This window comes from Mus musculus, chromosome 3, assembly GCF_000001635.26.
Source record: "Mus musculus strain C57BL/6J chromosome 3, GRCm38.p6 C57BL/6J".
NCBI lineage: Eukaryota > Metazoa > Chordata > Mammalia > Rodentia > Muridae > Mus > Mus musculus.
This window is the reverse complement of record NC_000069.6, coordinates 93396689-93468532: the sequence shown is the minus strand read 5'-3', so window position 1 is coordinate 93468532 and position 71844 is coordinate 93396689. Positions and strand designations below refer to the sequence as shown.

General features: G+C 41.7%; 2 protein-coding genes and 2 pseudogenes across 2 annotated transcripts in view; 2 read left to right on the top strand and 2 right to left on the bottom strand.

Moving 5' to 3' along the window:
- Positions 1-19455: 19455 nt before the first annotated feature.
- On the bottom strand, positions 19456-26203 carry Tchh (trichohyalin). The gene is made up of 2 exons (NM_001163098.1): positions 26066-26203; positions 19456-25140 (listed from the first exon to the last, which is right to left on the bottom strand). The coding sequence occupies exons 1-2, from the start codon at positions 26201-26203 to the stop codon at positions 20479-20481; spliced, it is 4800 nt and encodes a 1599-aa protein (NP_001156570.1). The 3' UTR covers positions 19456-20478.
- Gm5278 (predicted pseudogene 5278) lies at positions 34572-35476 on the top strand (annotated as a pseudogene).
- Positions 47169-47851, top strand: Gm18296 (predicted gene, 18296; annotated as a pseudogene).
- The window catches only part of Rptn (repetin), a 5744-nt gene continuing 2990 nt past the window's right edge, over positions 69091-71844 (bottom strand). Inside the window, exon 3 of the mRNA NM_009100.2 lies at positions 69091-71844. This exon is cut by the window's right edge and continues 1189 nt beyond it. Coding sequence (NP_033126.2) covers positions 69815-71844 — 2030 coding nt within the window. The 3' untranslated portion in view covers positions 69091-69814.

The following is a 71844-nucleotide window of genomic DNA, read 5'->3' as shown; positions in this document are numbered from 1 at the left end:
AGCTTTGGGAGCTTATAGTTTTGAAAGTATTTCCAGGGCTTCAGGGTGGCAAAAGAGACTTGTTTTCGTCTAATCTTTCTGTTCTTAACCCGAGGACATAATTATATTTCTGGTTGACAAATCATAAGGCTGGCAGGGACCTCTGAAGTCATCTGATTCCTCCCTCTGCCTGCAGTCTGGCCTCTGATTGACCTAACCTTGAGGAAAGGGTGTCAATCATGTATTTAAAATGAAGCCCTGATTAATCATGGGACAAGGTTGAAGATACTGGTTGATTCAGCAGTTTTCATGTTCTGTTCTCCTTGCCCAAAGGCCAAGTGAGAAAAATATAATCTATTGTTAGATATACAAAACTTTGCTTTCACAAAACAATGCTATTTTTAAAATATGATTGGCATTTTTATCATTTAAGGAGATCAGACATGAACATCCACATTGCTGCCTTCCCTCTGTACTGGGGACAGGGAGTTACAGAAACTGAGGTAGGACAGAAATGAGTCTAAGATGCTCATTGGGAAGAATGTCTTTATTACCATACAGTTTTGGGTCCTTTTTTAGAAACATGCAGTTCTTTTACCTTCTTAGGTACATTAATTAAGAATGGTGTGTGCTCTGAGACATCTTTGTCTCCTTTCCAAAGTATGTAAGAAGCAGACAGATCAATATAAACAAGAGTAAAGGGCAAAGATGAAGTCAATGAAAAGCTGAAGATGGGAAGTTAGGGGAGACTGCAGAGACTAAAGGAGGAGATGTTATTTAACAAAACCGTTGTTCTGAGTTTCCTGGCAAGGTAAGGTACATGTTAACTAAAGGTGGGGGAAATTCCGCTCTGGTAGTTTGTATCGTCTAGCAGTTTCTCAGCACCCTGCTCCTCACAATGAAACACTGCTACCGAAAGTTAACATCAGCATGAGGTCAGTTTGGTTTTGATTAGTTAACATTCTATCTATACAAACTGTTTTTCAAACAGGACGTCAGATGCTGGTTTATTTAGCATTGACCATATTGTGTGTCCTTGCCTTGGAGTGTGATGGCCACTCTCATGAGAAGTGGTTGAAGGAACCTTGTACGTGTCTCAGTTGAAAACAAACAAACACACAAACTGGGTGGGGGTTACAAATAACTGTCTTCTAATAGCAGCCATGTCCATGGGTGTGGAGGAGAAAGGAATGTTCATGACATATCAGGCGCTTTGCACGGGCTATTTTAAGCCTGGGAGTACTTGTACATAGTTATTATCCTCTTAATAGATGGAGAAGTTAAGGCTCTTAATTGCTGAGCAACTTGTGTGTAGACGTGTGACCAGTAAAATGAAGTGCCAAGATTCAGGATCTAAATGTCTCCAGAGCATATGTCTCTGAGACCATAGACTTCCTACTAACTCAAAGCTCCCTGATCTGTGTAATACAGAGACTAATTTCATTAAAAAGAGTACAGATTACATGGCTCGAACTTTCTAGAAGCCAGACTTGAGTTCTTCTTAAGAACCTTTTAATGAATAGAGTTGCCTGACACTAAGTAGTACCTCTCCTAAAGCATGAGTTGGTGTTCTTGGATCTGTTCACAGAAAGGCTGAATCGTTGGAGAGAGCCCTGCCCTGGGAAAATTAAGTAGCTCACGAGGAAACACAAGACACCCACAATCAGTATTCAGCAAATTTAGTTAGCTAAGAGACAACACCACCAGCAGCCTCCTGTTGATGAGGTGTCAGATTCCAAAGACTAAATTGTTTACTGTTGCATGACATTGTGCCTTGCTCAGCCAGATGCCTTCTGGTTTATTTATTTTAACACTTACTTATATGTTTGTGTGCACAAACATACATGGTCTTTGGGTCCCCCAGAGTTGCAGTTCTGAACTACCTAATATGGGTGGTGGGTGTTGGAACTGAGATTTGCTCCTCTGCCAGAGCTGCAAGCTCTCTTAACCTCTAGCTTCCCAGCTCTTCCAGCGTTCAATGTCTATAGTTTGGTTGTTGTTTTGTTTTTTGTTTTGTTTTGTTTTGTTTTTGTTTTTTCGAGACAGGGTTTCTCTTTATAGCCCTGGCTGTCCTGGAACTCACTTTGTAGACCAGGCTGGCCTTGAACTCAGAAATCTGCCTGCCTCTGCCTCCCAAGTGCTGGAACTAAAGGCGAGTGCCACCACCGCCTGGCTCAATGTCTATGGTTTTATACTCTAGTTCCTATTCCAAAAGGCAAGGTTGCCCTTTGCCCTAACACTATAAGAGAAGGCTCCTGATTCCTTATACAGACCATTGTTCCAGTGTTTACTGAAAACCATGCTATCAATACTCATGCTATGAATGAAAGGTGACTTAGAGAATGAGATCAGAGCAGTAAGATTTCTCTGTCTTGTGTTTAAAAGTCTGTAGTACAATAAGCCACAGATACTGCTACCATGACCAAAATGAAGAGCTTGGTTGCCCCTTTTTGTCTTAAACAGATCTTTGGAATCATTCCTGAGTAATGTTCTCACCCCTCTAATTTTGTTTAAGTATGACATAGAAATGAGAAGGGGTGAGGATGAGGAGAGGGTGATTAAGTGGGGGAGAGCAGGGAGAGGGTGGGAAGATAAAGCTCAAGAACTATTTTTCGGAAAGGTCACAACTAAAGCTTGAATAAAAGCACCAAGTAAAACATATATGATAGCTACTTTGGAGAGAATAGCCAAAAAAAAATATATATATATAGTTTTAACTGATTACATGGAAATTTTGGCAATAAGTGAAAGTTTCAGCTGATTTTCACAATCTTATTTTATTTATCCAAAATGTAATGAGGATTTATTTCAGATTATGGTAGAATTCAGAATTTGGAGACAAGGTAGACACAAATGTGATGCATGGCTGTAAACAGACTTGTGCAAGAGATGTGTCTAAGTGGTCATTCTTCATCTTCCTCCATTTTATTTTATTATTTTGTGGAAGAATGTGGAATATATTACATGCATATTTGTAAATTTTACCAAGAGGTGATATTTTGGGTTTTTGTTTGTTTTTAGGATTTCATAAATGAGTACTAAAGTAGCACATCTCCTCTCCCTCCTCCATTTTTAAGCACATACCACAGACATGTGGGTGTTGACTATCTAACCTCCTTGGTAAAGTTTTTCCCTAGTAAATTATTAACTGAATCCTCCCAGAAGGAAGTAAAAATATTTTAGAGATTTATTTTAGATTCGTCGAACCAGAGATGAGAGATGGACTCTGCCTAGGTAAGTGAGAGCCAGAAATATGGTGCTCTATCGGTTTGTGTTGACCAACTTCTAGACTGACTGCGAGCTAGGATACCTAATACAGTCATGAACTTTCTGGGAAAATATGTTCCACTATGACATTTGAATGTGTGGAGGGACTCTGCAGCCAGCCAGCCAGCCAGCCAGCCAGCCAGCCAGCCACGTAATACTTGTTTATTGCAAACTTTTATTCAACCCTATCACAAATTTTGTGAAAACTAGCCTATGAATTCACACTAAGAGAAATCCATTATCATTTTATTGATTTAAATGGGCAAATAACAATATTTGCATATAGGAATTTTAGTACCATGAAAGATAGAGACCAGGATAGAAAAAACAGTTCTAGAGAAAACGGATATAATTCAGAAAACAGAAATGAAGTTTAAAAACTTCCGGTTAAAGATTGATTGCTCAATCATTGGAAAGATGGCTCAGTAGGTAAATGTTCACCTGCTACTTTAGATATAATTCAAAATAGTTAATTTTTACTATCAGAAGAACCATCTGAAAAATAGAACACAAATAGATGTTTGGGCTGGGAAGATGATGAAGCATCTTGCTATACAAGTATAAAAACGTAAGTTTTAATCCTCAGAGCCCACAAAAAGCTGAGAGGGGTGGCATGTGTCTATAATAGTAATGCTGCTGTGGTTACAGAGGGAGTCTCAGCTCAGAAGGCAACTAGCCTGCTGTCTGCTGTGACAAACAGCAAAGAGGCTGTGTGTGTCTCGAACAAGATGGAAGTTGAGAACTGACAGCTGAAGTTGTTTTATGAACTCCATGCACACAATGGTACATGTATACACACACACACAACACACACACACACACACACACACACACACACAGAGGCACAGAGACACAGAGAGACAGAGAGACAGAGGGAGGGACTCAGCCTTTCACCAAAGAATGGGCCTAGTGTGGAGCAGAACATTTATTTCATTCACTGTTTAATAAGATTTTGACTACTATGTAATATGTTGTCATTTACGTTCTGAATTGACTTAATAAAGTGATTTGTAATGTTAGGAAGGTTTAATTATAGAACACACAGGTAAACTGAGATTTATCAACTCTCCTCCTAATCGTTTTTTTTTCTTGTGAGCATCAAGGGCATCTTCCCAGCTGCCTTTGAATCACCTGGAAGAAGAGCTTAGCTACAGATTCTTACGGTAATGAGCTCTTCTTGAGTGTTGAGAAAGCAAGCCCACTTCAGTTAGAACAAGACCGACTGGGTTAAGCAGCTGTAGCACTTCCAGTTCACTCATCACCAGTGTTTACATCTTATTCTATGTGTTTCTTCTTGTTTTCCAGTTTATCAAACATTTTTTAAAATGTTCAGATATGTATGCAGTAGTCTGCCATATGGATGGATGTATGATAGTACATATAATTACCTACTTGTAGATACTTCTATTGTTTTCAAGTTTTTATTATTACTAGCTATGACATAATGCATATTTTGTGGGTCAATCTTTTTTTTTTTTTCCGAGACAGGGTTTCTCTGTGTAGTCCTGGCTGTCCTGGACCTCACTCTGTAGACCAGGCTGGCCTCAAACTCAGAAATCCACCTGCCTCTGCCTCTGCCTCCCGAGTGCTGGGATTAAAGGCATGTGCCATCACTGCCGGGCTTGTTGGTCAATCTTATACTCAAACTTTTAAAGTCAATGGCTCCTCCAAACAAGCCATTCTTATCGAGAACAACTTTGTAAATGAAATGATGGATGTTTGTTAGACATCTAACATCTAACACATTCTTTTATATTCAAATAGAAAAATGTTTGTGTGGGTAATGCAAGCACTTACTAGTATGTGTATATACATATATATGTATAATCAGTGTGTACAGTGTAGTTAGTTTAAGCTCACACTCCGTGAGCTTATCAGATGACTAAGGAATGACTTTGAATAAACAAATTAGGAACTCCATGGGGTCCAACTTTGAACTTAATTTGTTCTCTGACCTTCAGTAAATTTCTACAGTGAGAGTTTGATTACCTTAGCCATTCATGAGGAAAGGAGAGTAAATTATCTGGAATCATGGACTTTAGTGGGAAAGATATATGTCTTACAAAACAATTGTCTTCTAGTGTTTTATGTTGAATTAACACCTCAGTCACGGTTGTCTTGATCACTGTTGTGTACAAGGCCAGCTCACTGCCTCGAGCAGTTGTATTTAGCAAGTGTTTATTAAGGAAGACTATGGGAGAAAACTGGGCAGATTCCTACCATGAGATTTACTTTCTTGTAGATCTCTCATATGTTCATGACTATTGAACTAGACAATGGAATCTCCCTTATCCATGAACTCTCCACCTTACGCTTTACACTGGTTGTTTTTACTTTTCATGATTCCAAAGGCTAGGGTTATTATAAGGATACTGAGATTGAAAAGATTATTTAAATTGTTTCATGTTACATGAAGAAATTTGGATCTTTTTAAAAAATTACATGTTCATTTGTTTATTTATTTACTTAGTCTCTCTCATGTGTGTGTATGTGTGTATGTTTCTGTGTGTATGTCTGTGTGTATATGAACATGAGTGCATGACCATGCCACAACACTCATGTGGAAGTCAGAGAACCACTTGTAGAGTCTGTTCTTTGCTTCAACCATGCAAGTTTCAAGGATGAAACTCAGGTCATCAGACTTGGTGGACATGCCTGTACCACTTAGGCATCTTGCCCACCTATAAATCAGCTCTCCATTCATCTGAAAACTGAGTTTGTCTGCTGGATTTTGCTGTCACCTCCTTCCAGGACTGGTGAGATGAAGCTACCACAACAAAGTACTGTATACTTATAAACTTATAAAGCACTGTGGCTTATAAACAACAGGAATCTATGTATCATAGTTTGAGACTTTGAAGCCCCGAAACTGAAAGACCCACAACGTGAGGACTCCCCCACGTTCTGACTCAGGAGAGGCGACACCCCAAAATCACCCACAAGAAACGGGTCTTGCTGCAAATTGCAAGAGGATTTTTATTCAAGAGCACTCTTGGGCCCATGGTCATACACCACGCAGGGGTAGAGGACCGTGGTGCCCCAAGTAGCTGGATTAGGGGGTATTTAAAGGAAGAAACCACAACTTAAGGAGGTGGGAAGGGCGTTGTTGGAAAATACCAAAAATGCCAGTTAAGAGTCACAAGGAAGTGCAAAGTTACAAGAGTCACAAGGAATACCTGCTAAGTGTTAACTCTCAAGACAACTTCTAAGAGCCCCTAACAATAGCACATTTGCATTGCAGGTTCTGGGTGACTTTCTTTAAATGAGCACTCTTTGAACCCAGGAAGCGGGTGGGTGGAGGAATGTTGCTATCTGTTTTATGATTAGCATACCTTTACAAAGGCCACATTCCCAAGCCTGGGCCTAAAGGCCTAGAATTCTGTTTTTACGTTGTTATACTTTCAAAACCAGTTTTTCATATGATCAGATTCTGGCAAAGACTCCCTTTCTGATTCATCAATGGCATCTTTCCCCTGTCTTTACATTATATTGGTACTAGTTCCACTCAGAAGTACTGTACCTGTGCTGGTTAGTTTTATATCAACTTGACACAACCTAGAGTCATTTGAAGAGGGAATCTCAATTAAGAAAATGACTCCAAAATATCAGGGCTGTAGGCAAGCCAATAGGGTATTTTCTTAGTTAGTGATTTATGGGGGAGAGCTTAGCCCATTGCAGGTGGTGCCATTCCTGGGCTGGTGACCCTGGGTGCTACAAGAAAGCAAGCTGAGCAAGCCATGAAGAGAAAGCCAGTAAGCAGCACTTGTCCATGGTTTCTGCATTGGTTCCTGTCTCCAGGTTCCTGCCCTGTGTGAGTTCCTGTTCTGACCTCCTTCAGGATGAACAGAGATATGGAAGTGTAAGCCAAATAAAGTCTTTCCTCCCCAAGCTGCCTTTGGTTATGGTGTTTCATCACAGCAATAGTAATTCTAACTAGGGCAGCACCTTTGTGCTTTAACCACTTTCTATGGGCCTCACTTTCTATTACCATTGGCTGGAGAGTTAAGAATAAATTTTGAAGAGACACATTCAGTTCATTCCCTCAAAACTGTGAGGTCCTTAAATCTATTCTACTTTCCACCAATTACAGAGGTATTTGGAGAACCAGTTGGTGTTTTAAACTTTAAATAAGTACCTAAGGGTGGTGGTTCATATCTGTAATCTCAGCACGTGGGAGGCTGAGGCAGGAGGATTGTAAATTTTAGGATAATCTACAATGCATAGTAAGACTCAGCTCCAGAAACTAATAAATAAAATGAAACTATAAAAATCCCAACATAATCTGTAAGAAAAATAGCAGTGAAAATTAGTCTGATAATTTTATAGAGAATAATTATTTTAGAATGTGTTACCCTGGTCTTCTTTACTAGAAGCACCGCCACCTTGCCTGTATTTGGGGAGATGGCTTAGCTCAACAAAGCGCTAGCCTTGTTTGCAGGAAGACTTAGTAGGTTCAATCCCCAGAACCCACATAAAATAAAAGCTGGGCAAGGTGGTGGGCAATTGTAATCCCAGTGCTGGGATGGTTGAGATGCACAGATCTTTGGGTCTGTGGGCCAGCTTGGCATTACTAGGCAAACTACAGGTCAATGAGAGGCCCTGACTTTTAAAAAGGCCACAGTGCCAAAGGAATGACTCATGAGGTTGTTCTTTGGCCTTCATGCATGCATGTACACACGTGTACACACACACACACACACACGTGTACACACACACACACACACACACACACACACATTTTTAGAGTAAAATCCATTAGACAAGAATCCCATATCTTTCTTCCATCAGATTACAAACTTACTGGCATCCATTTATATTTTATGTTCCCTCCCAAAAGGGTACCAATTTAAGCCTAGTTTTTCCTTTCTCTATGGATTCTCTGTTCAGCCCGCTCAAAAAACTTGTTATATGGAGATTGGTGTAGTAGCACATGTCTGCAATCCCAGCACTTGGGAGGCAGAGACAGGAGGATCACCAGTTTGAGGTTGGAGAAATGTTCTGTAGCAATAAAACAAGATATAGAATAAGCAGAACAAAGCAAAGAAGAAAGGAAGGAGAGAAGGAAGGAAGGTATTTAAGACTGATCATCTCCTCTTCTTTCTACTTCATCCTCTTTTTGTCAGTCATTTCTCATCAAAGCACTCAAGCATCTCCGTTTGCAAACTCTACGTGGCTCTCAATCTCACTTAACCTCCTTTCTGCCTGTGATGGTTCACATTCTTCTCGAGACTTGTCTTCCCATGCTTCTGTTTAGTTTCGTTGGATCCCCACCATGCTCCATCATCTATCATTGATGAACATGTTACCAAAATAAGCACTTTTCTAGTATTATTTCACTTGGTTTCTCAGAAGTGTTTAGTAACTATCTATTTTGTTTGTTTTGATTATTTATACTCCAGCCATTGACTCCTGGTCATTGTCACCCCTCCCACAGTTCTTCATCATATTCTTCTACCCCATTGCCACTGAGAGGGTGCTCCCTCACCCCCAGCAGGCTTGGCCTCAAGTCTCTCAAGGATTAAGTGCATTGTCTCCCACTGAGGCCAGACCAGGCAGTCCTCTGCTATACATGTGTCGGGGAGGGGTACGGGCCTGGGACCAGCCCCCATGTATGCTGACTGGTTGGTGGCTCTGTCTCTGAGCTCCCTGAGGTCCACGTTAGTTGAGATTGCTGGTCTGCCTATAGGGTCACCCTTCCCTTCAGCTTCTTCCATCCTTCCCCTAATTCAACCATAGGGGTCCCCAACTTCAGTCCAATTGTTGGGTGTAGGCATCTGTTTCTGTCTCAGTCAGTTGCTGGTAGGGCCTCTCAGAGGACAGCCATGTCAGGCTCCCCATCTGTAAGCACAGCATAGCATCAGTAATAGTGTCAGGCCTTGGTGCCTCCCCTGCCATGAGATGGATCCCAAGTTGGGCCTTTCTTCTCCATTTTTGTCCCTGCAATTTTTTAGACAGGAACAATTCTGGGTCAGATTTGTTGACTGTGGGTTAGTAACTCTGATCCTCCACTTGAGGTCCTGTCTATCTACTGAATGTTTACTCTTTGAGTTCCCTCTCTTCATTTTTGGGCATTTTGGCTAAGGTCACCCCCATTGAGTCCTGAGAGTCTATCAACTCTTGGGCCTCTGGTACTTTCTAGAGGGTCCCCCCACCTCCTTGCTCCTGAGGCTACATATTTCCATTCATTCTCCTGGCCCTCTGGGCTTCTCTTCTGTCCCCCTTCTGCCCCCCCCCCCAAGTATACCTCATCCTGTTCCCCTTCTCTCTCTCTCCCATCTTCCTCCCCTTTCCCACCCACATTCTCCTCTCTCTCTCTCTCTCTCTCTCTCTCTCTCTCTCTCTCCCTCCCTCCCTCCCTCCCTCCCTCCTTCCCTCCCTCCCTCCCTCCCTCTCTCTCTCTCTCTCTCTCTCTCTCTCTCTCTCTCTCTCTCTGCCTCCCATGATTATTTTATTCCCCCTTCTAAGTGGAATGGAAGCTTCCTTTCTTGGAACTTTCCGTTTGTTATACTTCTTATGGTTTATGGGTTGTATCCTAGATTTTCTATACATTTTGGCTAATATCCACTTACCAGTGAGTACATACCATGCATGTCCTTTGGGTTTAGGTTACCTCACTCAGGGTTATAGTTTCTAGTTCTATACATTTGCCTGCAAAATTAATGATGTCCTCCTTTTTAATAGCTGAATAGCATTTCATTAATGTAAATGAAGCATATTTTCTGTATCCATTCTTCAGCTGAGGGACATCTGGGTTGTTTCCCAGCTTCTGGCTATTACAAGTAAGGCAACTATGAACATAGTGGAGCACATGTCCTTGTGGAATGGTGGGGCATCTTTTGGGTATGTGTCCAAGAGTGGTCTTCAGGTAGAACTATTTCCAGTTTTCAGAAGAACCTCCACATTGATTTCCAGAGTAATTGTACCAGTTTGCAATCCCACCACCAATGGAGGAGTGTTCCTCTTTTTCTACATCCTTGCCAGCATGTTCTATCACTTGAGTTTTTTATCTTAGCCATTCTGATTGGTGTGGTGTAGAATCTCAGGATTGTTTTGATTTACATTTTTCTGATGACTAAGGACTTTGATCATATTTTTTAATTAATTAATTAATTAATTTTGGTTTTTCGAGACAGGGTTTCTCTGTATAGCCCTGGCTGTCCTGGATCTCACTTTGTAGACCAGGCTGGCCTTGAACTCAGAAATCTACCTGCCTCTGCCTCCCAAGTGCTGGGATTAAAGGCATGCACTGCCCAGCTTGATCATTTTTTTAAGTGTTTCTCAGTCATTTGAGATTTTTCCATTGTGAATTCTGTTTAGCTCTGTACCCCATTTTTATCGGGTTATTTGTGGGTTCTTTTTTGGAGGTTAACTTCTTGAGTTCTTTATACATTTTGGATATTAGCCCTCTATCAGATGTATGGTTGCTGATTTGTCCTATTGTCCATGTCTTTTGTCTTATAGAAGCTTTTTGGCTTCATAAAGTCTCATTTATCAATTCTCAATCTTAGAGCCTGGGCCATTGGTATTCTGTTCAGGAAAGTTCACCCTGTGCCAATGAGTGTGAGGCTCTTTCTCATTTTCTCTTGTATTAGATTTAGTGTATCTGGTTTTATGTTGAGGTCCTTGGTCCACTTGAACTTGAGCTTTGTGCAAAGTGATAAATATGGATCTATTTTCATTCTTATACATACAGACTGCCAGGTAGATCAGCACCACTTACTGAAGATGCTTTCTTTTTTCCACTGTATGTTTTTGGCTTCTTTGTAAAAGATCAAGTGTCCATAAGTGTGGGATTTATTTCTGTGTCTTCAATTCTATTCCATTGATCGACCTGTCTGTCTCTAGACCAATATCATGCAGTTGTTTTTATTGTTGTTGTTGCTGTTGGTTTTTTATCAGTACTGCTCTGTAATACAACTTGAGATCAGGGAATCAGTGGTGATTCCCTCAGAGCCTCTTTTATTGCTGAGAATTGTTTTGGCTATCCTGGATTATTTGTTTTTTCCATAATAAATTGAGAATTACTCTTTCCATGTCTGTGAAGAATTCTGTTGAAATTTTGACGGGGATTTCACTGAGTCCGTAAATTGCTTTTGGTAAGATGGCATTTTCATGGGCTGGTGAGATGGCTCAGTGGGTAAGAGCACCCGACTGCTCTTCCGAAGGTCTGAAGTTCAAATCCCAGCAACCACATGGTGGCTCACAACCATCTGTAACAAGATCTGACGCCCTCTTCTGGAGTGTCTGAAGACAGCTACAGTGTACTTACATATAATAAATAAATAAATCTTAAAAAAAAAAAAAAAAAAAAAAAGATGGCATTTTCACTGTGTTAATCCTACCAATCCATGTGAGATCTTTCCATCTTCTGAAGTCTTCTTCAATTTCTTTCTTCAGGAATTTAAAGTTCTTGTCTTACAGATATTTTACTTGCTTGCTAAGAGTTACACCAAGATATTTTATATGATTTGTGGCTATTGTGAAGGGTGCTGTTTTCCTAATTTCTTTCTCAGCCTGTTTATCATTTGTTTAAAGGACAGCTACTGATTTGTTTGACAAAATACAGTACCACAAAATACAATACCCCTTCATCTTAAATGTCTTGGAGAAATCAGGAATTCATGGCATATATCTAAACATAATAAAAGCAATATATAGCAAACCAACAGCCAACATCAAATTAAATGGAGAGAAACTAGATACAATCCCACTAAAATCAGGGACAAGACAAGGTTGCCCATTCCTTCCCTATCTGTTCAATATAGTACTAAAAATTATAGGTAGAGCAATTAGACAACAGAAGGAGATTAAGGGTTACACATTGGAAAGGAAGAAATTTAAATATTACTATTTACAGATGATATGATAATATACATAAACAACCCCCAAAATTCTACCAGAGAACTCCTAAAGATGACAAACAACTTCAGCAACATGGTGGGATATAAAATTAATAACTATCTTTTTACAGTCTGTTCTATTCTTGTGTTTGTGACACCAGGATGGCGTGAAATTCACCTCTTCTACTTCTACTCTTCCACTTTTGCCAGGTGTACAAAGTTAAGAATAGTTTATCATAATTTGAAATTTTTCAAATTCCCATATAAAGTTTTAAATATGCTATCTTTTCTAGTGAGAGAGTCCACATATTTCCTCAGAACTTCAAAGAATTGTGTTGCTTATTGTTTATCATGGAAAAAAACCAACAAAAATTTAAAAGGCCAAAATAATTAAAGTCTTATAACAATCTAAAAAAATATGAAACAAATGTAAAGCCAACTAAGACAGAATATTGTAATCAATTAATGGATGGTAAAAATAATATATCTTTTTGTTTGTTTGTTTGGTTTGTTTGGTTTGTTTTGAAACAGGGTCTCATTATATAACTCTAACTATTCTGGAACTCAATATATAGACTGGATTTGATCTCATAGAAATCCACCTGCCTCTTCTTTCCTGTCCTGAAAACAAAGATGTGTGCTGCTATGCCCCGCTGAAGATAAAATATCTTAGAGTCTCAATGGAGAGAAATATTGAGTATCAGAGTGATTAGCACAGATTTTAAGGAGGAGGTGGAATTCAATCTGGGTCTTATACATTGAGTATAAATTTCCCTTGGATATAGGAGGGAAGGAGGAAAACCATGCAGGTACAATTCTACCATAAGTCCATGAAGCCAGGGCGATCAATGCTGTCCTAATGATTAGGTTTGAGCACATAGTTGGTGCTAAGGATACTGTGAGATCCAAGTTGCGAAGGTGATATACACTAGATTGTGACTATCACAGACAAGCATTAAATTAAAAACTCAGAATCTACATTTTATCTTGCTAAAAATGTGATATATTTCTTAGACGGGAGTAATTAAAATCAAATGCTGAAAGGTTTTGTAACTTATGTGCTTGCCATTAGCAGCCTGAGGGGTCAAAAACTGATAAGTGATTAGAATCTTTTGGACTAGTTTTAGGTTATTTCATGTGACTCTCAGCTCTTTACTAACAAGGGAATGTGCTTATTATATGTTACATATTACATAGATTATAATCTCTAGAAGATTACAAGTCCAGAACACTTGCTCAAAAAATAATTATCAAGACCGTGTGGATATATTAGCCATGTGTAATTAGTATAGAAGATGAAGCAGACAAGGGCCTCACGTTGAATACTAATTGCTATTGAAGTTTTATTTGAAAGGGAATGAATTCTAGGATTAAAGTTGTCCCTTACAGAAAAAAATGAGAATCAAATGCACGCATTATGATTGTAAAACAGAAGGGCCATCATCTTTGGTAGTAAGAGGATTTTAAAAATGAAGTCAGTTTAAAATACTCTGTCTCTGCCTCTCTATGTCTTTGTCTTTGTCTCTGTCTGTCTCTGTCTTTGTCTGTCTCTGTCTCTCCGTCTCTCCCTCTCCTCACCCTCCTCTCTCTCCCTCCCTTCCCCCCACCCATGTGTGTGTGTGTGTGTGTGTGTGTGTGTGTGTGTGTGTGTGTGTTTGAGACAGGGTTTCTCTGTGTAACAGAGCCCTGACTCTCCTGGACTTGCTTTATAGACCAGGCTGGACTCAAACTCACAAAGATCCATCTGCCTCTGCCTCTTGAGTGCTGGGATTAAAGCCATGTGCCACCATGTCTGACCAAAATGTTTTCTCTTAACAAACATGGGTGATAAGAAGGAGCTCTGGGTAGGAGTTGTGGAGACAAATAGAAGGATATTCAGGGATGTTTTGTTGGGGAATAAGATATTTGAAGCTGAAATAGGTTCTTATAAACACTGTAGTCAATTGAGTCATTCTCCTGTTTTCTGTTAGCTAATGTAGGAGTTAGTGTGGAGTCATTAGAGTCACTTTGAGGGGCCCATTGGAACAAGTTGAGTGCTCCAGTCAGAAGTCTCTTTTGAGTCAGGGGCTGTTTTTGCAGACTAGATTAGCCTGAGCACCATTAATGGCTCAGGTGACCTCAAGCTCAGGATACATCTGCCCCTGGCTCTCATGTAAATGTTTTCAGCCCTGGGGATAATGTTGCTAATAGATATTTCAACCTATTGATGGAATATAATTCAATGGAAACCTAAAAATCTCAAGAAATTTATACAAGATCTCAAGAGAGTTGGCTGTGAGCATCCACATCTGTATTGATTAGGCTCTGCCAGAGCCTCTCAGGGAACAGCTATATACCAGGCTCCTGTCAGCAAGCACTTCTTGGCATCAGCAATAGTGTCTGGGTTTGGTGTCTGCAGATAGGATAGATCCCTAGGTGGGGCAGTTTCTGGATGGCCTTTCCTTCAGTCTCTAGTCCAATCTTTGTCCCTGCATTTCCTTTAGACAGGAATCGTTCTGTGCTAATTTTTTGAGACGGGTGGTGGCCCCATCCCTCAACCAGGTGTCCTGCCTATCCACTGGATATAGTCTCTACAGGTTCTATTTCTCTTTTGTTGGGTATTTCAGCTAATGTCATTCCCGTTGGGTCCTAGGAACCTCTTGCTTTCCTGGCATTTGGGACTTTCTAATGACTACTCCCAGTTCCCCAGCCCCCACTGCTACATATTTCTGTTCAAATTCTGCTACAAATTTCCTGACCCTCTATACTTCTCCCATACCTGATCCTGCCCCCCTCCCCCCTCCCCTCTTCTCTCCCTTCAAGTTCCTTTCCTCCCTATACCTCCTGTGATTATTTCATTCCCCCTTCTAGGTAGGACCAAAACATCCACACTTTGGTCTTCTTTCTTCTTGAGCTTCATATGGTCTGTGAGTTGTAGTGTGCATATTCCAAGCTTTTTTCCTAATATCCACTTATCAGTGAGTACATACCATGTGTGTTCTTTTGTGACTGAGTTGCCTCACTTAGAATATTTTCTAATTCCATCCATTTGCCTGCAAATTTCATGAAGTCATTGTTTTTAAAAGCTGAGTGGTACTCCATTGTGTAAATGAACCACATTTTCTGTATCCATTCTATTGTTGAAGGACTTCTGGGTTGTTTCCAGCTTCTAAGCATGGGGACCCCAATAGAATAGTTAGAGAAAGGACTGAAGGACTTGAAGGGGACTGCAACCTCATAGGAAGAACTACAATATCAATTAACCAGACACCACAGAGCTCCCAGGGACTAAACCACCAACCAAAGAATACACGTGGAGGAGCCCATGACTTGAGCTACATATGTAGAAGAGGATAGCATTATCTGGAATCAATGGGAAGGGAGGTCCTTTGTCTTTGGGAGGCTTGATGCCCCAGCAGGGGGAAGTAGGTGAGGGGGTAGGGGAGCACCATCATAGAGGCAGGGCAAAAGGAGTGGGATAGGGAGTCTGTAGAGGGGGAACCAAGATGGGGAGCAACATTGGAAATGTAAATAAATAAAATAACCAATAAAAATAAAGAAGATATCAAGAGAATAAAATGAAAGAAGAGCCCAGAATTACTACTTTACCCCTGCATGTGTATTGCCTGGAACAATGGGTTTTGTTCGTTTGTTTGTTTGTTTGTTTTGCAAAGATCCTGAGCTCAATAAATATTTATTGACTGAATGGTGAATGAAGGAACCTTAGATTCTTATTTTCTTATAGGATTATTTTCATTACACCACAAAACTGCTCTGAATTCTGAAGTTTAAGAAACATCTTGTTTTTCTTCATGATATTTTAACTGATGCTAAGTATAAAAATATAATGCCAAATTCTAATTTTCTAACTAAATCTTATTTATAACAGATATTTCTACCAGTTCTGGACTTATGTCATATGGATTTTTTTTCTGTAGAAGTGGCTATAACTTTTAATCTGATGGAGAAAACTGTGGTAATTATGCAACAAAAAATGAAAATCAAAGCAACAAAGCAAGATCTGTTTGGATAAGTTGATAATACATTTGTTTACCTACCAACAGATCACAGATCTATTTTTTGTAATGTATAAGTTGTTCAGGTCTGTCATAACAAATTGTCACAGACTACTGGCTGAAATAAATTTATTTATCACATTCTTTAAGGCTTGAAGTCAAATACCAGTGTTCCCTGGCCTGAGTACTAATGGTTATCAGGAAAGAATATGTTCTATACTTTTATCCTTGGCTTATAGGTAATGATCTTCTTTTTGTGTTTTCATAGCTCCCTTGTGTCTGTGCTCAGTTTTCATATTATAAGGATAGCAGCCATAGCATATTGGAACCCAAACTAAGAACCTAATGTTAATTACCTCTTTAAATATTACATCTCTAAATAATAATACAAAGTTACTCAGTGTTAAGGCTACAACATATAAGCCAGTCTCTCCTCTCTCTCTTTCTCTCTCCCTGTATGTGCTTGTGTCTGTGTGTATGTGTCTGTGTCTGTCTGTGTCTCTCTGTGTATTCAATGCTCAACACTCACTTGGAAAACTTTTGATGGCAGTAGTGTAAAAGGAAGTGTATTCTTCTAGTAGTATGAAAAAGAGTAAAGACTTGTTGAGGGAAAGAGACTCTGACCAGCTGAACTGCAGGGAGAAGAGATTATTGGACTGTGAAATCACAGACAAGCTGTGTTGAGAGCTCCAGAGTTGTAGCTTTTGTTAGTCTTTACCCATGTTGGGAAGGTGAGTTTTCAATGATGTAGCTGCTTTTGAGTCATCTCTACTCCTACTAAGTTACCCCTCACCGGTACTCCTGTTAGTAACTTCCTAAAAACTCACTGGTTCACCAAGTTGGATGTTGGTGCAACAGTTTTTTTGGTTTGCCACGAGTTCTAGTTCTGGGGTGAGTAAACATATGTTGTGCCTTACCAGGAAAAGTCTGTCGCACAACAATTCTCCATCCTATTTCCTAGTAGCAGTTGAAGTAATGCTACTAGAATTACTAGCTTGACGTTAAAGATGCAATTGCCCAATAACATCATGGTCCTGCCCTGATAGGTACATCATTCAGCTGTATAAAGATGGTTGGTCTCCAAGTTTTCCCGCCACTGTGCTATGAGTAGCTAGGGCTTTTTTGATATATTTGTCAAAAAAGGGCATTATTAAAATTGAAGCAATAATTTCTGCTATAAGAAGTCTGAATGGCTTTCACTACTACTGCTGAACTGTAGCATAACTAGTTGTTAAGTAGAATGTCCTGGAGCTGGGAATTTAGAAGGAGACCCTTGTATGAGGATCTTTGGGGAAAATATTGGATTTCTTCCAGGGCTTCTGTAAAGCACTTGGAGAAAAATATATATGTGGAGAAAAAAATGGTTTTATAGTTTGGAAGAACAAAAGGATTCTTTAGCTTGTTTTTGATGAACATCTTACATTTGTGTTAAAGTGTGAGAGAGTCTAGACTCTTTACAATTAAGAGTCTCCTTATTCAACCAAAATGACATTCAGGAGTTGCATTGTTAGCCTTTGACTAAAATGTTGACTATAATTTTAGGGCACTTTTCCATGATTTTCACAAATAAAAATACTAATTTTCTTTTCTCCCCCTTCCCTCTCTCTGTGTCTTTTTCCTAAGATAGGCTTTCTTTGTGTATTTCTGGTTGTCCTGGAACTTGCTCTGTAGGTCAGGCTTGCCTCTAACTCAGAGACCCATCTGTTTTTGCTTTGTGGGTTCTGGGATTAAAGGAGTGTGCTGCTACACATGGCTTAAAATAGCGATAATCTTAATAAAGTCTTTTTGAAAATCTTCCCTAGTTACTCAATTAAATAATAGAATTTAATACAATGATAATAGAGTGGCATGGGGTATCTGCATTGTGTGATAGTAATGTAACATTTAGACTAATTATTATTTAGCATTTTCTCATTCAGGCACCTCATGGACTATGTTGCTTCAATCACTGGGTCATTAATTATGTCTATAGAGCTGCTCCTAAATTTTAGGTCATGTTCCATCACTGGCTTAAGTACAAAGTAGCTACTCCTTTTTTTTTTTTTTCCCCCGAGACAGGGTTTCTCTGTGTAGCCCTGGCTGTCCTGGATCTCACTTTGTAAACCAGGTTGGCCTAGAACTCAGAAATCTGCCTGCCTCTTCCTCCCAAGTGCTGGGATTAAAGGTGTGCGCCACCACACCCGGCTAGCTACTCCATTTAAAAAGGCAATAGCAACATTGGGAGTGCAGTATGCCATGACTAGTGTGAGTCACTGCAAGAAAGAATACAGAAAGCAGTAGCATTAAAAACAAAACACTTAGAAAGAGAGTCTCTGTGGTACTGGAAATAATATAAGGGTCTCCTTAACCTCATCCAACACTCATTGAAAACTTTTTGGCCCCTGTCTTAGTCAGTGTTTCTATTCCTGCACAAACAACATCTATTCCTGCACCAAGAAGCAGTTGGGGAGGAAAGGGTTTACTCAGCTTACACTTTCATACTGCTATTCATCACCAAGGGAAGTCAGGACTGGAACTCAAGCAGGTCAGAAAGTAGGAGCTGATGCAGAGGCCATGGAGGGATGTTCTTTATTGGCTTGCTTCCCCTGGCTTGCTCAGCCTGCTCTCTTATAGAACCCAAGACTACCAGCCCAGAGATGGTTCCACCCACAAGGGGCCCTTCCCCGTTGATCACTAATTGAGAAAATGCCTTGCAGCTGGATCTTGTAGAGATATTTCCCCAACTGAAGCTCCTTTCTCTGTGATAATTCCAGCCTGTGTCAACTTGACACAAAACTAGCCAGTACAGCCCCCAAATAAGACAGATGTTTACAGGGTCTTGAGAAAGTTCCCTCTAAAGCAATATATACAAAAGTAGTAATATTCTCAAACTCAACAAAACTTGGGGAAATGGAATAGCAGTTTTAATTTGAATTATTTGAGCAACATTTGCTTTTGCTTTATGAAATTTTAAGTGGTACTAAGTATAGAAATATAATGCCAATTTCTAATTTGCTGTCCAAGTCTTACTCTTTTTTTTTTTTTTTTTTTTTTTTTTTTGGCTTTTTGAGACAGGGTTTCTCTGTATAGCCCTGGCTGTCCTGGAACTCAGTTTGTAGACCAGGCTGGCCTCGAACTCAGAAATCCGCCTGCCTCTGCCTCCCAAGTGCTGGGATTAAAGGCGTGCACCACCACGCCCGGCCCAAGTCTTACTCTTAAATAATATAGGAGTCACCTTAATTGGGAAAATTTGTAGAAAAAAAAATCAAAGTTTCTTTCTTCCTTTCTTATTTGGACATAGCTAATAGTAAAACTACCATAAGATATTGGGAATACATGAATTTCCAGACTATATATGAGTTATGATAGGCACATAATTAAAACAGACAAGAAAAAATATTTGCCAAACATTTATTGATTTTTAACAGTCCAATTATTTGAACAAGAATGTCTTCCAGGTAGTATAAAGCCTCAAAGTACTGTGAGCATCTAAGTATAATAAAGAGACCTCTAGAAATTTGTCCTCTGTTCATACATTTCCCTTTTCCTTTTGCCATCACTCTGTGAACTTTTATTGGACCCAAACAAGACAAATGTTTACAGAATCTTGAGTAGGTTCCCTCTAAACCAAAATGTACAAAAGTAGAAAAATTCTCAAACTCAATAAGACTTGGGGAAATGGAACAGAGTGCTACAACTACAGTTTTAAATTTGAGTTGTTTGAGGACCACCTTGCTTTCACTTCATGAGATTTTAGATGATGCAAAATATAAAAAATATAATGCCAAATTATAATTTTCTGTCAAGCATTTCTCTTAACAAGATTTGTTCAGTTATGAACTGACTTCATATATTATTTTCTGCATAAATCCTCTTCCTCCTACATTATCTGAGGGATCTAAGTTTCAGCCTGCTGATGGAATCTGTCATAATTTTGCAACAAAACCTAAGAAAACCATTTGGAGGTAAAGACAAAATTTAAGCCAAAGAAAATGTCAACTTGAACTCATAAAATGAAAGCTTTAGATAAAATGATCCACCACTAAAAGTAGCGATTCAATTACTTTGAATATCAGATTGCTTGCATTATTCTTGTTATTTAAGAAGGCAATAAACCAATGTGCTCCTCAAAGAAAATTCGTTCAAAAAATTAAATGGCTTAGTTTTAAAAGTGCACATCATATCTTCACTAAAGAACAAAGACATCTTGCAAAAAAGAACTACCTGTGGAAGAATGAAAGACAGGAATTAAAGGAAATGAAATTAGTATAGTTTAAGATTCTGTAAGAAAAGACACATTCTAAGATCAGAGAGTTTTCCCACAACCAGAAACACTTGAGTTATCGCTGGATACCCTAGTGTTTCTCATTTTCTTTTGCTTGAAGCTTTGGCTGGTGCCAGGATGTTTGCAGCATCTTTTAAGGGCGGTATTGAGACCTCTGCTCCTGGATGTACTCATAGAGAGGGCTGGAACGCACTGGGACATTGGCAAACTGGCGTGTACCAGGCTCCAGGATTTGGCGGCGCCTCTGCTCCTCTTGCCTACGACGGATTTGCTCTTCTTGGAATTTTCTCTCCCGCTCTTGGCGACGTCTTTGTTCCTCTTCTTGACGTAGTTCTTGTTCCTGGCGACGAATCGTATCCCTGGCAAACTGCTCCTCAGCCAGGTATTGACCATCTCGCTTCTCCCTGCGCAACTGCTGTTCCTCGCGTTCCTCGCGTGGGTGTTTCTCTTCCCGGAATTTCCTGTCACGCTCCTGGCGGCGGCGCTGTTCTTCCTGGCGAAGCTCTTCTACCTCACGGAATTTTCTGTCACGCTCTTGGCGAAGCTGCTGCCCTTCCCTTTCTTGCCTGAGCTCTACTTCCTCGCGGAATCTTCTGTTGTCACGCTCCTGGAGACGACGCTGCTGTTCCTCTCTTTCCAGGCGGAGTCGCTCCTCTTCCCGGAATTTCCTGCCACCCACCTGGCGGTGCAGCAGCTCCTCCCTTTCCTGACGAAGCTCTTCTTCCTCAAGGACTCTTCTGTCGCGCTCCTGTCTCAACTGTTGCTCGCGTTCCTGGCGGCGGCGCTGCTGCTCCTCAAAGCGAAATTGTTCCTCCTCACGCTCCAGGCACCGCTGCTGCTCTTGCTCGCGCTCCTGGCGGCGCCGCTGCTCTTCCTCACGCTCATGGAGACGCTGCTGCTCTTCCTCACGCTCCAGGCGGCGCCGCTGCTCTTGCTCGCGTTCCCGGCGGAGCTCTTGCTCCCGGCGGATCTTTCTGTCCCGCAGCCGCTCTTCCTCCAGTTCTTGGCCGAGCTCTTGTTCCTCACGGAATTTTCTGTCACGTTCCTGGCGCCTCAGCTGCTCTTCCTCCAGTCCCTGGCGGAGTTCTTGGTCCCGGCGGATCTTTCTGTCCCTCAGCCGCTCTTCCTCGCGCTCCCGGCGGAGCCCTTGCTCCCGGCGGAACTCTTGCTCCCGGCGGAGCTCTTGCTCTCTGCGGAGCTCTTGCTCCCGGCGGATCTTTCTGTCCCGCAGCCGCTCTTCCTCCAGTTCTTGGTCGAGCTCTTGTTCCTCACGGACTTTTCTGTCACGTTCCTGGCGCCTCAGCTGCTCTTCCTCCAGTCCCTGGCGGAGTTCTTGGTCCCGGCGGATCTTTCTGTCCCTCAGCCGCTCTTCCTCGCGCTCCTGGCGGAGCTCTTGCTCCCGGCGGAACTCTTGCTCCCGGCGGAGCTCTTGCTCCCGGCGGAACTCTTGCTCCCGGCGGAGCTCTTGCTCCCGGCGGAGCTCTTGCTCCCGGCGGATCTTTCTGTCCCGCAGCCGCTCTTCCTCCAGTTCTTGGTCGAGCTCTTGTTCCTCACGGAATTTTCTGTCAAGTTCCTGGCGCCTCAGCTGCTCTTCCTCCAGTCCCTGGCGGAGTTCTTGGTCCCGGCGGATCTTTCTGTCCCTCAGCCGCTCTTCTTCGCGCTCCCGGCGGAGCTCTTGCTCCCGGCGGATCTTACTGTCCCGCAGCCGCTCTTCCTCGACGCATTCCTGACGGAGCTCTTGTTCCCGGCGGAATCTTCTGTCCGGTTCCTGGAGGCGCAGCTGCTTTTCCTCGAACTCCTCATGACGGCGCTCTTCTTCCTCATGGAATTTTCTGTCGCGCCTGAGCTCTTGTTCCCTGCGGAGCTTTCTGTCCCGCAGCCGCTCTTCCTCCAGTTCCTGGCGGACCTCTAGTTCCCGGTGTAATTTTCTGTCACATTCCTGGCGGCGGCGCTGCTCTTCCTCTCGCTGTCCGCGAAGCTGCTCCTCCACCCTCAAACGGTCCCGCTCTTGGCCACGCTGCTCTTCCTCCAGTTCCTCGCGGCGCTCTTCTTCCTCATGGAATTTTCTGTCCCGTCTGAGCTCTTGCTCCCGGCGGAATGATCTGTCCCGCAGCTGCTCTTCCTCACGCTCCAGGCGGCGTTCTTGTTCCCGGCGGGATGGTCTGTCCCGCAGCTGCTCTTCCTCACGTTCCTGGTGGCGTTCTTGTTCCCGGCGGGATGGTCTGTCCCGCAGCTGCTCTTCCTCACGCTCCAGGCGGCGTTCTTGTTCCCGGCGGAATGGTCTGTCCCGCAGCTGCTCTTCCTCACGTTCCTGGTGGCGTTCTTGTTCCCGGCGGGATGGTCTGTCCCGCAGCTGCTCTTCCTCACGTTCCTGGTGGCGTTCTTGTTCCCGGCGGGATGGTCTGTCCCGCAGCTGCTCTTCCTCACGTTCCTGGTGGCGTTCTTGTTCCCGGCGGGATGGTCTGTCCCGCAGCTGCTCTTCCTCACGTTCCAGGTGGCGTTCTTGTTCCCGACGGAATCTCTGGTCCCGCTCCTGACGCCTCAGCTGCTCTTCCTCACGCTGCTGGCGGCGCTCTTGTTCACGAGATTTTCTGTCGCATTCCTGCCGAAGTTCTTTCTCGCGTTCTTGGAGGTGCTCCTCCTCCTCTTGGAATTCTCTCTCTTGTTCTTGACGCCGCCTCTGCTCTTCCCGTTCTGTCCGCAGCTGCCTTTCCTCCTCAAGGAACTTGCCCTCTCTCTCCTGTTGCCGTCTTCTCGATTCTCCCTGGAGCTGTTCTTCCTCCTGGAACGTCTCATCTCGTCTTCTGGCTTCCCGTTGGTGCTCTCGCTGAAACTGCTCTTCCTCTAGGATCTGACGGTCGCGCTGCTGTCGACGCCTCCTCTCCTGCTCCAGCTCTCTCTTCTCTTCCTCTTCGTCTTGCAGAGGCCGCCGATCCTGACGTCTCTCTCGCTCCTGAGAATCTTCCAGCTGCTGGATGGGTTCCTCATCCCCTCTGCGTTTGGTGAAGAGCCTGTTACTACGAACTTCATTTTCTTTCCTTGGTTGCCACTGCCATTTCAGATCCCTGCGCTGATCTTCATCCCGCAGCCGCTGCAGGTCCTCCTCCTGATACTGCCTTTCCTGCTGCAGGCGCCTTCTTTCTCTCTGCAGCCGCTCTTCCTCCTGCTGCAGCCGCTCTTCCTCCTGTTGCAGGTCCTCCTCCTGATACTGCCTCTCCCGCTGCAGGCGCCTCCTTTCTCGCTGCAGTTGCTCTTCGTCTTGCTGCAGCCGCTTTTCCTCCTGCTGCAGATCCTCCTCCCTGCGGTGTTTCCTCTCCCGCTGCTGGCGCTGCTCTTCTTGCAACAGCCGTTCCTCGCGTAGCTCCTCCTCCCTACGCTGCCTCTGGCTGGGTTTGGCGTACAGTGTGCGGCGCCTCTGGCTTTCTTCCCTCAGTTGCCGGCTCCTGTTTGGCTCTCGGCGTTCCTCCTGGAGTCGCCTCTGTTCTTCATCTAGGAGGCTGTCCTGGAGCTCTGCTCGTTGCAGCTTCTCCTCCCGGAAGCGCTGCTCCTCCCTGTCGCGGAACCGCTGCTCCTGCTCCAGGCGCTCCTCCGCCCGCTGCGGCCTCTCCCACTGGTTGCGCTGGCGCGCCTCCTCAGCGGGACGCTCCTGTTGGAGGTCGCGGCGCTGCTCCTCCTGCTCCCGGAGCTGACGCTCCCCCAGCTCCTGGCGAAGCCTCTGCTCCTGCCTGCTAGGCCTAGAGTAGACCTTGTTCTGACGGGCGTCTGCCTCGTTTTCGAGCTGCCACTGCCACCTCTGGGTAATGCTCTCGTCGGGTTCCCGGATCCGCGTCAGCTCGTCCTCCTCAGCCAGCTCCTGCCTCAGCTCTTGCTCGCGTCTTAGCTCTTGCTCACGCCTCAGTTCCTGCCTCAACTCCTGCTCGCGCCTTAGCTCTTGCTCGCGCCTCAGTTCCTGCCTCAACTCCTGCTCGCGCCTTAGCTCTTGCTCGCGCCTCAGTTCCTGCCTCAACTCCTGCTCGCGCCTTAGCTCCTGCTCGCGCCTCAGCTCCTGCCTCAGCTCCTGCTCGCGCCTTAGCTCTTGTTCGCGCCTCAGCTCCTGCCTTCGATTCAGCTCCTGCTCGCGCCTCAGCTCTTGCCTCAGCTCCTGCTCGCGCCTTAGCTCCTGCTCGCGCCTCTGTTCCTGCCTCAACTCCTGCTCGCGCCTTAGCTCTTGTTCGCGCCTCAACTCCAGATCGCGCCTTAGCAGGGGTTCGCGTAGCTCTTCTTGCCTGCGCTTCTGCAGCCTTCTCTCTTCTGTTTGGCCCTTGCCCTTGAGTTCCTGCCTCTCTTGCCTTTGCTGTTCCTCTACCTCAGAAAACTCCTCCGCGTCACGACCCTTACTCCAGCCAAGCGGCTCTTTCTCTGCAAGGCGTTCCTCCAGTTCTTGCAGTTCTCGCCTTTGCAGTCTCTGCTCTTCATCGCGGTGCTGCCTGTAGCGCTGCTCCAGCCGCTGCTCCTCAGCGCGCTCCTCCTGCTCACGTCTCTTCTGCCAGCTTCGGCGCCCAGGTTCTTCGTCCAGTTGTCTGCTTCGGGGCTCGAATCTCCTTTGGTCTTCTTGCCTGCGATCTTGTGACAGGTTCCTCTTTTCATTGGGCAGGGCTCTCTTCTCGCCTAGCTCTGCGGCCTGATCGAGAGCATAATAGCAAGCTTGAGCAATCTTGAAAAGGAACAGGAGGAATTCGTTGAAATCAACACGCCCGTTGCAGTCGCGATCCAGAAGTTCTAGGGTCAGGTCTATCGTCTCAGGGTCATGTGGTCTCTATGAAAAGATTAAAACAAACAAACAAAAAAGTTTTATAATTAATTATTTACAAGTAGTAAACTTTTGCACTCACGTTTGTTTTGGGGAGGGGACTATTTGGAGCGATTAGAAAATGCACAGAGGAGCTGGAGAGATGGTTTAGCCGCTAAGAGCACTTGACTGCTCTTCCATAAGTCCTGAGTTCAATTCCCAGCAACCACATGGTGGCTCACAACCCCATCTGTAATGGGATCTGATGCTCTCTTCTGGTGTGTCTAAAGGGATCGACAGTGTACTCACATATAAAATAAATAAATAAATCTTTTTAAAAAGCAAAGAAAATATGTTGTCCTGTTTCCCCAGCTATGGAAACAACTCATTTCAAAACATACTATTGTTGGAAATTTTTGTTAATTGTGTGCTGATCAAAACAACAAATTCTTTCTAGATGAATGAATAAGAATGGTTTCATCCTTGTGATCAGTACAATGGAATTTAAGAAGATTTTCAACAGATATTTCTGCTTGAAATAGCCAGTGCTCCTGATTTAAGTCTTATTCCATGTTTGAAGAAGAACTGAGATATTTACAGCAATGCCATTTTAATTGCGAAACAGGCAAATTTCTGTTGCTGAAAGTTGGAAGATGGTGCGGGGAGTCTTTTCAGGTCCAACTAACTTGATCAGGCATCATCAGTGGTAATGCCCTATTAACTTACACTTCATTCCTACTAACAATGCCATCAAGACCATTAAATATATGCTATTAACTTCTTTAATACTCATATTACAATACAGATTTAAATAACTCGGGCTCAAAAATGAATGTAGCCCTGTCATGTTTTAAAACAATATTGATCAATATTCATTGCTCTGGTCTTTCTTGGGAGAAAATTTGATAGCCCCCACACCTATAGATTTCTTTTTGTGTATGTGAGGTCTTACCTGAAGGACATCTCCAAGTTCTCTCTCAAGGAGGTTTTTCAGGTCTTTCTTGCTAAGTGATGCTCCATCACAACTTTGTGATGCATATTGATTGAAAACTTCAGTGATATCGACAATGCTTCTTATAAGTGGAGACATTTTTTCTTAAAATTCAAGTAAACCTGAACAATAAAATAGGATTAAAAATCAAATCTCTGCTTCTGACTTTGGGAAAACTTCATTCACACTGATTTAAACAGATCTTTGGATCTATCATAGTTATTTTAACTTGCATTTTCAAAGCATTTTATCTTTGAATACTATATTCAGGAAGAGGAAGAGAAATATTGAAAAATTCTAAACCAAGAAATCACCTTCATACTATATTACAGTCAACTTTTCATTGTCCATCAGTGTAGACTATCCATAACCTCCCTCCCCCTGTTTTCATTTCAGCATATTTCAGAGCAGAGAATGGAGTGATGAGGGAAAGAATTTAAATTCTACATATTGCTATTCATAGCAACACTTAAAGTTGAGCACAAAGGATAGGTAAAAGCAATGATGTGAAGAGAGACTTGAGCATCTTCAGAAATAAATATGTAACCATGTATGCTAATTGTGTTTTCAAAAACATTGCAACAAACAGAACGGTGGAAAGAAAATGTGAATTATTTCTTAAATATATAGCCTATAAGACACTAATTCATGTCATCCAAGTGAAACATTGTAACATCTAGATAGAACAAGGCAGAAAAACAATGCATGCTATCTATCTTAACTCAGACATAGTATGGCTACCCAATCTTCTATTAATGAAAATTATTTGAAAGATCCTTTCTGTTTGGTTAACCAGTCAGTGGGCCAAACAAACCTGAAGAACTTTGGATGATATTATTCTTAGGGCTGGCTTTGTTAAACTCAAGTAAATAGTTTGAATGTTGGATTATAAAAATAGGAGGGACTCTGGGAATGTAGTTCAGTGGTAGAATGACTGCTAGTATGTTCAAAATTGTATGTTGAATTCCCATAATGTCAGAACAAAGCAAAATGCACAGCAAGGACAATGACAACTGGCTCATGTTAAAAGAATATTTGGATGGCTTTGCTGGCTGCCTGCATAGTACCGCATTTAGGTGAGTACTTTATATCATTTCAACTTCAATACCTCTTTTGCCAATTCAGATGTGAACTGTGTAAGAATGCATAAAAAAGAGATCAAAAGAGTTTGCACACCTTTGAGATCATAGTTTTTCAGAAAAATGAGTCTCATAAGAGGCACACATGACATTTCTTGATGCACGTAAGTATTGAGTTCAGAGCCTTGGAAGAATTGCTGCTCTTGGTTCAACTAATGGCTCTGACCATGAGGAGATGGAGTAAGCTAAGCATGCTGGTTCATTCCTTTAATCCTAGCTTCCCAGAAGCAGAGGCAGGTGGATTCCTGTGAGTTTGAGAACAGCTGGGTCTACACAGTAAGGTTTAGGCCAGACAGGGCTAAACAAGACCTTTCCAAAAAAGAAGAAAACCAAGAGACAGATGAAGTGAGATTTACCCGATACTGGAAGGTGGAAGTCCCTTCTGGAAGGTAGGACCTACCTCTATTCTCCCAACATGTACCATGGCTAGAAAATGAATTATCATAGAATATCATCCCATAGAATGGAACTTACCCACTTCACCAGAAGAAGAAGTCAAGTGCTCACTGACACTGCTGGCAAGTGTGCTAGGTAACTGGGAGCCTGGCCTTTTATAGGGGTTTAAATTGTGCCCCGGGGAGCAACTTAGGAAGGAGACACCCACTCTGTGGGATGACCTGATTCATTGAAATCCCAGCTCCACCTCTGTCTCCAGGAATGGCTTGTTTATCTCACTATTTGCTCACGTAGCTATTTGGCACAGGGTTCACAGGACTTGTCTCCTGACTGGGTACTGGCCCCACCTAATACATAAAGGAGAATATTCTCCAGATTTTCTAATTTTCTTTCATTGTTAAAATAAAAACATAAAAACAAAGGTGATGAGTGTTCTAAAACTTGATTTATTATGGCTTCAAAAAAATTCTAGTCATTTTTTAAAGATTTATTTTTAAGTGTGTGTGTGTATGCATGTGCACATATAAGTATAGGTGCCTATGGATGCCAGAGATGTCAGATTCCCCTGGGACTGGCCACCCGACAAGGATACTAGAAACCAAATTCAGGTCCTTTACAAGAGCAGTAAGTGCCTTTGACTCCTTGGCCATATTTCTCACTCCTTAAAACATTTGTTTTTATGGAAGATACAGATTCTAGGTTGACAGCAAACAGGATTCTTCCTTTTCTTCTCTTTTCTTCTCTTTTCTTTTCTTTTCTTTTCTTTTCTTTTCTTAACATAAACCAATGAGAACCAACTAACTTCTCTATGGTATGGTATGTAGCACACCATGAAGAGGTGACCATAAGCTCTGCCTGGTAGACCGTGAAGATAAAGAGGAGGGTGAGCAAATATCTTTTCTTAAAAAATTCAGATGGAAATTTATTTTACATTCTATCCCTCTGATTTTCCCTACAGGTTAGGGGTTGCTTCTTAAGTAACTAATTTTGGAGAATATCTTGAATATGTGTTTATCAAACTGCTCATGAGAAAGCATGTTGTGAAATTTTATTCTTAGTGATATTAAATCTAAATGAAATTTGCTCATTTGTTTTTCTTGCTAGTATATTGAAGCCCCTGGAGAAAAAGAGCTAGTGTAATGCATCATTGTAGATATAATCATGTCATTCAGCCTAAGTTACTAATGGTTATGACATCTAAACACTTGAGTTGGTTTCTTCTGGAAGCACATTAAGGTCATTCTAGCCCATTAGAGCTGTCAGGGCTTTCTCAACCCTGATGATCATTTGTGAATCGCAGTGCTATTTTATTGTAAGGAAAATGGATTCACCCCTGGCTGTCAGTGACTCCCACCCTTCCATTTCATACTACATGATACTTTGGTTCATACTAGGTTTATGGAGACTATTAAATGATTCAGCAGCTTCTCTGAAATTCTGTCTTCACCAAAGGCAAGGGTGTTTTGTTTTGTTTTGTTTTTGGAATTCTGAGAAGAATTTAGAATCCTTCTTGATGTCCATTTCTTACTCTGCTTCCTGGCATCCCTGACATGGATTAATTAGAAAGTTGAGGTGATAAGAGATGAAAAGACTATTGTAAATTTAGTTCATTTCTGCCTCTTCGAGGCCTTCAATACCAAGGTCTGTGATTTCCAAGTTTTGTCAGAACTATCATTATCTATTGGGGCCAGTGAATTGGTTTAATATGGCAAACCCTTAAAGAGTAAGGCTTCTCTGACTCAGTCCTAACTAATGTTTTAATACAGGTTTCTTAGTCTTTGGACCAACTTCAGCAATGGATACACATAACCAACTACAGGTCATCAAAAGCTCTTTTGTCTTTTCCTGAGGTTTCTGTTATTTTGCCTAGATATCCTTCAAGGGATTCTCTATAACCACATTATATCTCTTAGTTATCTGCTCTCTCTCTCTCTCTCTCTCTCTCTCTCTCTCTCTCCCTCCCCCCCCCCCCGTGGTGTGTGTGTGTGTGTGTGTGTGTGTTTGTGTGTGTCAGTGTGTCTGGCAGGATTTTGCTAGATAGCCCAAAATGGTCTCCAACTTCTGACCTTTCTGTTTAAAAACAAGTCTGCTTGTTTTTAATCCATCCATGTTCTGTTAGAAATTTTCAGTCTAGGTTTTTCATCTTGAAAAAAGTTAAATCCTAAGTTCAGTAATGTCTTTCATTTGCATTCCTGCCTAAAGTGATTACAACGTAAAGGAAAATATTTTAAAACCTCCAAAGTCTCAGAGAATTGACTCCTCCTTTTTCTCCTCCTCTTCTTCCTCTTCTTCCTCTTCCTCCTCTTTCTTGCACCTTCATCCATTTCTAAATTAGTCCAGTCTTATAACAGTGTTATAAGAATAGCTACATGTGTTCTTTTATTTCAAACTAAGTATAAAATAAAATAAGGATATCATTTTAGGGGGCTAAACCAACGGCTCAGAATTTAAGAGCACTTGTTTCTCTTGCAGAGGATTATTTACAACCTGCTATTTCAGTTACAGGGGCTTTGATACCCTCTTTTAGTCCCTATAGCTACAGGCATGCATACTACACATGTACAAATATGCAGGCAAATAAACACAGAATTTTCAAAAGAATATAGAAATAAACAAGAACTGTTATGTTTGGTGTTACATGCCTTTAACACAAGCACTAGGGAGGCAGAGGCCAACAGATGTCTGTGAGTTCAAGGCCAGCCTTGTTTATAGAGTGAATTCCAGGTCATCTAGAGGTATGTAGTAAGACTTTTTTTTTTAACAATAGCAAAAATGAAAAACAAATTTCAGTATCAGTCTCTAATGTGAATTTTGTACAAAAACATTTTAAATTGTCTTATTGTTTCATTAAAAGATTTGGAAAGGCCAGAAAATGTTGAAAATTAACTTCTAACAAATTGGTCCAGTATCTCTTTATTTAAAACTAAGTAGAAATACTTGAGACTAATAGTGTGTATTCATGGTTCATAAAAGATAATGTTGTTTTTATAATGTGGAAAACATTTTTATTTATATTTAAAATTACATTTATTTGCTTGTGTGTAGGGGCATGAGTGTGAAGTTCAGAAGACAACTTATGGGAGTCAGTTTTCTTCTTCTATCATGTGGATCCCAAGGATCGAATTCAGGCGTTTGGGCTTGGTAGCAAGTACCTTTACCGACAGAACATCTCACTGGCCCTTGTCTTTTTGTTTTAAGACTGGAAACTGAGGCACTTGTGAGGTCAAATAACATTACCAACTAGCATGGGAAATGAACTCAGTACCTTACTCCATTTCTGCCTGAGTACTATTTGGTCTCAGAGCATATTTATAGTTCTATACTGACATTGGGACTTGGACCTTTTATTACAGAAGAATTAAAAGGAAGAAATTAAATGTATTTTAAGAATTTTTATCACATTTATGTATTTGTGTGTGTGTGTGTGTGTGTGTGTGCTCATGTCATGGCACAGGTCTAGTAGTTAGAGGACAACTTGTGGGAGTTGGTTCTCGTCTTCAACCATGTGGCCCCTGAAGATCAAAGTAATGCCATTACACTCAGGGACAAGTGTCTTTACCAGATGGGCCATCTTACTGTACTAACCCAGAAATAAAATTTATGTCATTGATTTATTTTAGCATCATTCAACTGAAGCCCTTCTCAGTGCTGAATTCCTGGGGTGAAGCTCTAATGTGGTAACATACAAGAAGGAAAGTATTAGATTTTCCTGGTTTTTGATCTTACTCCAGGGCTCATTCCCAACCTTTTTCTTTGCTAGAATCCAGGAACTTAATAGACTTGAGACATTTTGTGGCATTTAACCAGGCTTAGGCTCTGCTTGAGATCAACTAGGCAATTTCCAAGGTAAAAAGTTAGATAAAATGGCGAAGGTTCCAGTGTCCTTATCAGCCAGAAGACTTCTCAAGACTTTAATATGAACCATGATGTTGATAGTCTGGGAAAACATCCAGAGTAGGATGATTTTAAATGACCTTAAAAGGAGTGAGATTCTTGGTAAGCTTGAACACTTCTTTTCTGGAGTCTTTTTCTTTATGTATTAAGTCTTTCAAATTTCCCTACTATTTTCTATTACTCAGTGACTGGCACTCCCATCTGCCAGGCAAAAACCTAATAGAGTTTACTTGATGCTCCAGTAAAGTTTTACCTCCTCCCCCAAACCGGCCTCAGCTTTCACATGCAATGACCTTCCATGTAGAGACAACGTCTCTCTATAGGAAGCATCGTCAACATCATGTAACCTCAGATACTGGTTAGTATTTTCATATTTGTCTCTAATTTAATGGATGCTTGTTTTGTCTCCTCAATTAGGTTTTAAGTTCCTTGAAAGCAGTTCTGTACCTTTATTTCTACTGTGTGCTTAATCCTCACGGATACGATTTTATTGCGTCTTGACAGTTTAAGTGGCCAGCAGGTCAGAAAGAGCTGAGTTGTGTATGTTAGGATGGATCATCTCTTTGAGTGACAGCGTGGATGAGGCCTCTCACCATAATGGGATTCAGCCCTTCTGGGCCTCATTTGAGTTTTGCTGCTTACAGGGCAGGCGAGGGAGGAAGCAGTGCTCCACCCTCCCTTCCTTCATCCATGTCCACCACTTCACCCCTCTGTTGAATGAGGAGCTATAAGATATGAATCCCTTCCTCAGAGGGGAGCTGTGATAATTACAGCTTGTAAAGTATTTTGTGATTCTTAGATATAAAAGAGCTAATTATTATGATCATTAATATTCTTAATTTTTATCTTCTTCAAGGTAAATTATCCTTACTTTAATTACACCCCCACCCTTTAGGTAATTATACCTCCAAGAGTCAGCAGACGCTTTCATCTCACGTCATGCCATGCAGGGTGACTGGCACGGGTGCCCAAGGATAACACTACTGCCTTCCCGTCACAGGGGCAGAGTGAGCCTGGCTTTCTCAGTAAACTGGTCATAGATTTTTAGGTCATTTTGTTTTTTCCTGTTCTATAGTGATAGCTCTAGTCCACTGAGTGACTCCTCCAATTTACAGAGCATTGGGATTTGTCAAAAACAAAACAAAACAAAATAAAAAATCTCACCACTAATGGGAACAGATAGATTTAATTTTTATAATTTAATGAATACCTTGAATGAAGGAAGCAGGTATCTGGGTAGGCCATAGAGACTGTATGATATCTATTTTATAGAGATCCCAGATGCTGTATGAAAAAGAGATGCAGCGCCTTGAGGTGCTGTGTGACACTCTATGTTCTCTTTAGGTTTAGGTATATTTTTAATGGAATGATGACCCTTCTGGGGGTGTGAGACAGGGAACAGGTGTCTTTTGAGAGAAGTTTATTAATGATAAAAAAGGCAGGTGAATGCTAAAGTTTAACACTAATAAATGTTTTGGGCTGTGGTCTGTCTAATGTGGAAAAGCTCACAGCAGGCACATGCCAGTTCTGCTTGGCAGTCTTTCTTCTAGACCCAGATATTTGTAATTTGATGTCCTTGGTTACTGAGTTATCATCTTCTGCTTCGGTTCTGGGAATCCCACCCAGGACTCAAATCATATTGGAAGTAAAAGAAAACAGGAGACTAGGTTCGGAGTGAATTTTCAGAGTTCGCTGGCTCACCGTGATTCTCTGGGTTCCATACCAGACTATCCTGCTTGCACATTCTTTCTTACTGGTTTCTCCTTTTGCATCCTTTTAAATTCCCCTTGCCCATTTCCCCCTTAAGACTATTCTAAAATTAAGTCAGAAAATAGAATAAAGCCGGGCATGGTGGCGCACCCCTTTAATCCCAGCACTTGGGAGGCAGAGGCTGGGGGATTTCTGAGTTCGAGGCCAGCCTGGTCTACAAAGTGAGTTCCAGGACAGCCAGGGCTATACAGAGAAACACTGTCTCGAAAAAACAAACAAACAAACAAACAAAAACCAAAAAAAAAAGAAAAAAAAGAAAGAAAGAAAGAAAGAAAGAAAGAAAGAAAGAAAGAAAGAGAGAGAGAGAGAAAAGAATAAAGATAAAGGGGCTTTGGAGGACCAGTCAGACGCCTTTGTCCATTTGTCTCAAATGAGTACATGACGAAGCTTTATTGAAGATCAAAGACAGGCTACAAATTTCTTGGTTTTTCCTACAGCAAGTCTCTTTTGTTCCATACACATTTATTGAGCCCCCTGTTTCATTTCAGGCCTAGCTGAAGCCTAGAGCACTTGATAACTTAGAGTGGGTAGGTTACCTTAAGAAAATCTTAATTCCAAAAGAAGGCCATGTTTTACTGATGAACCTGTTCAGTTGTATCTCAGCATCTGTGGAAATTTGTTCCATGATCTCAGTGATACCCAAATCACTTAGTCCTTTACAGAAGATGGCATGGTAGAATTTGCATATACACTGTGCATATCTTCCCATGTGCTTTTTCTCTGGATTACTGTCAATGCCCGATTCAATACCAATGCTGTGAAATAGTTCTTATACAGTGTGAAGTACAACACAGTCCAGTGCCTTGTGCCTTACTTAGAATAGAATAGAATAAGGGCCTAATAAATACTTGCTGAAAACTGAAAGAGACTTACTGAGTGAAAACCCGGGACTTTCCTTCATTGTTATTCCCTAAGCAATTTGGAGCAGTATTTTTTAATTAAAATATTAAATTAAAAACTCACTAGAGTGGTTGCATATTTCACATTAGCCACTCAGCTAGTCTGTCAGGTGTGTGGTTGGAGGTTTATCTCCAGGTGAAGAATGGTATGGATGCTGATTGCTGAGTATCTGACCAAGCCCAACCTTGCTCTGGCTCCCTGCTGGCTCATCATCAGTTCTGGACAGAGGGTGAATCATTAAAGGTTCATCTATAAGGGCATCTTCTGAGAGTACCTTACAAATTGCAAAAATAAAATCATGCTTTTGGCAGCACAACTGGGATCTTTGAAGTAAATTACAACATGTATCTGTTAACAAAAAAGGAGGAAGAGCGGCGCCTTGGAGGTCATGTGGATCTGTGTCTTGCTTCAACAGTGTTTGGACGAAACAGACCCGGGGACTCCCACTTTATTAGCTTCCAGCCACCCACAGCCTCCGGGACCATCTCCTCTGCTGCCTTCACCTTCGGCTCCTAGGACCAGTCTGCACCATCTTTGCGGTTAGCTCATACTCCAGATCAGCCATGACCTCTCAGATTCGTCAGAATTATTCCACTGAAGTGGAAGCTGCCGTGAACCGCCTGGTCAACTTGCACCTGCGGGCCTCCTACACCTATCTCTCTATGGGCTTCCTTTTTGGTCGGGATGACACGGCTCTGAAGGGCGTAGGTCACTTCTTCCGCGAATTGGTCAAGGAGAAGCGCGAGGGGGCCGAGTGTCTGCTCAAGTTGCAGAATGATCGTGGGGGTCGTGCACTCCTTCAGGATGTGAAGAAGCCAGCTCAAGATGAATGGGGTAAAACCCAGGAGGCCATGGAAGCTGCCTTGGCCCTGGAGAAGAACCTGAACCAGGCACTCTTGGATCTGCATGCCCTGGGTTCTGCCCGCGCAGACCCTCATCTCTGCTACTTCTTGGAAAGCCACTTCCTGGATAAGGAGGTGAAGCTCATCAAGAAGATGGGCAACCATCTGACCAACCTCCGTAGGGTGGCAGGGCCACAACAAGCACAGACTGGCGTGCCCCAGGCATCTCTGACGGAGTATCTCTTTGAGCGCCTCACTCTCAAGCACGACTAGGAGGCCTCTGTGCCTTCCAAGGGGCTCTCCACTCTGTTCTGCACCAACTTGCCTCAAGACCTCCATCTGAATGAACCTCTCAAGCCGCAGCTTTGTAACCGCTCTGGAGCCTCTCTCAAGTTTTGGACCAAGTTAAAATAAAGCTTTTTTTGTGACAGGAAAAAAAAAAAAAAAGGTGGAAGTTACAATGCTTCTCACAGGAGAGCAAACTGATTTTTCTGATATTAGTATAATCTTTTCTCTCAGAGTCAGCATTTTTCAGTTAGCTTATAGAGTTTGGCCGTTAGGCCTTTCAAGATGTAAAGCATCTTGAAAGTCCTTTAATACAAGCTCTAGAAGACTGTATCTCCATATATTCCATGAATTCCGCAATGGTTTGCTACCCAGCTTACCAAAAATCAGAAGGAGAGGCTAAGCCCTGGAAAAGATGTGATCCTATGCCTTCAGGGACTAGGAGAGGCATGAAGACCAGATATAGTCTACAAGCACTCTACAGGTTAGAGACAGAAAGACTGCTACTGAGGGAAGTACCCTGGGAAGGCTTCAGTGAAGAGAGGAGGCTTATAATAGATTTTAGGCACAACAAGAGGTATGGAGACATTCCAGGTAGCGTGAGGAAAGTGTGTGGGATCAAGTAAAATCCATTTTGAAATAAAGACAGCTGCCTACAGTGGAGACTTGGTCTTCCTTTAAAACAGGATTATATGACTCTCTGGTCCTTTTAAACACTTGTCATTACAGAAGAGAACAATGGTTTCAACCATCTATTTATTAACTTATGAAGGAACTGAGTTCAATAAAATGCAGGCTCTGTGAAATCAGACTCTATGTTTGTTTGATGCTTTGTTCCCAGTGCCTGCCAACCAGCACTGAAGAACTAATTGTTGATAATACTATCATACAAGTGAATTGTGTATCACATACAAGATCATGCCCAAGAGCATTCCCAGAACGTATCCTGTTGGAGTTTAGAATCACTCTTCGATGGGAAGACGAGGAGAAAACGTAAGAGATGAATATTGGAAAGAAAAAAAAAGTCAGAGTGACTAGTAAGGGGGTGAGGAGTTTTATCTTTCTATATCTTGCTAGGAGGACAGAATAGCTGCCTGGATCCTGGTATAGCAGATAGAATGAAGATGGGGTGGGTAAAGGCATGTGAGAAGAAAGTAACCTTGTCAGCACTTCTTTCTGGAGATTTGCAAAAGTTGGGAAAAAGAAATTCTTTTTGCCTTGGGGTTGGCTTTGTGTCTGTATCTCAAAAACAATTCAGAGAGTATCACCTCGCTGGTCTAGTCTTCCTCTGCTATTATTATTTAAATGAGGACTTGAATCAGCAGATTTTGTCTCAGTGAGGAAACCGCCTGAGGCACCAGCCTAGATGAAGTAAAGTGGTTGGGTTTTGCCCACATTAGAAGGTAGCTCTGAAGGAGCCTCTTGTTCCGGTGTGGCCATCTGCCTCAGCCTGCCTGGTCCTCTACACCCAGAGTCATTTGAGCAACCCAATCTAAGCAATAGTGAATGTTGTCAGGACTGGAGATGTAGCTCAAAGGCAGAGTGCTTGCCTAAGATGTATGCCTTGGATTTCTTCAACACAGGGAGGAAAAGTATGTGTTTCATTTAGGCCTCACTCACATCAATTCTGGCTGGTAGACATTTTTTTTTCTTCTCACTTTGCAGATGAAGAAATAGAGACTTGGAGATGTTAGGTGATGAACCTAAGATCAAAGAAATTGACAAGTGGCAAAACTGGAATTTGAACGCAAACCTAACACCTGTAAAAAACCATATTCTTGACTATCATTTGATGTTCCTCCCTTTGAAGGAAGGACCAGATTTAGACTTTACCAAGAGACTCCTCGAGGTTAGGAGTAAGTAGGGTGACTTTCTGAGGCAGTGCCAGCTTCATAAAGGAGATTCTCTCAACCTGGGTCACAGAGGTTCAAGGTTCTGTTGAGAAGCTAGGAGAAACCTATAACCAACAAAGCAGAGTGATGATTTGTCCTGACAGTTTGAAATTGGAACGTTTCCCCTCCCCTGAATACTTTGTGTGAAGAAACCTGTCTTGGTCCGGACCAGTTTGTGCAGTGTGTGGTGGTGGCATAGCCTAGAGTTATCTCTGTTATCAGATACCAGCATGGACTGATGAGTGTCATGAGGGGAGTTTGCAGACTTGTAGCAACAGCTTGATTATAATCATTAAGCTTTTACAGGACACTGAATACATTGCAAAGGGTTTTTACAACCCCGTTTTTATTGGTCATTCTTCATCCAGCCCAGCCTGTCGGAAGTGCTGCTGCCTCTGCTCTTCAGGTGACGGGGCCACGGAGAGGTTAAGCTGCCTGCCCTAGGTCATCCAGCGGCTGAGCTGGGGTTGCAACTTGTTGGATGGTCTAGGAAGGGCTTTCTCCTCTCAGCCAGTCTGCTGGTGTAGGGATTTAAAACAATGAAAAGGATGTTAGGAATCTGGACCTGAGCAGATGTTTGAAATTTGTTTTCTCTCACGTGTGTTATCAAGAATTTGAGCTGGGCGTAGTGGCGCACCCCTTTAATCCCAGCACTTGGGAGGCAGAGGCAGGGGGATTTCTGAGTTCGAGGCCAGCCTGGTCTACAGAGTGAGTTCCAGGACAACCAGGGCTATACAGAGAAACCCTGTCTCGAAAAACCAAAAAAAAAAAAAAAAAGAATTTGATATATCAAAAGCAGAAGAGATGTTATTCCCCCGACCCCTGCTTCTGGGCTCTCCTTTAAAAAAAAAAAAAAATCATCTTTCCCTCTATTCTTCAAAGGATGAAATTAATCTGGAGAAATGATTCCAACTTCCAGGCTTTAGAGGTGGGCACAGACGGTGAGCACTTCTGAGCTCGCTGACAGGAAGGCAAGGACGAAGCTTCCTGGGGATGGCATTAGCTGTTCTGTACAGAGAGCTGCAGCCCTGGGTTCATGGACTCCTCCCAGGGATTCAGGCCCTTGTGCTCCAGTGTTAGTGAATCTGGGAACTCAAGGCTAAGGGGAAACAAGTTATTCATTTATTCGTTATTCTTGAGGCAAAGGCTTTTCAGAACCTGTGGTATGCTTTGTGAGTCTCCAGTAAGAATTCTACCAGAAAGCATTTCTGAAATTCATCTGAATGGGGCACTCATGCCCAAACATTCTGTAAAATGTCAACCATCAGAAGAAAAATGAAATAGAGAAACAGCCAGCAACCCACAAATTTCAGAGTGAGGATATAAGAATGTGTTTTCTTTGGGGACAGTTAATTTTTTAATAGATTCTGCCTGGCCATGTGGTAAATTAGGAGCCTGGGGTTCTTCTGTCTTACAGGCCCATCTCAGAATTAGTGTTCTCTGTGAACTTAGGTGAGTCAGCTACACTCTCTGAGCATGAGGTATCTAGTCATAAAATTACAATAATGACTCCTCCTTTATTTTTAAGATTGCGCATGTGTACATACATGCTCTATAAGAAGTAAGGTCATAAACGGTGGAGTATGTTCAGTTTATAGGAAAACAATATGGAAGAGAATTTAAGGTTCTATGTGTCCTTTTCTTCTTTTAATAGCTAAGTTCAGGACCCTGGGAATAGATCCACAAAGAGAGAGGTAAGATTAGGAAGAGATTCCTGTGTGGGGAACTCCTCAGGAGGAACATTAGACATTCCATGAGCACTGAGTTCTGCCCTTTTTTTTACTTTATTAATCTATCAGCAGTCCTTGCTGTTGTAGGTTATTTACCGTGATTATTTCCAACTTATTTTTTTTTTTTTACAAGGAGTCAAGATTTGGAGAACAAATTTTTCAGACTCATTCGATGGGTGTTCATTCTTCCAGTGGTCTTTTCTAATTGGGTGTGCAAGAAATCCAGACCTCGATTCTCCAGCTACTTTTCTATCAGACCACTGGGATCTTACATCTCAGCAGCTCTGTGCTGTGGGAATCCAAAGGGCTTCAGTGTGCTGCTGTGCTTACAGTCTTCTGGTGCCCATTTTTGGAGGGTGAGGTGGAGACAGCCTTTAGAAGGCTTGCCTAAGGCACAGGGTGACTCATGGACACAAGGGAGGAGGGATATGAGGAGAGATTCTTTGCCCCTGATCTCACTACCTGACCATTACACCACCCAGTCTCTTTTCTGCCATGGACCCACCTGCTTAGGATTCAGGTTCCAGAGCTGTTTTGTTGTCCTCTCCCATCACTGTTAATCTTTGACGTAATTCATTTATCTAAATCACTGTTGAGCGCATTACCTTCTTGTAGTTCTCAGATAGTTGTGAAGAGTTTCTCATCCTCCCCCCGGCCCCCATTCAGACGAAGCCTGAGTACATGTATCCCTCCATTTACTCTAGATTCTGATTCAGGTACCTCGGTCAGACAATGGGATAATATCTCACGGGCTAAATGTAGAGTGTCAGCTGAGGAAGGATGGGAAGCTATAATTTATTGACTGCCTTCTGTTCGTCATGCTCCGTATGAGGTAGAAAGCTAGCAAAAAATAAATCTATGTATATTTAGCTTATGAGGTCTAGCTCTGGCATAAGAAAGGCCAGGTGATCTCCTGAGGGTCACATGACAGGGAAATAGGGAGCTGGTATTTGGAAATCTCTTTTTCACAAGACTGTGCTGCCTGGAGTTTTACTAAAGCTCTTTATGACCCCACCATTAAAATTCCATTTATTTATTTATTTATTTATTTATTTACCAGTTGCATCTCAGAAATTGAACTTGGGTCCTCGGACTTGGAGCGAGTTTCTAGTTTATTGATCTGCAGAGATACCTTGCTGGCTTCACACCTCATTTTATTTATATAATTTTGGTTTATTACATTTGTATAATAATTTACAATTTCAGAAAGTTTCCAAGTTTTTAGTTTAGTTAATTTAGCTTGCAGCAGTCTAATGAAAAAAAAGTCAGCTGTCAAAAAAAAAAAGTGGAATGGAGGACAATTTTATATAATAGTAGGTGGTCACTATAAGCTTTATCAGAAGAGGGACATGAAAAAGAATATTTTTATAACAAGTTTTGTGGAACAGGTCAGAGAACATATGAAGTCACACTTGTGGGCTTCTTGATCTGAAGCAAGCCCTAGAATACCACTATATGCAGAACCTACTTTGTAAGGTTCATCTATATCAGATAACTTATTACCGAAAAGTTCTTTCTCCTGTCTTATTTGTATTTATGTCCCTCTTCTGGCTAAAAAGGTTACAATGAGCACCTATTGCTAAATGTAAAACTGTCAGACATTTCAATTTCTTTCATAGCTGATGTTCTTCAGACGTCATTCAGTTTTGTTTTGGTAGTCACCTAACCTTAATTAAGTAAGTACTTGTGATGTGCAAAGAACCAAAGGTATAAAGAGAACTAATACATGACCCAGCCTTTGAGGAGATTAAAGTGTGGTCACAGAGTCATCTAAATCAACACATTATTTTAATCCAGGATAAGAAAGGCAATGGTGGAAGGTATTATGGGAGCATATTGAAGGGGTACTTCATCCGTAAAGTGGACTCAAGTAGAACAGCTCAGTGGTAAAGCTTAGGCCACATCCTGTGGGACAAGTTGGGTGTAGGGAATGATGAAAGGTGAGGTTGGGAGACCCAAGCACTGGAAATGATGGAGGACTCTGCAAGCAAAAGTAAAGGCTAAAGGTCTTACCCTATAGACTACGGAGAAGCATGGCAAGATTTTTTGCAGAACACAATAACATCGTCAAATTTATATTTTTAGAAATGTCATTGTGGGGGGGTGGCTGGAGAGATGGCTCAGAGGTTAAGAGTACTGACTGCTCTTCCAGAGGTCCTGAGTTCAACTCCCAGCAACCACATGGTGGCTTACAACCACATGTAATGGAATCTGATACCCTCTTCTGGTGGGTCTGAAGACAGATACAGTATATTCATCATATATATGTCAAATAAATAAATAAAATCTAAAAAAAAAAAAGAAGAAATGTCATTGTCATTCATACTGAGAATGACTTGGAAGAAAATAGAATTAGAGACATTGAAGTCATTTAGTAAAATAGATGAGAAATGATGGGCTGGATTAAGGCATTTTGCAGTTGGACTACAGAAAGATCATTTAGTTTAAAAGACTTAAAAACACACAGGTTTTGATGACACATTGGGTGCAGGTGAGGAAGAAGAAGAAGGAATCAGGCAGGCCTGGGTCATCAGCTTGTGTAGCTGGGAAGGAAGTAGAAGTTTAACAAGGTGAATTAGTCCATTTCCTGTTACTGTAATCCTATATCCAAGGCTGGGTAATCTATAGAGAAGGAAGGTTCATTTTGATTCAGTTCTGAAGAATCCAATATTGGATGACTGTGTCTGATAAGACTGTGTGATTCTAGCTCATAGCAGTGGGTGGCGGGCATGAGAGTACGTGACAGAGAGATGCCAGGACAAAAGGAGTCAAATGCTTCCTAACAAAACTCATTCTCTTGGAAACTATATTAAACCTTCAGGAAGATGGGACTTTCATGACCCAAATACATTTTCAGGGGACAAAACTTTAAGAAGTTTGTATATGTTAAAATCTTTACAATTTAAATGATTTTTCTCTCGCTCAGATGCAAAAACCTTAGCTCAGCTTTACACTTGTTTTTTTTGTTTTTGTTTTTGTTTTTGTTTTTTCCCTGAGACAGGGTTTCTCTGTGTAGCCCTGGCTGTCCTGGAACTCACTCTGTAGACCAGGCTGGCCTTGGAACTCAGAAATCAGCCTGACTCTGCTTCCTAAGTGCTGGGATTAAAAGCATGCACTATCACTGCCTGGCTCAACTTCTTATTTATGTCCACCACCATTATGCTGCTAATTAAACTTCAGTCTGAGTTTTGGTGGAGGCAGAAATGGTGGAAAGAAACACGGGAGGATTTCCACTTCATGCCCGTTGAGTTTAAGATGCCTGTGAGACATCTAGACAAAAAGGTCCGTGAGCTAGGTGGACATGCAAGTCTGGATCGCAGGAGAGAAATCTGGCCTGCTAACGTTGATTTGGAAGCTACCAGGAGGAGTGTGATGTTTAAAATCTCAAGCAAAGGTGCTGGAGAGGTGGCTCAGTGATTAAGAGCACTTGTTGCTCTTATAGAGATCTGGGTTCAGTTCCCAGAACTCACAGGGCAGTAACAATTGTTTGTAATTCTCGTTCCAGAGGAGCTGATGCATTTTCTGGCCTCTGCAGGCATTTTGTACACATACATATATGCAGGCAAAACACAAATAGATGTAAGATAAATAAATCTAAAAACAATTTAAAATCTCAAATAAAAATGAGATTGGCTGGGATGGATATAGTACTTTTCCTGCATTGGAACCACCTACGAGAATGTCTGAGCACTCCAACAGACAAAGTCAATATCACAGACACAAAAAATTAGGAGTCTAGCAATGTGATCCCAGAAACAAGTGTTTTAAAACTCTCCAGATTATAAAATGCCATCCAACATTGAGAAACACCTGACTGGAATAGGGGTCTCCCCAGAAAAAAGAGAACTATAGACAAAAATGACGTGAGAACTATGAAAAACAGAAATGTGCTTTGTACAACATAATCTTCAGTTCTCCCAAGCATAACCCTTTGCCTGGGTCATGCTGCGTTAGCCTGGCAGATGTGCATCGGTGTCTTTGCTGGTCCTATCTTCAGGACCTTTCTCCAGAGTGCCAACCACACCCATTGTGTTTTAAAGACACATCTAAGAGTTGTTCTTGAGAGGAAAAGCACCTCAATTTTTACTTGATTTTGACGATTCCTCCTTAGATGCTTTCTTATGTATTAGTTCTGTGTCAAAGGTGGCCTAGCTAGATTACAAGAGGACTGAGATAGACTCTGAAGAACTATGCTCAATTCTAGCCATTTCATATTGATGTGCTGAATGCCCCGGAGAAAAATATCACTAAATTTCATGTGTTTACCTATAAGGTATTCATAGAAATGATGTCTTTGAAGGGCTGATATAGATTTTGATGTGATATTATAAAAGGATATATATGGTAGGATGACATCAACAAGATGGCAGAATATATTTCTTTATCACCTACCCCTGGTGTTGATTAATTCTGGGTATCAATTCGACGTGATAAAGGGATACTAAGAGAACTTATAAAGTATGATGTCTGGCTATTGTTGGGATAATATCTTGTGCACTGCGTAAAGATTGTCTTTGTACTATTCAAATGCTAATTTCTGTACTGGCCAGACTTTGGTATTATTATTATTTTAAGATTTACTTATTTTATTTATATGAGTACACTGTAGCTGTCTGCAGACACACCAAAAGAGGACATTGGATCCTATTACAGATGTTGTGAGCCACCATGTGGTTGTTGGGAACTGAACTCAGGACCTCTAGAAGAACAATCAGTGCTCCTAACTGCTGGGTCATCTCTCCAGCCCTGGTATTGTTATTTGTATGTAAATATCTTCTCCATCACCTTCTGATTGGTTTAATAAAGAGCTGAACTGCCTATAGCGAAGTAGGAGAGGATAGGCAGAATCTCTGGGCAGAAATAGGAACTCTGGGAAAGAGTCAGAGGAGTGTGCATGCGAAATGGGGGTGAGGGGGTTGGGGGGTAGAAGTTGTGGGGGTCCGTGGGGGTGTGGGGGAGAGGAGGGGTTGTTGGGGGTGGGGGTGATTCTCTAGCTGGACACAGAGAAAGAAACATGTGCTGGGACTGAAGAAAAGGACAAGTCACATGGTGGCTTGGGGCTAGGTGGTGAGATTTACTCAGACGAACTAGTTGAGTGTCTGCCAAGCTAAGGAAGGCCAAGCTTTTCTAATTATTAAAAAGTCTTCATGTTATTACTGATGTGGCTGGCAAGTTTGGCCATAAGATATGTTTGTGAAGGAAGCTATAAGAGGTAGACACTATAGGAAGGAAGTTAGATGGTGTGAGGTACACCCAGCAGACCTGGGTGATGGTCAGTAAAAAAAGGGTAACTGCCCTCAGTTTGGCTAGGTACTATCAAGTCAGTGAGAAGCAGAAGGTGGAAGCTCTCTAAAACATGTTGTGCTCTAAGATGTCCTGATGCACATCTTAGAAAAGGAACTCCAGCTTCTTCAGTCTTTACACTCTAGAATTTCTGCCTGGTACAAAGTTGGACCAGGGGCTGAAATGCCTTTCTGGTTCTGGAGCTTCTCGTTTGGCTTGAGCCACACTATGAGATATGCTGGATTTTTGGCCTTGTCCACAGTACAAAGGCAACAGGGCTGAGTGAACATGGCTTGAAACCTGGGAAACAATGATCCCAAACAATCTTTTCTTCCTTTTAAGCCTATTTTCTTATGTATTTTGTTAGAGCAATGGAAAGCTGTACCATGGTACATTTCCTCCAAAGACACAAAGCACATAACAAATTGATATGTCTTTTTCCCAGAAAAATGTGAATGAAGGAAATAATGTCTGATTTTTGCCAAAAACCCCAGCAGGCCAGAATCTTTGGACCCTATCTCCAGGGTAGCCTCTATAGACCTAACTATTGAGCTGAGCTCTAAAAATCTAAGTTCTCTATTTGTACCAGTGCCAGGTCATCTCTTAGAGTCCAAGGCTCCATGTTTGTTTCCATGATACCAAGCTCCAGACTTGCTTCTGAAGACCCAAGTTCCAGGACTACTACAAAGGTAGATCAGACCCAGGACCTGTCAACTGGCTTCTTTGGATCCCAATTTGAATGTCAGTCCCTATGGTTCTCATGTATAAGTTCAAATACCATATCAATGCACTTGAGGACTTCAGCAGCAGGCTTTACCCTTCAAGTAGGTGCACCTAGATCCTACAGGTATGTGGACTGGTCTTGAAATTTCTTTGTACAAGCTCATCTTGGAAGAGATAGCCACTTCTTCAGATATACAGACACTAGCATAGGGCCACATGGATCATGGATCATGTATCATGGCCGAGCCAAATAAACAAAGCAAAACACCAGAAAAGATGCTAAAGAAATAGAGATCTAAAAACTGCTAGACAAAAATCTCAAAAATAATTCTCTTCCTCTGTTTTGAGTTTGTGGTTCAAGATGTGAGCGCTCAGCATCTTGATCTAGCTGCCTTGCCTGCTGCTAGCCACTATGTATTCGTGCTATGATGGACTCCTGTTCATCTGGAACCTGCAAGACAAAGCACTTAGTGCTGTGCTCTGACTACCCTCTGGGTTATTGTCCCATCTTGCCCAGTATCAGCTTATTTATAGAAACCAGAAATGGCAGATGGCAGCCAACTGTGTCTCCTACCTGAAGGCCCAGTGATGAAGCCCTGAGAAGCAGGACCTCAGCTGGTCATGAACTTGAGAAACCTTGGGCTCCCAGCACACTGACAGACAGATGCCCATCAGCTGGCCTCTAAGACTGGGACATCTGCCTCCCCTCCCCACTCCTCAAGGGTATTATCTCCAACTCTACCCTATTATCAAAGGTTTCTTCAAACTCCCCTCTGCCAGCTGTCCCATCTCCTTCTTAGATCAGGAGGAGGCTGTCTTTGGAATAGGTAGGATGTGTGCCATAAGAGACTTCAAATGTCTCTGTGAACTGTAGTCCATCATCTCCCCCACTTTCTTTCCCAAGTTCAGGAGGCTATACTCAACCCCTAAGATTTCAGGAAAGCTGCAACACATCCAACCATGCCTATGAGGCTCCCCGGTGACCATACTGCACCTATCTCCAACCTTCAGTCCTGGATAGTTGGAGGTTTTATCCCCCACTGCTGCTGAGGAGGGCCATCCTGCCATGTAACTATGACAATTTGGCTCATGGCCTACAGAGGTCTGTATGTCCAGGATCTTGTATTCTTCCTTCAAGTCTGTGGGGAACACGGGAAGCCTTGACCCAACATGTGTTGTTCACACCAGCACAGCAGTATCACGAACCAGACACAAAGCCTTCCCCATACGGGTTAGACTCAGAATGGGCAAAATGAAACAAAACCAACCACCCAACTAACCAAACAAAAAAAACCCAACAACTTTTTCATGTCTGAATGGGAATGTTGGCAGTACATGAAAAACTAGCAACCACAGCTTCCTGCTCCTGCAACCTGAGACTGCTCCCGTATGATGTCTTCCTAAGCAGACTAGCTAACCCGCCTCTGCGCTCTACAGAGTTGAGGTTCTGCATTGTTGTAGTAGTTCACGCCCCATCAGAGCAAGCATGGCCCATTACATCCCAGCTTTTCCGTCTTTTCTTCATTCCCTCGTTGTCCAGGTTTCAAGGACCAAACTGCACTGATACCATGAAAGCTTGGCCCCTGTTCATCCTCCTGCCCTCCCAGGTACTCAGCCTCACATAAGGACTTGTCTCCTCACACAGCTACCTGCAGTTCTCTCTATCTGTCTCCTTTGGCAAGGGTAGCAGTAGCTATGGGGCTGGTAGCCCAGACTACATTTCTGCCAAGGGAAGAGGCCATTGGCGAGGTTTATGCTTAGCAATAAAGGTTTTGTCCTGGGGAGATGGTGTGGGGGATTCATTCTAAAGAAGTGCAGTGAATATGAAACCACTGGGAAAACGATAAAGGAATAAAATGAAGTGTTCAGCAAGGAGAAGGAAACTGCAAAAGAAAATGTGTTCCCGAGCTAAAGCACAGTGTGGCTGAGTTGAGAAGGTAAGAGCAGGTTTCTCACCAGATGCTCCGCAGCCCAGGAGAGCATTGGGGAGGGAAAAAAATTGCTGAACAAGAACATTATACCTGGCCAGTCTTTCACTTCAGAAGAGAAAGAGTGGTAAAGACTTCTGTAGAGACACAAAAGTTGAGGGAGTTTACCACTTTAAACTTTTTCTCCAAGAAATTAAAAACATATTTATACTTATTGACTTTATACTTCCAGTGGTTGGAATATAGTAGAGCACTCAAAAATGTGAATTAAGATTAAATAAGAATCTCAGGGAGCCAACCAGGAGCATAAACAAAAAATGAGAACAACTGCCACAGGAAAAAAGACATTGGTCTCTATAACAGAAAAATGTCGAAGGAGAAGCAAAGAAATGAAAGGGAGGCAAACACCCAGGAGTGGAAATGGCAGTTCTTTGTGGAAACATCTCCGTTTCAGAAGAAGACTCTAATGATCTCTGGGGTTGAGAGTGAGGGAACAATGTTTAGCAATATGAGTTGAAGTTTACGTTAAAGATTCCTGAATAACTAAAACTATAGCTTGTTGGTGACTAAGACTTAATTACAAGGGAAAAACTGCTCTTTTATCTTCCTGCCAAGAATGTGGGTTCTGGAAGGATTATGCAAATTACAAGACATAGCCAGGAAGCAGGCATTACAAGAATATGGTATTAATGAAGTAGTTGTAGAAATGAAAGAAGGTGTCAGTGTACTGTGGAGTAAACTACTTTACCAATTACAGAGACCACAGTATGTAGATATTCTTTTAGATCACCTGGAAACACCCATGTATGCAGGCCATCATGTCTCCCGTGATTATTTTTACAGATGGGAGAAATGCCAGTTATATATTTCTGCATGAGAAGATTCTTGCATTGTTGTTGAATTACCTGCATGATTTCCTGAAGTACCAGGCAAAGAATTCTGAAACTTTGTTTATTGCTAAGAATTAGGAAATGACTATTCCTGGGAACCATCAAAAAGCAGAGAAAGGCACCTCAATTACTTACATTTGGACTTTTTTTTTTTTCCGAGACAAGGTTTCTCTGTATAGACCTGGCTGTCCTGGAACTCACTTTGTAGACCAGGCTGGCCTCGAACTCAGAAATCCACCTGCCTCTGCCTCCCGAGTGCTGGGATTAAAGGCGTGCACTGGCTACATTTGGATTTTTATCAGCACGATTTGTACTAAATCCTTTCTTGTGCAAAAATGATGTACTTGGAATGTGTTAGTGTCTAAAATAATTAATGTTTATTTGATTTTCTGAGAACCATTTATTTATTTTTATGTATACAGATATTTGAGTTATATGTATGTATGTTTATGCACATGAGCAGGCAGTGCCCATAAAAGTCAGAAGAGGGTGGTGGGTCCCTTGGAACTAGAATTACAGATGGTTGTGAGCTACCATATGTGTGCTAGGAATAAACCTTCTATAAGATTAACTGCTGAACTATCTCTTTAGCCCCTAGAAAATGTTTTAAATAAGCCTCATTAAATAAAAAGAATCTATAGTAGATTTAGAAAGATAAAATGAAAGGAATCAAAATTTAGAACAACAAAAATCAATCAAACATGCATCAGGGTTCCTCAGAAAATTGAACATAGTATTACCTGAGGACCCAGCTATACCACTCCTAGCATATACCCAGTAGATGCTCCAACATGCAATAAGGACACATGCTCTACTATGTTCATAGCAGCCTTATTTATAATAGCCAGAAGCTGGAAAGACCCCAGATGTTTTTCAGCAGAAGAATGATACAGAAAATGTGGTACATTTACACAGTGAAGTACTACTCACCTATTTAAAAAAAAATGACTTCACAAAATTTGCAGGCAAATGAGTAGAACTAGAAAATATCATCCTGAGTGAGATAACCCAGTCACTAAAGAACACACATGTATGTACTCACTGATAAGTAGATATTAGGAAAAAAGTATGGAATATACACAATACAACTCACAGACCATATGAAACTCAAAAAGAAGGAAGGTCAAAATGTGGGTGCTTCAGTCCTACTTAGAAGGGGGAACAAAATAATCATGGGAGGTAAAAGGCAGGAGGGACTTGTGAGGAAGAGAGGAGGGGGAGGGGAAAAGGAGGGCCAGGATCAGGTGTGAGAGTAGACCGGAGATGTACAGAGGGTTAGGAAATTGAACAGAGACATGTAGCAATGGCAGGTGGGGAGCTGGGGGTAGCCACCAGAAGTCCCAGATGCCAGGAAACCAAGAGACTTCTAGGCCTCAACAGGAATGACATTAGCTGAAATACCTAACAAATGGGGAGAGAGAAACTGTAGAGACCATATCCAGAGGTTAGGCATGGCCCCTGATTGAGGGATGGGGCCACCCACTCATCTCAAAAATATTAACCCAGAATTGCTTTTGTCTAAAGGAAATACAGGGACAAAGAGTGGAGCAGAGACTGAAGGAAAGGCCACCCAGAGACTGCCCCACCTGAGGATTTATCCCATATGCAGCTACCAAACCCAGACATTATTGCTGATGCCAAGAAGTGCTTGCTAACAGGAGCCTGATAATAGCTGTCTCCTGAGAGCCTCTGCCAGAGTCTTACTAATACAGGTGTGGATGCTTGCAGCCAACCATCAGACTGAGCATGCACACCCCAATGGAGGAGTTAGGGGAAGGACTGAAGGAGCTGAAGGAGTTTGCAACCCCATAGGAAGAACAACAATATCAACCAACCAGACCCCCCAGAGTTCCTAGGGATTAAACCACCAACCAAAGAATACGCTAGGGCAGTGAGGCTGGGAGTGGGGGTGGGGAGGAGCACCCTCATAGAAGCAGGGGGTTTGTGGAGGGGATAGGGGGTTTGTGGAGGAGAAACCAGGCAGGAGCATAACATTTGAAATGTAAAATTTATTTATTAAAAAGTAAACAAACAAACAAACAAATAAACATGTATCAAGTCACAAAAGCAGATAACAAGAGAAGCAACGAGAGCTACCAAGCAGAAGACTAGAAACACCAAGTAGCAGGTGTAAATCCTGGTTCATAAATATATTGCTTTAAATGCAAATGGGTTAAATTCTATAATCAACAGAGTACTTGAATGGATAAAACTATAAGATATCTATAAGGGAGGAACCCTCTTTAGTTTTGAGGATACACACAGGCCAAAGCAAAAGTATGTAAAGATATTTAATTAAAATAGAAACCAAAAGAGAAATACTTATATCACCTTAAAAATAGAATAAGTCAAAAATTTCCACCAAAGATAAGGTAGGTCATTATTATAAGAATAAGCAGATCAATAAACCAAGGAGAAAGAACAATTGTGAATATGTACATATTTGATATCAAAGAATCTACATACATGTAAAATAAATTTTAATAACAGACTGATCAGATAAGAAATAAAGAAGAACAGGACAATGTGAACTTAAATGCCATGGATCTAACACACATGCAGAACATTCCATCAAACAGCAATGGACTATACCCATTTTCTTAAGTGTTTATGAAATATTCTCCAACATAGATCACATTCTAGGTCACAAGGCAACCTTTGATTTAAAAGAGTTGAAATGATATTAAGTATCTTCTCCCCTTTGCCACATCCTGTGAAACTGGAAATCAATAACAGAAGCAAAACTGAAAATTCACAAATATGGGATATTGAGTAACAATCCCCCCACAGTAAGTCAAAAAGGAACCAAAAGAAAAATAACAAATGCTTGTGACAAATGAAAATGGAAGCAACATAGCGAAGGTTCACCAGTACAGCCGACACCATTCTTGGGAAGAGGTATATCATGATAATCTCTTACACGAATGGAAGGGAGATTTCTGTAAACAATAGTCTACACCTCGAGGAACTTGGAAATTAGAGCAAATGAGTCCACAGTTAGTAAAAAGAGGAATAAAGATCAGAGCAGAAATGAAGGAGAAACCAAAACCAGAAATAGGAAAAGTTAGCAAAACTAAACTTTGAGCTCTTTGGAAAAGACAAAATGTTAGCATTCTGTCTAAGCTCCACCCCACAGTTATCTGGCAACAGGCAACTGGCCTGGCTCACTGTGAAAGGGGCTGCTTGTCCCCTCCTTTCTCTCTTACTCCTGCTTCCTGCTTGCATCTCTCTTGCCTTCTTGGGCTCTTCCCTTCCCCCCTCTCTCCACGTGGTCATGCCAGTCTCTACTTCTCTACTCTCTCCCTCTCTCTGTCTTTCTCTGTCTTTACTTCCCTCTTAACTCCCTTCCTCATGCCCTGAATAAACTCTATTCTATACTCTACAGTCGTGTGGTCCCTCAAGGGAAAGGAATGCCTTGGCATGGGCCTGCTGAGGCATCCCTTCCCCCCATACCTCATCACATCCCATAGAACATATTCTTAAACCTCTTTATCTTTTTATAATCACAACACAAAAGAAGCTGTAAATCTAAAGATTTAGCAAAGTGATTAAAAAGAACAAGAACAACAAAAAAATCAAACAAATAAAATTGGAAACAGAAGAGAACATGTTAAAGCTCATGATACAGACATACAGAAGATCATGAGATGGCTATAAATAATCATAAGTGAGCAGATGCCTGTTTGCAGAAGAAATGGACAAATTCCCAGAAGTAGAACTCACTAATTCTCAATCATGAAGAAGTAAAAAACTTGAACAAATAAATAGCAAGAAACTGAATAAAAACCTAGACACACACACACACACACACACACACACACACACACACACACACACACTGCTGACTGATGTTTTCACAAGTTGATTTTATCAAACAAAAAATTTAAATAACATCATTTATATGTTTATCTCGTGTGAGGGGTGGGCCTTGCCACACACATGTGGCGGTCTGAGGACAGCTTAGCAGGGTTGCTTCCCTCATTTCAAATGTTTCAAAAATTGGAGACAGGGGAACAGTTACAAACTCATTTTTATGAGGCCAACATTATACTGAAGTCAAATAAGGATAGTGAGGAAGAGAAATTATAACTCAATATCTCTGATGAAAAGAGATGTAAATGTTCTCAACATAACAATACATCAAATTTGACAGATCACTAAAAAGATCAAGGTTCATGATCAAGTAAGTCTCTGGGTTGCTACAAATAAGTTAATAAAGGTGATCAAAATCACATTAGCAGAATAAAAAAAATCACAAACACATACAAAAACAAACAAAAACCCTCAAAAAAAACAAAACAAAACAAAAACCTAACAAAATCCAACACCAATTCTTGATTTAAACTTTCAAAAAACCAGGTAATAATGGCACACACCTTTAATTTCAGCACTCAGGATGCAGAGGCAGGAGGACTTCTGGGAGTTTGAGGCTAGTGTGGTCTACAGAGAGAGAGAATTCCAGGACAGCTGAAGCTACACAGAGAAACCCTGTCTTGCAAAACAAAACAAAAAACTGTCAAGACATTAGATACCAAAGGAATGTGCCTTAGCATGGGGAAGATTGTATGTGACAGCATTTAACAGTCACTTAATTTCTATATAGTAACAATGAAATATGGAGAATGGGATGGTATTAGCTAAAGGGTATAAAAGCTTCAATTATACAAGATGAATCAGTTTTAGAAATCTAGAGTATAGCATAGTGACTGTACTAACTGTATTATAATTACAAGGAGTAGGTCTTGCATGTTCTCACTATACAAGAAAAGGATAACTATGTCCCCCCTCTCTCCATGTATATATATGTATATACACATATATGAATAGTTTAACTATATACATACATACATACATACATACATACATACATACATACTACATACATACATAATCATGCATGCCTTAAATATTTGTCAATAATATGTCAGTAGAGCTGGAAACAGTTGTATATAGATCGGTATAACATAGAGCACTTCAGTGAATGTGGCACTCATCCTAAAATGGGTGTGCTTAATTTTTTATTTATATTATAAACTAATCGAAGACAAAAAACACACGTTGTTGTTATTCTGCCCTTCCTTAGCTGAGGAGGCTGCTGTTCTTAGGTAGCCACACAGCATTAGTTGGCCTATGCTGGTTAATCACATGCTGAGTCCCTGAAGATGTTGCTACCAGGTGATGGGACTTCTGAAAGTTTGAGCAGGACTAAGAATCAGGTGACAACTTACAGAGGCATGGCATGTCCCCTGAGTCAGAACTGCTTGTCCAGATAGGTCTGTGGGCTCCAACAGATTGTAAACATTCAGGCTGTGTGCAGGAAATGGAAATATATTGAGGTAAAACTATATAATGGCTCCTTTTGCTGTGCAGACCTAAAGTCCTTAAGCCTATCCAAGTCTGCATGAGCGGTGGGCCTACAGTGTTATTGTTCTTTTCAAACAAAAAGTTTTTATTGTTTTTTTTTTTTTTTAGAATTTCTACAAGAATTTTAATTGTATTTACCCCTCCCACAACTCCTAGATCTCTCTCTCTCTCTCTCTCTCTCTCTCTCTCTCTCTCTCTCTCTGTGTGTGTGTGTGTGTCTGTGTGTGTGTGTGTGTGTGTGTGTGTGTTTGTGAGAGAGAGAGAGAGAGAGAGAGAGAGAGAGAGAGAGAGAGAGAGAGAGAGAGAGAGAACATTCCTAAGTACATAAGTATAACTGGCTAATTCTTGTATGTATGTTTCCAGGGCTGACCATTTGGTATTGAATAACAACCAGAGCGTTCTTCCCTGGGGAAGACTATCTCTCCTGTTCTCAGAATTCTTTAGTTGCCTTTATTTCTTTGTTCAGGCTGAGGCCCCACAAGCTTTGCCCTTCCATGCTCACATGGATATTGGTGTTGTCTTTGTTTAGGTCTTATTTAGGTAGTCATGTTAATCGGACTTCAAGGGCATAGGAGATACAGCCTCATAGCAAGCCTCCTGTTCCTTTGGTTCTTACAGTCTTTCCACCCCTTCTATAATGATCCGTGAGCCTTATGTGTAGTTGTGTTATAGATGTATGAGTTGGGACTGGCCTCCACAACTCTGCATTTTGATTGGTTGCGGTTTTCTGTAATGGTCTCTATTGCAAAGAAAAGTTTCCTTGATGAGGGGTGAGAACTACCCTTTATCCGTGAGTATAAGGATTAAAAACTTAGAATGTATTTAGATATAGCATCAAATTTGTGCTGTTGTGTGGGACTATCCTCTAGAGCATAGTTGATGTATCAAAGATCATATCCTTAAAAAATAAAAATAAAAAAAAAATAAAAACAAAAAACAAAATGAACTCACCCTCTCCCAGAAACTACAAATTGCCAATAACTCCTCAGTTAGGGGTGGAATCTCCTGCCTATTTTCTCGCTCCATGCTGGAGTTTTGTCTGGATTTATCTTTCAAAGCTATCACAACTGCCCTGAGCTCATGTGTGCCACTGCTCTGTTATGCGCAGAAAATTATTGTGGTCATCTCCCACTTCTGGCTTTTACAGTTTTTCCACCCCCTCTTTTGAGATGACCTCTGAGCTTTGAGAGGGGAGGGTGTACATAGATGTATCATGTAGGACTAGTCACTCAGCAGTCTCTTATTCTCTGTCTCTGTGTTAATTGTCATCTACAGAAAAAAGAAGCTACTCTGATGAGGGTTGAGAGATTCACTGTTCTGTGGGTACAGTGATAAATCATCTACAATCAGTCTACTACTATGTCTATTAAGTGCAGTAATAACAGGTTCTCCCCTAAAGTCCGTAGCCTGTCTAGACACAGGTTGATGGCCCCAATAATGGTGTCAGGTATGGGTTTCATGTTGTGGAACAAGTCTTAAATCCATTTAGAAGGTAACTGGTTACTGCTTATAGGAAAGTGATAATGTCACTATTGTAGTCTTGCTAGATCTGTCATTCCTGTATCAGAGTAATTCGTTACTTCATTACTTCACAGAGCTCATGGCCTGGTAAGACTGATGATTACTTCTTTCTTTTCTCTTTTCTTTTTGTGGTTTTTTTGAGACAGGGTTTCTCTGTGTAGCCCTGGCTGTCCTGGAACTCACTCTGTAGACCAGGCTGGCCTCGAGCTCAGAAATCCACCTGCCTCTGCCTACCAAGTGCTGGGATTAAAGGCGTGCGCCACCACTGCCTGACATTTTTTTCTACCTATAGCAGATATAGCACTTTCCAGTTCTATGAATAGCCAGTAAGGATAAAGCTTTCAGGCCAATGCCAGCTTGACTTCTTTGTGTTCTATGACTTAAGAATGTGGTGTCTTCAGTAATAGGATCTAACTGTCAAGTTCTGGAGGACTACCAAAAGGGATGGCAGTACTTTCTGCTGTTAGGGGAGTTTATGGAGTCTCTTTTTCCAAAAACTCACAAAGAGGTAACTCCTTCCTGTTGTGTTGGGCTTTTTAATTTGTTGGCCTGGGGTTTTTCGTTAGGGCATTGTCCTTGTACGTAGGTGTATGTATGTATTTTAGAACGCTTCTGCAGTAGGATTCTATATGGCTTTACCACAAGGCCTTCATATAAATTATCTGTGCTGCTCCTCCCTCCTCCTCCTCACTGCCCTCCCTACTCATTCAATCTTTCATGTTTCATTATTCCCTTTTCTTCTTCATGCAACTCTATTCTATCTCCTCTTCCTTGGAAGAACACCGTCAAACCCTTATTGCTTTCTTGATCTCTCTAGATATGCAAAATGAAACACATATAAATAGTTAAGCTAGCACCCACAAATAAGAGAAAACATGCAATGTTTTGTCTTTGAGAGTCTGGGTCATCTCTCTCAGAAACTCCACCATTTTATCTTGCTTAATATCTGACTAATATTTCATTGTGCAAATATACCACATCTTCATTATTCATTCATTAGCTCTTGGAAATCTAGGCTATTCCTATTTCCTAGCTACTGTGAAGAAAACAATGAACACAAATATGCAAGCATGTCTGTTGTAGGATGTAGGGTCCTTTGGGAATATGCCAATATTATTGTAGCACCATCATGTGACAAATCTTTATCTAGTTTTCTGAGAAACCTCAACATCACCTCTGTGTAGATTTGACTGGCTTGAAACTTGCAATATAGACTGGCTGCCCTTGAACTCAGAGACTCTTCTGCCTCTCCAAAGAGCTAGGACTAAAGATGTGCACCACTACATCTAATTCATACCTAATTCTCAGCGTATCCATTTTCCACTTCACTGTTCCCTGAACACACCTGGCAGGATACCACCCTATCACCTTGGTAGCTGCTGTACCTCTGCCTGGAGTGTTCTCAAAAAATGCTTATTGGTTTGCTTCTCTTACCTGCTTCAACTCTTTGTGACAGTGTTCCTTTCTCAAGAGATCTTTTTATTATCTTATTTAAAACCATAATCTTCAGCATTCCTTTTCTTTTAATTTTATTTTTCTGTGACACTTAGTATTTGGCACATTGTCTAATTTATGCATTTATTTCTCAGTTGCTGAGATGACTCACAAGTACTGTATTTACTGGCTATGAAAAAGTTTGCCCCTTTGTTCTCAATCTTTACTTTGGCTGACTTTGTCTGGCTACCAGGATATGTAAATGAGTGTCACCTCCTCCCCTGCCCATAGAGTAAGGCAAGCAGCCTCCGGAAAGGTCACAGAGCCCCCCAAAGCCAACAGGTTGAATAAGGAATGTGACTATTTACATAATAAAGAACAGCCAGTCAGAGCTGGGGTAAGAGGAACCTGTAGAGCAGACCCTAGAGACTGAGGCAGGAGACAGAATTAGGAACTGCAGCCAGACAGGGAGGCACGCAAGCAGCAAGAGCCCTGTGGAGAGGTAAGTCTGGTTAAGTTAGAGGCTAGCTGAGACACTGCTCCAGAAAAAGGTCAACAGCTTTAAACTATACAGATGTCTCTGTGCCTTTAATATTATACCAGAGTCCTACAAGACTCTCTGTTTCTTAGGAAATAGGAATTAAGAAATATAAACTATATGAAAACTGTACTTTTTGTTAATCTATTTTTAGATATTTTCCCCCTGGTGTTTTGATGGTTCTTGGAACAGAGTAAGCTCTCATCATTTGTTGAGTGAATTCATGAATGGTAAGTGATACATATTTATTAATGGCCATGATATTTTGAGCTGGTAGAGAGCCAATAGTTCAAGGAATCGGATTCCTTTCCTCACTATAGCCCTCTTGTTGGTTTCTTGGTAAGATTTTTATTTCCCTGAATCAGAGCAGATTCTTACTAGTTCTCATGGACTGATATTGTAGATACTGATACTCATTTCTCCACCGCCACTGAAATGAGTCAATTCAAACAGGATTAGATTATATTAAAGGCAGGTTTAATGGGAAGCTGCTCTCAGATAGGTGAGTTCACTGGCCCCAAAGACCAAGGTCAGGGAATTCGCCATGGTGAAGGGTGGGTGGGGGGTTAGGAGAGAGAGAGAGAGAGAGAGGGAGAGAGAGAGAGAGAGAGAGAGAGAAAGGGGCACACAAGCAGAAAGAAGAACTGTCTGGATTATTTCCCTAGGCTGGAAATTTCAGGGTTGGGGGCAGGGTATGCCAGGTAGAGACTGAGGGGTGCTGGAAGAACATGGAGGCCAGGTCTGCTTTGGTATGTAAGTACCTAAATCCCTTGTGTGTGTGTGTGTGTGTGTGGGGGGGGGGGTTGTGTATAAAACCAAACATACATCTTTAACTACTTGGGTGTTTCTTTCTTTCTTTCTTTCTTTCTTTCTTTCTTTCTTTCTTTCTTTCTTTCTTTCTTTCAAAGAATACATTCTGAAAAGGACATAGTCTAGGATAATTTGCTGACTCTTCCTTCAAATCCTGTTCTTAGTTATCTGGAAATTGCTGCTAGCTTTAAGAAATTTTCTAAGAATAAAGGACCCTTTAACACAAATGTAGAGAAGAATTAGGACATGTGTGTTTACAAACATGAGGCAAAAACTCTCGGAGGAAGTTAATAAAGTTGGTGATAAGTTATTTTTCCGGTGGTGAATTGAGCCAATTTAAACTAGGTAAGATTATATTAAATGCAGAGTTATTGAGAAACTGCTCTCAGGCAAGTTTACTGGCCCCCAAAGACCTAGGCCAGGGAAGTCTCCATGGGGAGAGACAAGTGGGGAAGAGGGGGAAGGGGGAAGAGAAAGAAAGAGTACATGCAGAGGGGGCAGGATGGGCGAGCCAGGAGACTGAAATGTCTGGATTGTATAGATCAGAGAGAGCCTCTGGGGTAAGGGCTGAAAAATTCCTGTAGAAGGTGTGTATGCCAGGTAGGGACCAAGGGATTCTGGGAGAACCTGGAGGCTAGGTCAGCTTTGATATGTAAAATATGCACCCTTGGTCCCTTGTCCTGGGACCTGAAACTAAACATTGGAAGTGTTGCTATTTCTTGGCTGAATATATTGATCTCAGAGCTCCCTCTAAATCAATACATTCTCATCTTTTGTTTTTTCTTTTCTTTTCTTTTCTTTTCTTTTCTTTTCTTTTCTTTTCTTTCCTTTCCTTTCCTTTCCTTTCCTTTCCTTTCCTTTCCTTTCCTTTCCTTTCCTTTCCTTTCCTTTCCTTTTCTTTTCTTTCCTTTTCTTTTCTCTCTCTCTCTCTTTCTTTCTTTCTCTTTCTTTTTGTTTGTTTGTTTGTTTTTTTTGTTTTTTTTGTTTTTTTGTTTTTTGTTTTTTTTTGAGACAGGGTTTCTCTGTGTAGCCCTGGCTGTCCTGCAACTTACTTTGTAGATCAGGCTGAATCTGCCTGCCTCTGCCGCTCAAGTGCTGGGATTAAAGGCCTGCGCCACCACTGCCAAGGCTCATCTTCTGTTTTCAAGGTGGGCACGTGGGCAGCAGCTGGAGAGATCATGGATGCTATTGGGGGAGCAACGTGGGGGTGATTCACTAACTTGTCAGCACTCAGACAGGCTAGGGAGTAGGAAAACAGCGTTGTTTTGCTTCTCACCTGCTCAATCATAAACTCCTCTGGCTAACCCCAAGGTGGCAGAGAGGCACAAGAAGAAGGACAGCCCTCTTTTAAAACCAAATTCCAGTAAAGTCTGGCCATTTGATAAAGTTACCGAAATGGAATTCTGGGTTACGTGGGGCATTGCATTGTGACCCGTTTAGCTCTCAGAGTCATAGAGCTGGATCACTTAATCAACCTAGAAGTTATTTAGTACCACATTTGTCCTTCACGAAAGTCCTCTTTTTTGATTACTTTGGTAACACAGGCTTTTGTTAAGCAGAACTGGTGACTCAATATCACAGTCTTCTGGAACAAGAGAACTTGGCTTTGTGGCTGTTACAAATGAGACATTTCTTACAAAATTGGGTAAGACCATATGCTTTCAGCTTGTACCCCTGGACTCTGGTCCTATTCTCTGCAGCAATGTAGAATGAATGGCCCCTTATTCTGTGTGACAGATTTGACTACTCACCAATGCCTGGAACACACTATACGTTCTCCCCAGGAAAGAGAACTACCTCAGAGCTTCATAACGTCTGGGCTGAGCATTAGTTGGGCACAGTTCTATTTCCTAACTGGTCACTATTTCTGTTAATTTAGCCTAAAGTCTCTTTAGCCTGCTTTATTAAGGCAAGCAGTATGCTGCTGTCCTATTAGGATAAGAATCAATAAAAAGCCTTAGTCAGATCTTTAGGCCTATTAAACCCTGTGACCTTCACTCCACCTCCTCGCCCACATTTGCTTCTTTAAAGCCAACTCATCTTTACAGGCCTAGGCCAAGTGCTCACCTCGTCCAGCCAGAGCCTCACCAATATTCCCCAGCTCAGATTCCAAGTTACTTCCCCTGTGCCCCGTCCCCGGCCTTGCAGTCCAGTAGTTTCTCAATGAAGTGCGTTCTGATTTATTTGCACTGCCATCTCTCTCAGTATTCCATGCACTCCTTGAGGCCTGGTGTGGTTATATTCATGTTTGCATATCACATCACATGAAGCTATTCTAAAAAGACGTGACTTGATTCACCTGCAAGTCTTCTCTGTGGGCATAGTGTTCTTCTTTCGTCGGCTCAGGAGGCAATGAAGTGATTTAAAACCATGGGCTCCCAGAGTCAGATTCGAGTTGAGTCCTGGTTTTGCCACTTAGAAGATATATGATTTGGCTGAGATATGCAATCTGCCGTGCCTCTGCTCTCTCACCTGTAAACTGCAGACAATTAAAGCTTCCAACTGAGGCTTAGGTGCTCTGAGTGTAAAGTACTCAGTGCCTGGCTCGTGCCCAGTGCTAAGGAAGTCAATACTCGGTAATTTTTTTTTAATCTTCTAATTGTAAACAACTGTTCTCTTCTTTTGTGGCAATGGCATGGAATTATAGCTGTTTTCTTGCCTCACAGAATATGAGTCTCTGATGGTGGATACCTAGATCTATATCCCTAGAGCCAGCAAAAGTTCCAGAATGATTGCCCTCAGTGTTGAATGAATGAATGAATAATAAATAAATATGAGACTTTTGAATTGAAGCCTTGATGTGTTATGCATGTAATGTGTATCTGTAATTGAAGGCATTGCACGTTAAGTCTTAAGAATGAAGATCTCAGGAACCAATGAGAAAGTAAAGAAACTATGAATTTAAAAATACTTAATTTTTGAGATTATACTGTAATTATGTAGATCTCCTTGTTCTCAAATTCGTGGCCTCTTGTTTCATTAATTGTTGTTACATGGATATATATATGTATGTATATACACACATAAGTATAACCTGCTCAGTCTGTATATGTATGTTTTCAGAGCTGACCAAAAGAATAAATGGGAATAAATGGTAGAGAGTAGTAGGAGCAGAAAGGTGAGGTAGAAAAATTAACAACTAAGATTCCAGCATGAGACCTCTGTGTTCTTTCTTACTGTGTTGCCACTTTCTGTCGCAGCCCTTGGCAAGCGTGGGGAAACAGCATACACCCTTGAACGGGTGCCCCCGAGTTACATCATGCTCTTTACGGCCATGAGTTGTATTTTAACAATTCTCTTGTGCTTAGGTCATGCCTGGTAACATAACAGGGATTTCACGAACCCTTGTAGAAACCCAAAGCAGATAGTATCATACACTGACAAAATTTTAATTCGAGGACATCAAGGCTCAAGTCACACAGAAAGTTAAGTTTCAGGCCATACCTGAAACTCATTAAAAACAAAACAAAACAACAACAACAACAAAAACCCTCTAAAATGCTACTCTTCCCTCTACAGAGTCTTTTTGAGCACTTACGGATTAACAATGCTTAGTAACTGTTAAAGTGATTTAATTTTTCGAATAAACCAAAGAATATGTACTTTGTTCTGGAGCAAGCAAAGCTCGACAGAGTTGGGTTTAGAACAGAAACACACAATACTCCCCTCCAACAACAGAACAAAACTTCCAAAAGCAAAATCCATATAAAAAAGTTGTCAGGGACATCAATCTAGCAACAGCTGTGCCTCTCTCCACATAAGCAGCTGCCACAGGAAAAACTGGCCACAAGGCTATGACAGCAATCTTACCTGCTCCAGAAAGGCCGAGAAAGCCCTATCTGAAGGGTGCATGCTATTGTCCAGGTATCAGAAAAGGATGCAAGGACTCTTGGTACCAGGAGGTGGCACTAGATCCCCACGGAACCTTTCTTCCCCACCCCACCTTGCCTCAAAAGTTTTTGTTTTCATCCTCTACTTATCGTCATTGTACAATAATTGATTAGACATTTAGTTGCAAAACCACCATGCCACAGGATAGCATTATCGGTTGTGTTGTGCCAGAACCTTGTGTTTTAAGGCTGAGGAAACTGGAGCGGCTCAAGGTCTGCTGTTATGTTGGTAACTTTGTCAGGACTGGATCTCAAGTGTTCCAGTTCCAAGTTTGATTTCTAATATCTTCTCACTCCTCTCTCTTCCTCCACCTCTCTTCCTCCTCCTGGTGCTATGTACTGATTTTAATTTATTTTCTGGCTTTATTGCAGTTCAACAGATAAAATTATAAAGTTTAAAGGAATTCACTGTGATGGCATGGTATACACATGCATTATGAAATAATCATCATTATAAAGTTATTACATATGTATATGACCTTGTATATTTATTGGTTTTGTGTGATTAAAAATATTCAAGGTATCCCCCCTCTATATAAGTTCCTAGTATACAATAAAATCTAGTTAACTATGGTCAGCACACAGTGTTATTATTAAGTCTCTGAACTTACTGTTCATTTTATAGCTGAAAGTCTGTGTGGCCTGACTGCAGAGCCTTTCCCAGTCCTGTGCAGAGCAACCAGGCTTCCTGTATTCCCTGTTTTTATTAGTTCACTTTTTAAAGAGTCTATTGAAAAGTGATATTATTATTATTTTACTATGTGTCATTGTAGATATTATATTATTACCATAGATCAATCACTTATATAACAAGCTTTTTGTTTGTTTGTTTGTTTGTTTGTTTTTCGAGGCAGGGTTTCTCTGTGTAGTCTTGGCTGTCCTGGAACTCACTCTGTAGACCATGCTGGCCTTGAACTCAGAAACCCACCTGCCTCTGTCTCCCAAGTGCTGGGATTAAAAGCATGTGTCACCACTGCCAGGCTTAAATATTTATTTATTTATTTTATGTTTTTGAGTGCTCTATCTGCATGTACACCTACATGTCAGAAGAGGGCATCAGATCCCAGTATAGATGGTTGTGAGCCACCATGTGGTTGCTAGAAACTGAACTCAGGACCTCTGGAAGAACAGACAGTGTGCTCTTAACCACTGAGCCATCTCTCAAGCCCCTAATATTATATGTATGTATATATATATAATATATATTTATGTATAGCATATATTCATATACATAGGCAAACATACACACAATTTCACTCCAAAACATCTACTGCTGAGCACTTAGGTTGAATCTATATCCTGTCTATTGTGAAAAATGCTTCAAAATACTGATTTTGTACTTTTTTTTTTTAATTTTTTTTTTTTTTTTTGGTTTTTCGAGACAGGGTTTCTCTCTATAGTCCTGGCTGTCCTGGAACTCACTTTGTAGACCAGGCTGGCCTTGAACTCAGAAATCCGCCCTGTCTCTGCCTCCCGAGTGCTGGGATTAAAGGCGTGCGCCACCACGCCCGGCTTGGATTTTGTACTTTAAAAAAAAGATATAACCATAACTAAGATTGCTGAATCATACGTCTGTCTTTAATTTTTGAGGAAAAGCTATACGGGTTTTCATGAAGGCTCAATATGCTCTACCTTACAATTCTACCCACAGAACACAAAAATTCTTTTCAAAACTCAACCATTCTCTCTTTCTGAGAGTAGCCACTCTGTCCGCTGTAGTTTTAATTTGCTTTTCCTTGGTTAATCCTGAGGCTGAGAACCTTTTTGTGTACCTATTGGCACAGGTGTTTCTTTTGAAAATTGTTTAAGGGCCTTTGCCTATTTCTTTTTTTTCCTTTAAAAAAGATTTATTTATTTATTTATTTATTGATTGATTGATTGATTGTAAGTACACTGTAGCTGTCTTCAGACACCCCAGAAGAGGGCATCAGATCTTACTCCGGATGGTTGTGAACCATCATGTGGTTGCTGGGATTTGAACGCAGGACTTCTGGAAGAGCAGTCAGTGCTCTTAACGGCTGAGCCATCTCTCCAGCGCCCCTCCCCCTCCTTTGCCTATTTATTAAGGGGTTGTTTTATTTCTGTTGTTTGAATTTTCTGGATTTTGATCTCTTATTGGATACATCCTTTGCAGAACTTTCTTCAGTTCCATAGGCTGCCGTTTCATGCCTTTGCTGCTAGAAGCTTTTGTGTTTGCTGTAGTCCAGCTTACTAAATTTTGCTTGTAATCTTGGTGGAGTCATAGTCTTGATCACTACCAAAAAGCCTTTACATGTCCTGTCTGAAAGTTTTTAATTCCTTTGATGAGCCTTGTGAGGAAAATGTTCTGATATTTTAAAAATATTTTATTTTTTATTTATGTACCTCTGTGTTAATGTATGCTGTGTATGGGTGCCCAAGTAGGCCAGAAGAAGGCATCAGACCCTGTGGAGCTGAAGTTATAGTTAGGAGCTGCCTCGAGGTGGGTGCTCGGAACCAAAAAGTCCTCTGCAAGAGAGTTGGGGCTTTTAGCTTCAGAACCGTGTCTCCAGCCCTGATATCTCTTTAATATATGTTCTATTGTAATTTTCATATGCGAGGGTGCACAGGAAAGAAACTTCTGACATGAGTGCTTCATTGGGTGGGGTGTTTTATTGTGACTAAGAGAAAGAAAATATATAGAGGCATCTGGAAGAGTCCAGATTGGAGAGAAAGAAGTAGACTGGGCATGGCCGATGCTAGGGAAGCAGAGAAATAGGTGACAATAGTAGAGAACGCAAGATAGCAAGAGATGGAGAAGAGAGCATAGTGTGTTTGTGTGTGTGTGTGTGTGTGTGTGTGTGTGTGTGTGTGTGAGAGAGAGAGAGAGAGAGAGAGAGAAAGAGAGAGTAAGAGAGAGAGATTGGAGAGCGTGTGTTGGGTAAATCATAGAGACTTTAAGAAGGATGAGCAGGTAGGGTAGGAAAGGAAGGCCAGGACTTTGAAATGTATAACAGGGACTTGTGATACCATGGGAACCTGGAGGCCAGCATGAGTTTTGGTATGCTTTACATATGTCCCTTCTGGCAGAAGGAAGGAAAATTACTCCATTTGGCAGATGAGAACTGGTTTCGCAAGTTTCTGAAGAATGTTGGTTTTTATTTGTCAAAAATAACTTCTGTAGTTCAGGTTGAGTTCATTTCTGGATATTTGAATTACCTGAGACCTAACAACTTTATTTTATGAATGAAAAATTCCCAGCACCCAGATGAGAAAGTGCACACAGAATCTCACCCGTAATGATCTCTGCAATTGATATCCATGGACAAAGGGAAAGTCAGTTTTCTTCAATGATCAGTCACTCACTGGATTATAGCATTCATCCTCCTTCCAGGTCAGACTTCTTACCCAAGAATACTTGGCTGACACAAATGAACTCAGTGGAAATTTTTTTTTTTTTTCGAGACAGGGTTTCCCTGTGTAGTCCTGGCTGTTCTGGAACTCACTTTGTAGACCAGGCTGGCCTCGAACTCAGAAATCCACCTGCCTCTGCCTCCTGAGTGCTGGGATTAAAGGTGTGCGCCACCATACCCGCTCAGTGGAATTTTTGTAGGCTTTTTCTCACTTAGCCTTGTCTTGGCACTGTTTTTTTTTTTTTTTTTCAAAGATTTATTTATTTATTATATGTAAGTACACTGTAGCTGTCTTCAGACACTCCAGAAGAGGGCACCAGATCTTGTTACGGATGGTTGCGAGCCACCATGTGGTTGCTGGGATTTGAACTCCAGACCTTCGGAAGAGCAGTCAGGTGCTCTTACCCACTGAGCCATCTCACCAGCCAGGCACTGTTTTATATATATCTTTTTTGACTGGTTTGATCTTTGCGTGTTTTGATTTTCATTTTCATGGACTTTTTGTTTGTTCCATTTGTGCCTTTTGGGGTTTTGTTTCTTTCCCTTCTTTCTTTTTCTGTTTTGGAACTATTAATTCCATCTTATGAATGGGAAACTGGAGCTTGAGGAGTTTTCCTGAGATCATAAACTTTATAATAAAACAAGGCTTTAAGTTCACATTTTTTTTTGTTTTTTGCCTTTTTTTTTTTTTTTAAATTTCAATCCTCACTCTTCTTCTGTAGAATGACAGTTGTTGTGCTTTGTATTGAAGATTCAATGGTAACTGGTGTGTAAACCTCACACTTGGACAGGAAACAAGTGGGTTTAATATTGGTTTTGAGGTACCATGAGAAGCTCTGGTGATGGTAGAACTAGAGATGCCACAGTAAGTGTGATAGGAGGGATTTTGGCAGGTGACGATCAAGAAAGCATTTAAGTGAAAAAAATTATATAAACAAAGCAGTACTGGCAAGATGTCCAGTTAATTCAGAGTCTAGGGACAGTGTGGAAATTGGGTTAGATTGTATGTTGAAGTCAGACAGACCATCAGACTTCTTTTCTTTTCTTTTCTTTTCTTTTCTTTTCTTTTCTTTTCTTTTCTTTTCTTTCTTTCTTTTTTTTTTTTTTTTGGTTTTTCGAGACAGGGTTTCTCTGTGTAGGCCTGTCCTTGAACTCAGCAAACTGCCTGCCTCTGCCTCTGCCTCCCAAGTGCTGGGATTAAAGCATGCTCCATCACGTCCGGCTCCCAACAGGCTTCTAAATCATTCAATTAATATAGTCATTTATTGAGCATGTATCATGGTAAGTTACTATTCAAGATCTAATGGTAGGGTAAGGGTTCAAAAATCACTGGATGAAGACCCCAGACTCAGATAGTAAACAAAGAGAGTTTATTCTGCAGACACAACCAGCATGCAGGTGTCAACCATATTTTGAAATGGCAATTCCCGACAAAGGCGTGCAGGCCTTCTTATAGGGAACTGGGGGAACTCCCTAGAAGGATTAGGTAATCTAAAAATTTCACTGGTGGATGTTGGGGGCGGGGTGGTCACAGGTGGTCAGTGAAAAAATGCATACCTATGTCATAAACATTTAACCATAGGATGAGATAGGACTGCTTTGCACAGATGGCTCATCTTGAGATAAGGTATTTCCCCATTTTTGTGATTATTCTCCAGGCTGGTTTTTTGGAGGGGGTTTATGACCTTGTTTCTGGATTTTATGGTCTGTTCTTGGAGCTGATACCTATGGCCTTTTCCAAATCAGGCCTGGTCCTTAAATGGAGACAAATGGGGCTTATGTTATGTTATGGAGACAAATGGCTCCTTTTAGTAGGAGGTACAATAACAGGTTATCTATCTATCTATCTATCTATCTATCTATCTATCTATCTATCTATCTTTCTTTCTTTCTTTCTATCTATCTATTTATCTATCTATCCACATACATACATATATATTTATTAAATTAAAAACTGTTAAGAAAATTGATGAGCTGGGCGGTGGTGGCACACGCCTTTAATCCCAGCACTTGAGAGGCAGAGGCAGGCAGATTTCTGAGTTCGAGGCCAGCCTGGTCTACAAAGTGAGTTCCAGGACAGCAAGGGCTATACAGAGAAACCCTGTCTAGAAAAACAAAACAAACAAACAAAAAAACAACAACAACAAAAAAGAAAATTGATGAAAAAGAAGACACATGATAGAGATTGTAGAGATCGGAAAGATTTTCTCTTAGATTAAAGCCAGAGAAAGTTTCTCTGGTGGAGTGATATTAGTTAAGACCTGAGTGAAATGAGAATCTGGACTCATAACTTGTTAATGAGAAGACCATTTTGAACTAGAGAAACGTCTGGTTTGAGAGTTTCATAGGAAGAGCCAAAGTATTTCCTGGAATCATGGAACAAAGGTCACGGCAATTGGAAAATAGTAAATTCAGAGGAAAACATTAAGAGATGAAGTCTGCCAAGGTCATCCTGTAGGAAGAGATGGGGAGGAGGCTTGATTTTTTTTTTTTTTTTTTTTTTAAAATTCTCAAGGTAGTGGCAAAATCCTGAGGACTTTTAGCAGGGGATCATGTGACACAGTATGCATTTTTATAAGGGATAGGGAGCATGCTCATTGGGAAGCTGTATTGGGGGGAGTGATGTGGCTTAGGTGCTGGGAGTAGGGGTAAAAAGAATGGCAGGTTTGGGCTCTTTTGTATATTGTGATAAAGGAAAGGACTTCTTGATGAGTTTGACTGGAGAAGAGGGAAGAATTGCACTGAAATATTTCTTCTAGGCAGTTGACTAGAGCAATATGATGACCAGTGACTGACTGTGTCTCTGAACTCTGAGTTTTGGTACCTTTCATTTTATTTCATCCTTGATTCACTAATAGAAAGTTAGAGACCATTTGTGAAGCAATTCCTTTTACTATAAAAAAAAAATGCTATTTAAAAAGCAGCCAGCTGGCCCAACTTGACATCCATCCCATTGGTAAGCACCAATCGCTGACACTGCTAATAATACTGTTATGTTTGCAGACAGGCGCTTAGCATGGCTGTCCTCTGAGAGTCTCCTCCCACAGCTGACTCAGAGGGATGCAGAGACCCAGAGCCAAGCAGTGGATGGAGCTTGGGGACTCTTATGGAAGAGTTGGGGGAATTATTGCAGGCCCAGAAAGAGATAGGAACTCCACAGGAAGACCAACAGAGTTAACTAACCTGGAAACTTGGGGCTTTCAAAGCTTGAACCAACAACCAAAGAGCATACATGAGCTGGACCCAGTCACTATCTCTCCCCAGCCCCTGCCATATGTAGCAGATATTCAACTTGGTCTTCATGTGGTTCCTGAACAAATGGACTGGGGCTATCCCAAAACATGTTGCCTATATGTTCTTCTATCCCGGCTGCCTTGTCTGACCTCAGTGGGAGAGTTCTGGATGTGCATTCCTGTTTTTATTTATTTATTTATAATTAAGTATTTTCTTCATTTGCATTTCAAATGCTATCCCAAAAGTCCCCTAGCCCCTCCCCCCTCCCCTACCCACCCAATCCCACTTCTTGGCCCTGGCGTTCCCCCGTACTGAGTCATATAAAGTTTGCAAGACCAAGGGGCCTCTCTTCACAATGATGGCCAATTAGGCCATCTTCTGCTACATATGCAGCTAGAGACACGAGCTCCAGAGGTACTGGTTAGATCATATTGTTGTTCCACCGATAGGGTTGCAGACCCCTTTAGCTCCTTGGGTGCATTCCTGTTTTTCCAAACAGGAATGTTGGAGTTACAGAGAATGCAGTGTTGGCAAGAGTGAAATATAACAACTCTTGGTAGAGATAAGATATAAAAATTACTTTGAGATGAAGAGATAAGTTCATTTTGGCTAGTTATTATTCATTTCTGATGATTTCTGGTATAAGTGCTCAGAAACTCAGAGAACAGATAGATTTTATTTTATTTTTTTCTTTTGAGACAATGTTTCATACTGCCCTGAAAATTACTATATAGACCAGACTGGCCTAAAATTCACTAAGATCCTCCTGCCTCAGCCTTCTGAGTGTTGTGATAACAAGCATAAACCACCATTCTTGGCTTCCTTACATTTATTTAGAAGATAAGAAATGGGATCTTTTAAATTTGTTTTATTTTATTTTACATGTAAGAGTGTTTTGCCTGCATGTATTATGTCCGGTACATGTGTGCCTTTCATTCAAAGAGGTCAGAAAAGTGTCCAATCCTTTGGAACTGGAATTATGAATGAGTCAACACATGGTGTAGGAGTTATAGCCCAGTTCTCTGCAAGAATAGCAAGTTCTCTTAACTGCTGAACAATCTCTCAAACCCTAAGAAATGAAGACTTATTCTTAGAATATGGTCCATAGCAAGTCACATTTCCACACTGAAGAAAGGAAAAAAACATGAATATCATTGCTCACCAATCATTTATTGAGTATTTTAATATAATTTCATGTTCTACACATGGTCTTTGTTGGAAAGGTTTTCAGAGTTGAACATTTGGGCTACCAGGAATCTTCAAACAGATATATATCTTCTTTCTGTGTGATGGTTTAGTAGGTCTGGTCAATTCTCATGACCCATCAATGGAGGAAGAGGAGCCTAGGCATCAGAGATGCTAATATCAGAGAATCTCTCCTTGATCTCTAGCTCCCCTAGGGGCTTCTCACTGTTTCATCCAAGTCTAGACCATGAAGCTTGTGGTTCCTGATATTTTACCCATAAGAGCCAATGCTCACCAAAGTCCAAAATCCCTTTCTTCAAATATAGTATAAGTTTTCAGTGTACTTTTCCCTGTTTCTGAATTTCAGGGAGAGTGCTCTGCCATTCAGTGATTCAACCAGGTATCACCTAAACTGAAAATAAACTAGCGATGATTCAAATCCACAAAGTGATTGAAATGAAGATTGATTAGTTCCCCTAATTTACTCCACCCAACCAACTAACCATGCAATTGCTATTCAAGGAATTGAAATTTCAAAAAGTGAGTACAAGTCTTCCAAAGCATTCTTGTAGACTGACGAAAAAGAGAAAAATGACATATAATTTCAACCTTTTAAACACAAGTAAAGATGAATTGGCATGTAGGTTTCTTCTTTAGCTTCAAACTGCTTTAATCTTGATGCTCACACAGCCTAGTACTGATAGGCTGCCTGTTCTTGGACATAGTCGTACAAAGGGCTGGAATAGTTGGCTGGTTTGGTAGGGTGGTTTCCAGATTTTTCTCTTCTTTGGGACTTTCCACCACCATGAGTTGGATGGAAACGTCTTCCCTGGGGCCCTTCACACTGGTCATCTTCACTCATGTGGGATTTTTCTCTGTTGGGGAAGCTTCTGGATTGGTCTTGGCCTCCTTGATACTTCTCCTTTTCTTCATGGGTTTGTCTCTCCCTTTGTTGATGATGGTCTTGTCTCCTGTGATTGTGCTCATCTTCATGATGTCTACCATGTTGATGATCGTGATTTTCTTCATGAGTTTGCCTGTGTTGTCTCTGCTGGTTCTGCTCGTCTACATGGGTTTGCCTATCACTTGTTTGATGGCTTTGTTCCTCTTCATGAGTTTGCCAGTTCTGCATCTCATACAGATTTTCCTGATCCTCAACACTGTGTCTATCCCAGTCTTGATATTCTTCCTCCCCGCAGTGGTCCTGCTCACTGCTCTGTGATTGCCAATCATATTCTTCATAGGAGTATGGCTCTTGCTGTACCTGAGCTAAGAGTTTGTGTTGGTTGTCCTCTTTAGGCTTCCATGTCTGCTGCTGGATTTGCTGCTCCCTTCTATCATGGGATCTCTGACTCTGGGTTTGACGCACTTCTTCTCTTGAATTCTGCTGACTTAGTTTTACTGACCTTCCAGATTGTTCAACATATGAGTCTCTTCTTGTTCTATCAGTCCCTAGAGAGTGCCTGTTTTGCCCTTGATTTTCAGTTTTTCCAATCTCTGACTGACCACAGTGAGAACTCTGGCTTTGTCTGTCTGTCTGACCATGGTGAGAACTCTGGCCTTCTCTGCCTGCCTGATCAAAATGAAAACTCTGTCCTTGACTGTCTGTCCGATGCCACTGTGAATTCTGGCCTTGACTGTCTGTCTGGCCCTGGTGAGAACTCAGGCCTTGTCCACCTGTCTGACCATAATGAAAACTCTGTCCTTGTCTGTCTGTCCGATGCCAGTGTGAATTCTGATCTTGACCCTCTCTTTGACCCTGGTGAGAACTCTGGTCTTGTCTGCCTTTCTGACCCTGGTGAGGACTCTGGTCTTGCCTGCCTTTCTGACCCCGGTGAGGACTCTGGTCATGCCTGCCTTTCTGACCCAGGTGAGGACTCTGGTCTTGTCTGCCTTTCTGACCCTGGTGAGAACTCAGGTCTTGTCTGCCTTTCTGACCCTGGTGAGGACTCTGGTCATGCCTGCCTTTCTGACCCTGGTGAGGACTCTGGTCATGCCTGCCTTTCTGACCCAGGTGAGGACTCTGGTCTTGCCTGCCTTTCTGACCCTGGTGAGGACTCAGGTCTTGCCTGCCTTTCTGACCTTGGTGAGTGTTCTGGCCTTGTCTGTCTTTGTGACCCTGTTGAGAACTCTGGCCTTGCCTGTCTGTCTGATGCCAATGTGAACTCTGGCCTTGACTGTCTGTCTGACCCTGGTGAGAACCCTGGACTTCTTTGCCTGCCTGATCAAAATGAAAACTCTGTCCTTGACTGTCTGTCCGATGCCAGTTTGAATTCTGGCTTTGTCTGTCTGTCTGACCATGGTGAGAACCCTGGACTTCTCTGCCTGCCTGATCAAAATGAAAACTCTGTCCTTGACTGTCTGTCCGATGCCAGTTTGAATTCTGGCCTTGGCTGTCGGTCTGGCCCTGGTGAGAACTCAGGCCTTGTCCACCTGTCTGACCATAATGAAAACTCTGGCCTTGACTGTCTGTCCGATGCCAGTTTGAATTCTGGCCTTGACTGTCTGTCTGGCCCTGGTGAGAACTTAGGCTGTGTCCACCTGTCTGACCATAATGAAAACTCTGGCCTTGACTGTCTGTCCGATGCCACTGTGAATTCTGGTCTTGACCCTCTCTTTGACCCTGGTGAGAACTCTGGTCTTGTCTGCCTTTCTGACCCTGGTGAGAACTCTGGTCTTGTCTGCCTTTCTGACCCTGGTGAGAACTCTGGTCTTGCCTGC

Bases quoted from the DNA above. Each gene is read 5' to 3' on its own strand.
- Tchh (NM_001163098.1), bottom strand. From the start codon at position 26,203: ATGTCTCCACTTATAAGAAGCATTGTCGATATCACTGAAGTTTTCAAT. The intron at 25,141-26,065 runs GTAAGACCTCAC...ATCTTTTCATAG, and splicing joins AACTTGGAGATGTCCTTCAG to AGACCACATGACCCTGAGAC.